The 72089-nt window shown below is 43.6% G+C and overlaps 2 protein-coding genes across 2 annotated transcripts in view; one reads left to right on the forward strand and one right to left on the reverse strand.

Moving 5' to 3' along the window:
* Window positions 1-195: 195 nt before the first annotated feature.
* LOC134585287 (cadherin-related family member 4-like) lies at window positions 196-27347 on the reverse strand (the record flags this gene model as incomplete). Its single annotated transcript, XM_063440703.1, has 9 exons — window positions 27261-27347; window positions 19654-19795; window positions 9835-10022; window positions 5464-5626; window positions 4382-4473; window positions 4019-4111; window positions 2429-2532; window positions 885-1015; window positions 196-379 (listed from the first exon to the last, which is right to left on the reverse strand). Coding segments are annotated over exons 2-9 (1031 nt in total), but the record flags the coding sequence as incomplete, so codon positions are not given.
* Window positions 27348-49610: 22263 nt separating this feature from the next.
* LOC134585285 (complement factor H-like) overlaps window positions 49611-72089 on the forward strand; it is a gene marked incomplete at its 3' end in the record, with an annotated part of 84316 nt that continues 61837 nt past the window's right edge. The window contains exons 1-7 of the mRNA XM_063440702.1: window positions 49611-49929; window positions 52102-52278; window positions 52700-52867; window positions 55749-55928; window positions 57567-57731; window positions 60279-60461; window positions 61540-61618. Of these exons, the coding sequence (XP_063296772.1) occupies window positions 49842-49929; window positions 52102-52278; window positions 52700-52867; window positions 55749-55928; window positions 57567-57731; window positions 60279-60461; window positions 61540-61618 (1040 nt within the window). The remainder of the gene's footprint in view (window positions 49930-52101; window positions 52279-52699; window positions 52868-55748; window positions 55929-57566; window positions 57732-60278; window positions 60462-61539; window positions 61619-72089) is intronic.

Genomic DNA, 72089 nt, shown 5'->3' on the forward strand with positions numbered 1-72089 from the left:
TTTTCTGTGTGAGCGGAGGGCATGCTGTTTTTGAAAAATGTATTATCAATACTTTCTTTGTTTTCCTTTTGAAATTTTGTACCCCTAAGAATTTTGCACCCAGAGCCAACCGCCACCCCTCACGCCCAGATACACTACGCCACTGGCACAGGTTGCTATGGTATCACACTTTAAAAGGGATGAGCTATTTCATACACAATAACAGCTGGAGTACATAAGGGTGCCATATCATTGACATCAAGCACGGTGATATTGACGGTGGCTATTGCACTACTGCTGCGCAGGTTCTTGTCATAGGCTCTAATTTGCAGAGTAGTGAAAGCCAGACTTGGAATCCTTTCCAGATCCAGGTTAAAAGTTGTACGAATTATTCCTGTATCTGTAAGAAAGAGAGAAAAAAAAACGGATCAATGGACCGTTTCTGCAGATTTCTCGTTAGAAGGAGGGGGCTGAGATTTTCATCAAAACCCTGCACATTGAGACTCTTCCATGAAACAACTGTATTTAAAATCACCTCAACGTGAGTAAGTGTAAGAGCCATTCTAGTCAAACTAGGATTACAGGACCTTATAGAGTTAGAACAGCAGGTGAATACATTGATAGGGCTCCAGATGAACATATGTTTCTCAGTGTTTTCCAGGATAATATAAAAAAAATAAAAAAATATTATTAACAATATAGGTGCAGTGCTGTAAAGGTGGAGCAATTACCAATAGTTTTTTTCCTGCTGAGTTGTTTTTTATGGTGATTGTCCTACTTTGACATTACGCCACTTTTGTAGTAACGTTTTGATAAATATCCTTTATGGAGAGCAAGCATGATATTTGATTAAGGTGGAATTACAATACAGTTTTATGTTCTGGGAGATGTTAATGAAATGATACCTGCATTGATGTAATAGGCAGAGTTGGGACTTATCATTTCATATTGAACATTGTTCCCTTGCGCAGTTATTGTTGTCACATATGCTCCTGGCCCAGTATTCTCTCTGATTGTTACTGCTGTGGATTGCACACTGAAAACAAAGTGGCATAAAGGTTAATGTTCCATAGAAAGGACCATGTCCAGATCTCTATTGATATTCCAAAGTCTTATAGCATGCACTGGAAATGGAGCAGTACTATCTACTAGCTTACTCTGCTCTCTCTCCAATGAATCAAAGTAGAGAAGAAATATCTCCTGCTCACTTTCACCATTCTTCTAGAGTTTTATAAGAGACATAGTTGGCAAGCATTGTGGCACCTAGAGTACACTCTCTTGTTACAATGTTGCTCAGTTGAGGAACCTACTAGCTGTACCAGAAGGTTGAATTTGGATTCAAGACATTTCTATAGTGCCCAGAGTTCATATATATCAGACACCCACTCACATACAAACACACACTGTTATTTGTTACATCTCATATTCCAATGAAGGACAACTGAAAAAAAAAAATCAATCACTAGTTTTGTAACAACCTTACTTTTTCCATCTAACTTTAAAATTGTATGATTATTATTATTATTCTGTTTTAAACAAAAAAGCAAAAATACATATAAACATATATATGCAAAAACGTATAAATTTACATATAATTCAGCACTGTAACAGTGTCCTCAGAGTTACCACACCTGGTCTTGTGAAATCATCAGTACTTAGGATCTAGGCCCAATCCAATGATTTGTATTGAGAAACATTGTGGACTTACAATGCATGCTCTGCAATTGCCATGCTTCACCAATCCAGTGTTTCTCTGTTGGTGATGACGCAGAAGACAAAACCACCAAAGATTCTTCATATAAGAGGCACATCTAGGTGTCTCTTTCTGACAACCAATAGAGGCTTGCTTTCAGCAAGATGTATAACTCACCTTCGCTGCACCCCTCGGCCACCACACTGTCAGTGGCAAATCACCTTCAGGGGTCTTTGCAAATCATGCAAATCAAGTGGTTTTTGAGCTTAGAGTGCCTCTTTAATATTTGTATCTGTCTTTTCTAATCACTTCATAATCTCCTTCTGAATGGTGGTAAAGATGGTGTCCGTAAAAGGTTTTATTTTTTTTTGAGAGCTGTTTATTTTTCAATTTAACATAGGTTTATGTTGGACTTGCATGTTTATATTTGCTCATTCTGATCAGCTGTATCACAGTATAGTGTGAATTGTATTCATTCACTAAGCTGGTAATTGAGGAGAAATAACAAGGAAATAGAAAATGTTAAGCCTAAATAGCTAAATTGAGAGTGGGAGAATTTTTCTAAAATGGCAAGTTTGTCCTAAAATGTTCAATCCCACTGAACATTTCCTGGATTAGGGAATAATCGCCAATGCCAGAAAAAGGTACAGTTTGCAAAGTTACTGTCACTGTTTATCCAAACAGCAGCAGCAACACGCTAAAACGTTCATGTAGGTATCTGACGATATCATCTTGGTAGCCCTGTATGGAACTCACGTGAAATTGATGGGATTCTGATACACAGGAAGCACTTCCACGGTCAGGGTTCCATTGCAACTGTTCCCCAATGAATCTGTCACCTTGATCTGGAGCTGGTACGTCTGGGAAACAAGATAATAATTGCAATTAAAAACACCAAACAATGCTGGACCTTCACTCTTTCCAAAAGCATATACACAGTAGTTTTTTTTCCACTCAATTGGGACTTGTGGAGTATTAAAGGAACACTATAGCATTAAGAATACAAATGTATTCCTAACGCTATAATGCTCTAATAACTATGTGAATGTCCAGACCACCCTGGGTGCAATAAAAAAGTCGTTTTTATTTACCTTTCAGTCCTTGCTTCTCCTCCCTGGCTCAGACCATCAGTCTTGATTATCTCAATCAATTCAAGGCTTTCCAATAGGAATGCATTGGGAGGCTAGCATTGTTGCATGGCAGATCACCATGATGCATCTCCTCATAAGATGCATTTTGTTAATCAATCTCTGTTGCAAGTGTTCATGCCCCATGTAGAGCATATAGACATTGCCTGTAGGTCCTGCAAAGAGTGCAGGACCTCATTCAGGAAGCACCACTAGTGGCTGTGTGAGTAACAGCCACTAGAGATGGACTTGAGCAACATTTTACAAGGCTCAGCCTGCAGGGACAGGCTATATGCCCCAGAAAAACTAAATTAAATTGTAGTGCTTCTGGGGACAATACTGTCTCTTTAAGAAAGGAATTTGGCACATTTAACAATAAAATCACCAAACAGGAATAATTCACCAATGCACATATTTTTTCAGTTTGGCTATTAAGCTTTAAAATTGCAATTTCCTTGTTAATTTTCCACTAATCACTTAGTTAGTGATTAAACTCCATAGTGTGCAAATAAGTATAGACCAGAGTACAACAAGTAGCTGGCTTGTTTAAGAAGCATGCCACATCAGCGATAAATGAGCGATAAAAGAAGCTTTATTAGCAGTTCTCTGATAGGCATGCAAGCAGCATACAATGTAGTAGCCATAGAGAACCTAACACATTTTGGATCTACTATTGTTTCCTATGTGCAAGGACCATTGGATCTGAAATTCCATGGCTGCCAATCTGTATGCTACTTGCTTGTCTGTTTAAGAAGTGCCAATAAAGCTTATTTGAAAAGCCTGCCTCTTTGTTGTACTTCAGTGTATGATTTAGAGTTTATTCTTTGCTGCCCAACAGCTCTGAGCTCAGTAAGCTGTCCAGAAGAAAGATGACTAGAAGACAAGGAGAGACATGCAAGGTAATGATCTTGGGGAGAACCAGAGGACTAGCTTGGTACTTTAATTGCAATGGAATTATGGTCTGTGTATTAACTGTGGAAACATAGGAAGATCTCCTTTCAAATGGGAAAGACATGGGATATCAGTTACTGTATTCAGAAGAGTGGGCACAGAGGACAATATGTTATAATGGGTGTGGAAGGTGCTTTGCATTCAGGGTAGTGATTTTAGAAAGCAGGGTGAGAGCAACATTTTGTTCTTGGACCCAGACAATGCCGTTCCTGCTATAATTTAATTCACACATTTAAGAAAACCTGCATCTCTATCCAAAGACACTCACTTTGGCTGCATTAGTGAAGCCAGAAGTTGGCGAAAGAACACTTCCACTGGTAGAAATCGCGAAAACAGAAGGACTGGGCTGTATTATGCTGTACTGTATAGAGAAAGCAGAATAAAGGAGTTAATGTAATTTAGAATATTGTTGCCAAAAACGTTATGGTGCCAACATGTAATCATTCTTCCTATATAATCATCAATGCATTTTTTTTACGTTCTTTGCATTTTACTATTTTATATAATGCCATTGCGGCATTTATTACAGACAGACAAACAGACAGACATAAAAATACATTGACCATCAGACAGACAGATACTCCGACAGACAGATAGCTACACATACAAAGATTTTCTATCTCACACTCACCGTCACCGGGGCATTATTGGGCTGCCGTAATACAACTTTGTATATAGGACTGGAAGCAGGAATGTTTGAGTAAACCGTCACTGTATCTCCAGCTGCATGGGAAAATCAAATCATACATATAAATATCTAGTATTTTTACTGACTTCATTGATGTTGTTCATACTGGTAACATTGCACTGATCAAAACCAGGACCTTTCTTTTGTTGATTCACGACATACCTCACATATTCTCATACAGAGAATGACACTTCTTCACCCACAGACAACAGTTCCACATGATATCGCAGTATTTAAAAGTCACAAGCAATCTACAAACCAATCAAGATGGCTCATATGGGGCCACAGTTGTAATACATTCATGGATTTTCTCTGACCAGTTATGAATTTTGCACCACCCCGGGCTGTATTATTCATGTACCTCCCAAGAGACTGTGAAACCCATAGCTTTATATTATCATTGTGCATGTTACATTGTAATTAGTAGAAGCAGTTTATTATTCAGAGTCCGTACAAATGTTTCAACAGAAACTAGGTGCATACTTTCAAAAACATAATATTCAATTATATAATTTTTCAGCTGTAGGGTAATAGCTTCTTGATCCAATGGTCCATCTGACGGTTATTCTGGGGTCAAGAAGGAATATTTTCCTAGTTTGTTGCAAAATTTGAAGTACTTCAAATGGTTTTTATTTGCCTGCTTTTGTATCAACAGCAAAAAACAGATGTAAGGAAGGCTGAACTTGATGGACACAACTATGTAACTATGCAATGTTGACCAATATAGACTGTATTACTATAGTCCACCATTTGTACCTCTTGAGCTTCCTCTGTATTTCCTTTAATCCCCTCTCATCTGTCGATACGTTACAAAACATGAACATACAATGGAGATTTATTAAAGTTTTCTGCTTTAAAAAGTGGCCAAAGTGGCTAAAGTAAAACAATTCAGCAAAAGTCAACAATTACCCTGGAAAATGGGACCAGCATGCACATTCCATTGATGGCTCCTCTGTTTTCACAGTTTTGCACCATTTTTAAAAACACAACACTTTGATAAATCTTTCCCGCGTGTCTCTGCTCACCTTGACTTGAAAACTTTGGTTCACACTGAGGTTCGACAATATCGTTTTTGATCATCACAAACAGTTGATTGAAGACTGTTTCGTTATCACAGGTTGCTGTAATGGTCAGAATGTACTGGTTGACGACATCTGCATTCAGGGCCACGGTGCTGCTCAGGGTGATCTATACGAGACATGGAGAGAGTTTTATACACAGAGTTCTAAACAAATTGTCCGTTCTGTTTAACTGCGTCTTGCACTGCCATAAATCTAGATACCATGTTTGTCATGCATGCATACACTACATAATACAGATTTTCCCTCTGACTTCTGTTACTCAGACAAAAAGCATGTCAATTGTAAAGTATATAGAAGGAACATTTAGAGCTCATACATACAGTATTTATTGTTTTATTATGAAGAATACCTCACATTATTTGAATGTGTAGTGCCTTTTGACCACTCATTGTGAAGATAATAATAATGTTGTCCTACCAAATAGACAGATTTGAAAGACTGGTACTGGTCCATTAAAGTCCCACCACTTAGAGTGGAATTGATTCACTAAAACAGGAATTGTAGAGAATCCACAGGTGAACTGCACATTATAGACCAAAGTAGATGAATTCTTGAATTGCAAACATTGTCATTTACAGGTCTTCTCAGGCTTAGCTATTTTGGACAAAATTGTGTGTTTTCCTTGTCATTTCTGCATTCAGGGCCTGTTTAGTGAATAACTTCTCGTTAGAGTTTTTTACCAAACCATTAATATTTGCGATATCATCCTGGAATTGCAAATTGAAGGCAAATTTATTAAAGTACTTGAAACAAATGTTGCCAATTCGGCTATTTTTGCCTAAAACTTGCAAATTCACTGGTGAATTTCAGACAAATTGTAGCTTAGTAAATAATCCTGACTTGAGTATATCTCCTACAGACTGCTAACACAGAAAGGGCTATATACAATCTACACTACACAGTATAACCACAGTGTTTAATATGTATACACTGTTTATTGTGAAACACATATAAAACACTGAAGATACAATGCAAGACACTTTCAGGGTTTTTCACTGAAGTAAAATTTGCTCAGTATTCAAAGAGATTTAAAAGTTTTAGGCCAAAACATACATATTTGAAAAATATACCAAGTCAAGGCTTTTTCAGTTTGGCTGTTTTGTCCTTAAACTTTAACTTCACTTTTCAATTCACTTTGAATGCCCTGCAATTTTCACTTTAGTAAATAATCCTGATGGGGTTTAATAGATTTTGTAATGACCAGTAGCAAAGTTTTTAATAAAAATGCATTCAGTAACGCCTCAAAATTATCTACTTACCATAAACAGAAGAAAATATATTTCACATCCACTTGATATAAACAATGGCATACATATTCATATAACTAAGATGTGTATTCAAAACCACATTTAACATCTTTGTGGCCAGGGATGAGACATATATGTGTGGACTCCCCATGTACAAATAAACACAAACATGATTAGTCACACACAGTACTATAAACTAGCCAGAGACTTGTCAATTATTTGTCAAAATGATTTATTCTTAAGAGCGTAATTTAGATTTTTGTCATTACGCAACACTAGTTTTTATTCAACTTAATTCCTGGGACTGTTTTAAGAAAAAAATATCTTTGGATATATCAACGTAGTGTATATATAATCTTGATTTGAGCGTGCAGTTGGCACTGGTATAAACAATTAGTCAAAGAGCCAGTCAGAGTTAGTGGTGATAATTTTAGCCCAGGCATAGAAGTACTTTGATGCTTTTTGAGCAGTATTCTGATTGTATTATAAAAGCGTCTCAGCCATAAAAAATAAGCTTCATCTAATCTGTTTCTATATAGCTCTCTATATCTGAATCTGTTTTTTTCCCCTCAGTGCTCTAGTTTTAATTAAATAAATAAAGTTGGGACTACTTTTCCTCGTGTATAGCAGACACGTTCACAAAACTTGACAATGGGTGAGACCAGCGGCGTACATACCACGGTCGCAGCTGTGACTGGGTATCAACCGCCATCATCTTCTGCGGCCCCGGCCTGCGCGGCAAACCGCCGGGGCCGCCGGCCAAGGGGTCCATCGGGTGGCCCTGACAGCATAGATGTGGATTGTCAGGGGGCCGGGTCAGCGCTGGCAGCTATAACAGCGTGACTGGGCCCCCTGTGATGACATCACAAGCTGGGAGGAAGTGACTGCACGTCACTCCTCCCAGCTAACACTGAGAGCCGCGCGGGAGGATGCAGAGGGAGTCAGAGTGGGAACTCTGACTCCCATCCACCTGAGCCACCACTGGACCCCAGTGGAAGTCACCTTCCTGCACCTTAAAGGTAGGAAACAGGAGGGTGATTAAAATATTTTGTGTGTGTGTCTGTCTGTATGTATGTGTGTGTGTGCCTGTCTTTGTATGTATGTATGTGTGTCTGTCTGTGTGTGTGTCTGCCTGTATGTGTGTGTGCTTGTCTATTTGTATGTATGTATGTGTGTCTTGTGTGTGTGTGTGTCTGTCTGTCTGTATGTGTGTGTGTGTATGTATGTGTGCCTGTCTGTTTGTATGTATGTGTCTGTGTGCCTGTCTGTGTGTCAGTCTGTATGTATGTGTATGTCTGTGTGTCGGTCTGTATGTATGTCTGTGTGTGTCTGTATGTATATATGTGTGCCTGCCTGTTTGTATGTGTGTGTGGGTGTCTTATGTATGTGTGTGTGTGTGTGTGTGTCGGGGGGGAATAGGGAGGGGGGCACAGATCATTTTCGCACCGGGGCCCCATGGTTTGTGTGTACGCCACTGGGTGATACTTAAAGCAAGGTTCTATTTCAGTTGCCAATCAAATGTACACACAATCACACATCAGTTAAATCAATCCCACACAAGGGGGACTGCAGCTATCTGTCAGCAGGCCCGGACTGGCCATCAGACTAACTAGGCAAATGGGCAGTGATGTCCATGGGCCGTGGCTGGCAAGGGAGATCAAAGGATCTCCCCCGCTGTCCCATGCAGAGCCGGCACCCTCCATGCAATCTGCACCTCAGCCACGTACAAACTATTTGTTGTGTGAGTGACACAGTTCAGTATGTTGCCGCGGTTAAACACTGAACAGTGTCAGAGCTCACGAGAAGAGTGATCTGGACCTGCACCCGATTGAGGTTCAGTTCTAGAGACCCCACCGGACCACCAGGGTTTTCAATGTCATCTCCCCTGTCTAGAGGGGAGAAGAAAGGAGGGGAAATATCACTTATTTCTCAATAACTAAAAAAAAAAATATATATATATATATATATATACACATACATATTTAGTCATGTAAACACTATGGATCGTTTACGCACACTAGATCCCCTACAGACACACACTGCAAAACCTTTACACACACACACACAAACACACCATCCTTGACACACAGTGCATCCCTGACTTACACAGAGCATCGAATATTCCCATGCACACACTATGAATCCTTTACGCACACAACACAAGATTACCTACAGACACACTGCACAACCTTCACACAAACACACTTCCCTAACATACACAGTGCATCCCATATACACATAATATAGATCATTGTCCACCCATGTCAGTGGGTGGGGGCTGCAATAATCCAAACAATACTCCAATACTTATGCTATTCAGATCCATAAGGTGAGCATGCTGGTGATTCTGCTTTAAATATTTTTAACAAGTGGTTGCCATGGCAATTTGTTTTAATGTCTTTAATACAAAAACATTTGGATGACAGAGTGGTGACAACCCCTCAGTTAGCCACTGCTGCCTGTCAGACATATATTCCTCTGGCATCTCCAGGGGAGCATGCACACTATTGCTCCACCTGGATCCACCACACTTATGGCTTGCACATAGATGATTATATATGCATGATGGGCAGAGTTATATGATAATGCGCATACATAGATCAGGATTGGAGGAAAGACGAGACCGGTGGCGATAGGATAGAAACATCAACACAGTAAAGGAGGAGACTATATTTAAAAGAAGAAAAACTACCACAACAAGAGGACATAGTCTTAAATTAGAGGTGCAAAGGTTTAAAAATAATATCAGGAAGTATTACTTTACTGAGAGGGTAGTGGATGCATGGAATAGCCTTCCAGCTGAAGTGGTAGAGGTAAACACAGTGAAGGAGTTTAAGCATGCGTGGGATAGGCATAAGGCTATCCTAACTATAAGATAAGGCCAGGGACTAATGAAAATATCTAGAAAACTGGGCAGACTAGATGGGTCGAATGGTGCATGTTTCTATGACTAGATTATGTTGTACGATATAAAATATTAGCTACATATCCACAGCATTGTGTATTTGTAAAATATATTTTATCTACCAACAGAACTGCTATTCTCCTTCGTTGCCCTAAACCTCACCTCTATATTGTAATCCAAACCAGCAATGGATAGAGATGGTGTGTTAAAAAAGTTGGTAGTTGGGCTCGCATCCATGGTTACTGTAGGGTTTGTGCTGTTGCAGTTCTCCATGGGGAATGTGTAAACAACGGTTCCTTGAGTTGAGCTCTGTAATAGGGTTACTGTGTCCGGGAGACCCACAAAACTTACTGTACAAGAAAAAGAAATATAATATACTGTTTAATCCCTGTGATCATTATTTATATTACAACACTGTATAAGAAAATGAGAAAATCAAGAAAATGAGCCGCACACTGAGCTGATCATCCCGGACCAATTGAGTAGCATTTGACTACTCCAAGCTTGTGTGTGTCCCTCAACTATACAACAGACTCACGTTTGGCATATTTAATAACCTGCATTACATTTTAATTTATTTTTTTGTAGATACATGGATTGTTGCATGTTTTGAATATAATTGGTAGGCAAGATTAGTAACTGAAGGGTTTAGAGTCCAAGCAATTCACACAGAAAACTTCTTAACTTTTAAATGAGGTTGTGGTAATTACCAACCAAATTTAATAACAACTAACATAACATAATTTATTAACGTTTTAACTTAACTTTAATAACCCAAACACAATGCCAGTCATAATTAACCTGATAATATTTAAAGCCATTATTCATTAAGTCCATCCTGTAATATTAACCCTTTGCCTAACAAAAACCATACGATAATAATACTTAAAGGATAAGGAGGGTGGGGGTGCGGCAGCGCAGCTCGCTTTTACAAATGTCCTGTAGCAGTGATAGGATTGCGCTTGTACCAGATACATTTAAAATCATTTAGGGCTCACAAAGCCCCTGACAAATCCTTGAAGAGTCTGCCCAGAGACCAGCCAGCCTACCTGTAAATAAAACTCCAAATTAACTCTTTCTTGCCAACATCCATACCCTGTGACTGTGCTCAGTGCCTGTGGCATTCTAGAATATTAATTTACAGTGAGGTAAAAAAGTATTTGATCACCTGCTGATTTTGAACGTTTGCCCAATGACAAAGAAATGATCAGTCTATAATGTTAATGATAGGTGTATTTTAACAGTGAGAGACAGAATAACAACAACAACAGCAAAAATCCAGAAAAATGCATGTCAAAATAGTTATAAATTGATTTGCATATCAATGAGGGAAATGAGTATTTGACCCCTTCGACTTAGTACTTGGTGGCAAAGCCCTTGTTGGCAGACGTCAGGTGTTTCTTGTAATTGGCCACAAGGTTTGCACACATCTCAGGAGGGATTTTTTTCCCACTCCTCTTTGCAGATCCTCTCCAAGTCATTAAGATTTCAAGGCTTACGTTTGGCAACTCGAGCCTTCAGCTCCCTTCACAGATTTTCTCTGGTATTACGGTCTGGAGACTGGCTAGGCCACTCGAGGACCTTAATGTGCTTCTTCTTGAGCCACTCATTGTTGCCTTGGCTATGTGTTTTGGGTCATCGTCATGCTGCAATACCCATCCACGACCCATTTTCAATGCCCTGGCTGAGGGAAAAAGGTTCTCACCCAAGATTTGACAGTAAATGGCCCCGTCCCTTTGATGTAGTGCAGTTGTCCTGTCCACCTAGCAGAAAAACACCCCGAAAGCATAATGTTTCCACCTCCATGTTTGACGGTGGGGACAGGGCCAGATTAAGAGCCCAGTGGGCCTGGTGCTGACAATTATGATGGGCCTATTTACAGAATCTTATAGACCAAAAACACTAAAACAATCATACCTCCCAAGCATCATATATCTGATAGAGATGGTATTGGAGGGAAACTCAAAGGATGCAGCTATACGAAAACACATACTCTATGCTAATCTCTCTCTAATTTATGCTTTCATCTTTCAAGTAAATCCATACCCCCTAACAGCAGTGTCCAGTGAAGCAGGAAGTCAATGGGCGGGGTAAAAGGGTGTGCCACTGGCATGCGAATCACATGGCCAGAACTGCCAAAAGGGGCGAAGATGCTCAAAAAGGGGACATGTCTGTCCAAAGAATTGGAAGGACAGCCTGGCATGAATGCATGTCCGGCTGCCCACCAATTATGCAGGCTGTCCAACTAAGGGCATACAATGCAGGCAGCACCCTGAGCTCTGAGCTTTACATAAATGCGTCTAATGATGTGTTCGCTCCACGCTTTCTAAGGACTGTCCCCTAGCACTCACATGTCCACTTGTCTCCTTACCTTCTTACTAGCAGGCAGAAGCTCCTGGTATAAAGTCTGGGACAGAGAAAAGGTGTATGTAGTGAGTGTAGAAGAAAGGGGACATGCCACAATGTCAGAGAGACAAAAGTCTGCATTATCTAAACTAATTTTATTGTCAGCCTGTCCACACAAGTCTTGTTCCCATGCATCTATCTTAAGCTTCCAAACTTAAAGGGACACTATAGTCACCAGAACAACTACAGCGTTTTGTATTTGTTCTGGTAAGTAGAATCCTTCCCTTCAGGCTTTTTGCAGTAAACACTGTCTTTTCAGAGAACTGAAACTCCAATAGCCACTCCTTAGATGGCTGCTAGAGGTGCTTCCTGGGAAAGTACTGCCTAGTGTGCAGCACTGCCATTCAGTGTCTCCACCCTCTGCATGCAGACACTGAACTTTCCTCATAAAGATGCATTGAATCAATTTTTCTTTATGAGGAGATGTTGCCTAGTTGACAGTCTCAGTCAATCCTATGGGGAAGCATTGTCATTTGCTCAGACCTCCACTTCTGATGATGTCAGCAGACAGTGTCAGTTCAGAGGCAGAGCCTGCAGCTGCAGACTTGAATACAAGTAAGATTTTACTATATTTAGGGAGGCAAAAGAGGGTGAGGGGGGCTAGAGGTTGGTTTAAACATAATACATAATTGTGTTCCTGACCCTATAGTGTTCCTTTAAGCAAGAGTATGTGAAGAGTAGTTAGGGTTGCCACCTTTCTTGGAAAAAAATACCAGCCTTAATCATTTGTATAATTAATTAGTTATGTGTGACATCACATGATGTAAATCACAAGGAGTGACACAAGAGAAAATTCTGTAAAATCACCAACACACTACTTACAGTTTGATTCTGCTGTATAGATGGATTGCTCCCAGTGTCTCCCTGTCTCCCAGTGTCTCAGTCTCGCAAGTCACACAGTCTCTCAGTGTCCCTATGTATCACAGTGTCAGTGTCCTTACGTCGCCCAGTCCCCCAGTCTCCCAGTGTTCCCATGTCTCAGTGTGTCCCCATGTCACTAGGATACTAGGGGACACAGTAAGACATGGGTACACTGAGAGACCCAGGTTCACTGAGACACTTGGGGACACTGGGAGACATGGGGACACTGAGTCACTAGGGACACTGAGACATGGGGACACAGACACTGGGAGACACAGTAAGACATGGGTACACTGAGAGACCCGGGGACACTGAGACACTTGGGGACACTGGGAGCCATGGGGACACTGAGACACTAGGGACACAGGCTGGGGGACATGGGGACACTGGGAACATGGGGACACAGCACTGTGTCCCTAGTTTCTCCATTTCCCAATGTCTCAGTGTCTCCCAAGTCCCCATGTCTCACAGTGTCCCCTAGTGTCTCAGTGTCCCCATGTTTTCCAGTGTCCCCAAGTGTCTGTGTCCCCAGGTCTCGTGGTATCTGTGTCCCCACGTGTCATCCAGTGTCCCCATGTGTCCCCTAGTGCCTCAGTGTCCCCATGTCTCCCTGCTGCCTTTCCCCCCATCCCTCACTTACCTGAGCTGTAGATCTGCTGTCTGGATTCTCTGTGCTGTGTAGCTGCTCCCCCACAGATTAGTGAGTAATAGAGAGAGGCAGGGAGCGATATGCTGTAACTTCCTATTACTGCCTCTCTCCACACACAGTGACCCCTACTGGCCGGTGCTGGTATTGCAGAATAATCTCTGTTTATATTGAGAAAAATACCTGCATTTGTATTGCCGGTATTACTGCAATACTGGCACGGCCAGGCAGCCTCAAATACCGGCTGTGCCAGTAAAATACCAGTCAGGTGGCAAACCTAAGAGTAGTGTGTAAAAAAAAATAAAAAAAATAAAAATCTTTTTTTTTTTTTTTTTAAATGGGCCTATTCCATGGGCCTGGGCCTGGAGCTGCAGCTCCATCAGCCCCTATGTTAATCCGGCCCTGGGTGGGGATGGTGTACTTGGGGTCATAGGCTCAATTTTGGTCTCTTCTGACCACAACACTTTTACCCAGTTCTCCTCTGAATCATTCAGATGTACATTGACAAACTTCAGACGGGCCTGCATATGTGCTTTCTTGAGCAGCTGGACCTTGTGGGTGCTACAGGATTTTAGTCCTTCACGGCGTAGTGTGCTACCAATTGTTTTCTTGGTGCCTATGGTCCTAGCTGCCTTGAGATCATTAACAAGATCCTCCATTGTAGTTCTGGGCTGATTCCTCACCGCTCTAATGATCATTGAAACTCCAGGGTAAGATCTTGCATGGAGCACCAGACCGAGGGAGACTGACAGTTATTTTGTGTTTCTTCCATTTGCAATTAATCGCACCAACTGTTTTCACTTTCTCACCAAGCTGCTTGGCGATGGTCTTGTAGCCCATCCTAGCCTTATGTAGCCTTGTGTAGGTCTAAAATCTTGTCCATGACATCCTTGGATAGCTCTTTGGTCTTGGCCATGGTGGAGAGTTTGGAATCTGATTGATTGCTTCTGTGGACTGGTGTCTTTTATACAAGTAACGAGCTGAGATTAGGAGCACTCCCTTTAAGAGATTGCTCCTAATCTCAGCTCGTTACCTCTATAAAAGACACCTGGGAGGCAGAAATCTTGCTGATTGATAGGGGATCAAATACTTATTTCACTCATTGACATGCAAATCAATTTATAACTTTCTTGACGTGTTTTTCTGGATTTTTTGTTATTCTCTCTCACTGTTAAAATACACCTACCATTAAAATTGTAGACTGATAATTTCTTTGTCAGTGGGCAAACATTCAAAATCAGCAGGGGATCAACTACTATTTCCCCTCATTGTAGGCATTCTCTGTATATTTGTATATTTTGTGCTTGCACTCTTTTGTTTCTTTTTTTTTTTTACACTGTGTTTTAAATATATTTATCTAGAACGCCAAACATTGCTGGTTGCTGTACTTGATTAAAGTCAAAGTGTCACTTTACTTTAGCACCAAGTTTATTCCCATTGGCTTATAAAGATCCATACTACAACACTACTGCAATTCTGCAATACATGCATTAGACTTATTCACTAAATTGGAATTTGTGAAGTATTACCCACATTACTGAATTGGAAATAGAAACTAAATCAGCTGTCTTCTAGGCTATTCTGATATAAAATTTATAATTCTGTTGTCTCTTCCCTGTTTAACCCCTTCAGGACGGAGTCAATAGTGCACGTTCTGATCAAAACAAAACGTAAACAAAAACTAGAATTTACGCTATATGTCTGTTCACCTGTAGTTCCCCTCTTTCAAATTATATGCACCCACACTTATTATATATCATTTTGTTCAGGAGAAACAGGACTTTAATCTATCATTAACTATTCATATATGGAACATAATTTATTATGAATAAAATTTAAAAAAATGTGAGAAAATAAGATTTTTTAAAAAATTTGCATTTCCGTCTGACATTTTAACTGTGAATGTCATAATACTGTTAGGTTTTACTGCAAAAAAATGCACATATTTGTAATCAGCGATGTCTCACGAGTACAACAGTACCCCCCATTAACAGGTTCTATGTTGTTTTGGAAAGTTACAGGGTCAAATATAGAACATTCCATTTTTAAATTGAAATTTTCCAGATTAGTAATGTTACCTTTGAGACGGTGTGGTAGCCCAGGAATGAGAATTACCCCCATAATGGCATAGCATTTAAAAAAAGTAGACAAGCCAAGGTATTGAAAGTGGGGTATGTTTAGTCTTTTTTAGTAGCCACTTAGTCACAAACACTGGCCAAAGTTAGCGTTCATATTTGTTTTTGTGTGAAAAAAGCAAAAAATGAATATTTGGCCAGTGTTTGTGACTAAGTGGCTAGTCACAAACACTGGCCAAAGTTAGCGTTCATATTTGTTTTTGCGTGAAAAAAGCAAAAAACGAATATTTGGCCAGTGTTTGTGACTAAGTGTCTACTAAGAAAGACTGGGCATACCCCACTTGCAATACCTCGGGTTGTCTACTTTTGCAAATGGTATGCCATCATAGGGGTAATTCTCATTCCTGGGCTACCATACGCTCTCAAAGGCAACATAACCAATCTGGCAAATTTCAATGTCAAAAAAATGAAATGCAAGCCTTATATGTGACTCTCTAACTTTCCAAAACACCATAAAACCTTTACATGGGGGGGTACTGTTATTCTCGGGAGACTTCACTAGACACAAATATTAGTGTTTTAAAACAGTAAAACATATTACAACAATAATATAGACCATAAAAGTGCCGTTCGCTTGTAAAAAATACGAAAAACGTAACTTTTACATAAAATATCATCGTTGTAATACAATTTACCAGTTTGAAACACTAATATTTGAGTTCAGCGAAGTCTCCCGAGTAAAACAGTACCCCCCAGGTTTTATGGTGTCTTGGAGAGTTACAGGGTCAAATATAGTGCTTGCGAATTACATTCTCAGCACTTTCTCCCTGTGTTGTCAGGCATGTCAATCAAATTTTAATTAATCAAATCACATAATTACGTTAAAAGATTATTTAAATATACACGTAGAATTTTAATATATATGCATTTATAGGTATTTAAATTCTACGTGTATACTAATGTAATCTTTTATATAATTATATGTATTTATCTATATATATATATTTGCGGTTATTTGTATTTTATATATAGATAGATATATATAGAATGTCATTCTAAGTGTATTTTGTTACCGATATATATATTAATAACAAAATACAGTTAGAATGAAATTACATATGCATATATAATTTATATTACATTTTGTTTCAATATTTTATTTATTTATTTTATTTATTATTTTAATTATACGTATTTATATATAATATATATATATGTACATTATATATATAATATATATACATATTATATATATGTAACGTCATTCTAAGTGTATTTTAATATTAATATATATACTTATATTAATATTAAAATACACTTTGTATGACGTTACATATATATAATATGTATATATATATATTATATATATATATATATATAAATATATTTAATTCATTTTTACACATGTTTTATTTATTTATTTTTACTTTCCCACCAGCAGGGGGATTGTCTGATATTTCAAACAGTCCCCCTGCTGGCAGATCCATAGCCATCTATAGGGGGCCATGTGATCGCTCTTTGAGAGCGATCACATGGCCCCCGGGGGCCTCATTTGCCGGAGAGGATCGCGGCGGAGGTGAGTACACCTCTGCTCCTGGGGCTAAAAGCCGTTACGACGTACCATGCTGCCGCAACGGCTTTAAAGCCCATTTAATGCGGGACGGCATGGTACGTCGTAACGGCGTTAAGGGGTTAATAAATAACATTGCAAACAAATTAAATGAATTTTATTCCTGTACCAGGGTTAGAGGATGCCAGTGAGTTGCACAGTGAGTAATACTTTCCTATGGGGAGGGCCTAATGCACTCGAGGCGCTTACTGTGCATGTGCATTAGGCCCCCCTATATATAGGCACTGGAATCAGGTATGTTTTTTATTTTTAACCCTTCATGTGCGATGGGGGAGGGGGCAGGCCCTAAGAGAGGTACGGACCTGAGGGCACTATAGTCTTAGGAATACAGATTTGAATTACAGAATACAGAATACAGAACTTTAAGTTAAAGCTAACTTTGCACACTGTGCAGATGCTCTTGTTCTAACACTGTGGCATGTCCCCTTTCTCTTACATTCACTACATCCAGGGCCGGCCCGTCCATAGCCTGAGGTGGAGCTACAGCTCCAGCAGGCACTCTGACAGGGGCAGAATTTTGCCGCCGCTGTCAGTGGCGGGCCATCGGCTCTCTAATTAGGCGGCCGCCTAACTCGCCATAGGGCAGGCAGACTGTGTCAGGTCCTCGGTCCCTCACCGAGGACCCGACACCAGAAGGGGCTTGCCCGGAATGCCGCCGGGTGTGGGGCCCTTCCAGTCTGCCCTGAGAGGCAGAGAACCAGCACAGTCTGCAGCTCTGCCGGGTGTGAGCTGCAGACTGTGCTGTATCTCGCGATCTCTGGCCAATCAGAGCGTTGCTGCGAGTTACCACTCTGCCACCTCTTCCCTTACTGTGTCACCCCCTCCCTCCCTCAGTCAGTCTGCCATCCCCTCCCTTACTGTGTCACCCCTCCCTTAATGTGTCACTCTACCACCTGCCACCCCCTCCCTCACTCTGCCACCCCCTCCATCACTCTGCCACCCCTTCCCTCCCTCAGTCACTCTGCCACCTGTCACCCACTCTGTCACCTGTTTCACTCCCTCCCTCCGTCACTCTGCCACCTGTCTCTCCCTCCCTCACTCTGCCACCCATTCCCTCCGTCACTCTGTCACTTGTCATACCTCCCTCCCTCAGTCACTCTGCCACCTGTCACCCACTCTGTCACCCTCTCAGTCACTCTGCCACCTGTCACCCCCTCCCTCACTGTGTCACCCCTCCCTCCTGCATCCACTAGACACAAACACACAGACTGCATCCACTATACACCCAGACTGCATCCACTATACACACACACATTGCATCCACTATACACACATACACTGCATCCAGATACACACACACATTGCATCCACTACACACACACACACACACACATTGCATCCACTATACACACACACTGCATCCACTATACACACACACACACACGCTCTGCATCTGCTTTCCACACACTGCATCCATTACAAAATACACACAAGCTGCATCCACTATACAGACACACAACGCATTCACTACACACACTGCATAACATAATGGATGTGGGCGTTTTTTGCTTTGTGTGGTTTTGTTGGGGATGGGGGGGGGGGGGAGGGGAGGAAGCATTTCACCCTTTGATCCAGGCAGCACAATGCCTTGGGCCAGCCCTGACTACATCCATCTTTTTCTGTCCCAGGCTGCATACCTGGGACTTCTGCATGCTAGTAAGAAGGTCATGAAAGGAGTGCACCAGTGAGTGCTAGGGGCAGTCCCCTGAAAATGTAGATCACGCGCAGCATTAGACGCATTTGCACCAAGCTCAGGGCACTGTCTGCATAGTATGCCCTTAGTTGGCCATACTGCATTATTGGTGGACAGCCTGACATGCATTCACGCCAGGCTGACCTTTCAATTCTTCCTGGCATGTTTTCCCCTTTGAGTGATTCATATCAGTGACCCACCCTTTTACTTCTTCCACCAACATGCTGCTTCACCGGACGCTGTTGTTGGTGATTATAGATTTGCTAGCGAGATGAAAGCTAGAGATTTGCATAAAGTATGTGTTTTCTTATAGCAGCATCCTGTGAGCATCCCTCCAGTACCACCTCCACCAGATACATGACGCTTGGGAGGTAGGACTGTGTTAGTGGTTTCTGTCGATACAATTCTGTAATTAGTCCCATCATAATTGTCAGCACCAGGCCCAATGTGCTACTTAACTGGCCCTGTGCATAGGTGAAATATTTCCAGTCAGAAATCAAGTATCTGTCAATGGGATTCCTGCAGCATTCTACATAGTGTAGGACAACACTGTTCATGTGCTGCCCACCAACATGAAGAAGTAATGTGTATCGAGATATAACACAAAATGTGTATATGGTATTCTTATCCTATAGGATCCTGTCTGTCAGATGCTGTATGTAGGTCTTACCTTGTCCGTTAGCCTGCATGATGCACAGGAGTGCTATACACAGCTTCAAAAGAGACTCTGAGGGGTGGAACCCCATGGCTGGTGCTTCCGTCACTCAGGCCAGTAAGTGACAATGTGTCTTTCCTCACAGAGTTTGCAGTTACTACAAAGAAGAAAAAACAAATGTTGTGAGTGTCTGTGTAGAGATCAAAAGATACAGAGTAATGCCTAGCAGTTTCCAATAGCCAGAGGTTCTGCAACAGCTCCAGTTTGTTTTTTCTTGCCAGCCATCCTGGGTTTGTGGCACAATGGTTGCACATCAGCAAACTGAAGGCACAGAGCCATGTTAAAACACTTCCAAAGTACTCCCTTTCAAGTATCCCACCCATTCTCTCTCTGGGGTAGTCTGCCGCTCGACACTGATGTTGAAAGTTATCAGGATATATGAAACCTTGACAAACCTTGTCTGTCCAGTGTTCTGCTAAATGTGATTCTGTTTGCTGACGTTTTGGTAACCCACCAACTTACCGGCTGTAGAGGCTGCTTGGTTAGATTATACAGTACTGAAGTTCTAAAGTTAGTTGCACTACAGCAGGATTCTGGACGTCTTATAACATATTTAGATAATGCTAGAAATGTCAAAGGAAAGTCAGCATGTGTAATTCATCAAGATTATTTCTTGATAAAATACTCATGAGAGCTGCTAAAAAGGAACACCCCAATCCCCATTACCACTATAGATTGCTTTGCAGTGTTACTTTAAGGTTAGAGTAAGAATTACATTTGATGTTAGGCTAAAGTAATCCTTTTAATCCTAAAACTGTTTTAACCCTCTCATTAAACCTAAATTTCCCTACCCACCGCATAAGCCTACTTTTTGTAGCCATTTGTAGCTTGGTTTCTAAGAGATCAGATAACCAATCTTTATGGACAACAAATTTGAGCATGCACTGCTTGGATTAGGGGCTAGTTAGGATTATGGTAAACTGACTTCAGGAAATGGCAGATGGTGTTTCACATAATTCTCATCCAGTCCACAGAAACATCTCCTGCATACATTAGTGTGCCTTACCCCTTCCTCTAGTGGCCAAGGATTGCAAGGGTAAAGCATGGGGCATACTGCTGTGCAATACATTTTACAAAGTATTTTATTAAAACAAGAAAACAATTCAACATCCAAAGGTATAAAAAAGTGGGTCTCAGAATGTACTGAAACTCCAATTCCCTGGAAATCTCTAAAGTGTCCGACCGTGATTGCCAAAGGAACTCTGCCTCCACACAATGATGTTGCTTACAGCTGTGTTAAAAGGGACACCGGAGCAATTTTGTATCGCTTAGATATTTTGTGTCATTGTCATACAAAGTTGATGTATGAGTTCCCTTCTGTGGATTAACCGTGAACCAGACCCCTGCTTGTTACTCCATTGCTGCTGATCTCTCCACTCCTTGGATACCGAACTTGTAACCTGACTGTGCCTCTGTCTGCTAATTTAGACAAGTTACCTTTCCCACTTACTCATCAGCTGTACTTCACCTGTGAAGTTGTTACACAGGTATATTATAGAATTCCCTTTGTTATATGAGAAGGGGATTTCAAATAACATAACTCTCAAGTATTATTTTGACAACCAGACTTAAATAATGTATATTTTCAATGTATTTCTATTGATTTATAGTTATGGACTTTGCAATCTAATTCCACCAACACTGATTAAAAAAATCTTACAGTTATATCCTTCGGCAATTTTCTAGTTGTTTTATCTGCAAAGTTATATCTAGAGTTCCAAATTAGTTATTGAATAAACAGCGTAACGAGTGCAACCACCCAAAATATAATGACCAGAACATTTTTAACAAAATCTAGATGTAAACAACCAAAAGGTATTCTTCACCCACAACAGAATGTCTCTTCTTTTCATTATCCTTTCTCAGCCATATCATTGGCTAAGGGCATCAGGTGATCCTCAGAAGAAACTTCTGGATCTGGAGAGATGGAGGGGGAGGTGAAGAGTGGTTCCTAAAGGACTCCATTCAAGAAGTCAAACTCAATAATACAAAAGTGATCCCAAATGGGAAAAACAATAAGTGTGCAAACCAAGCGCCTATAAAAAAATTGTGAAACAGCAGCTCAAAAATACTTGTGTAGGTTATCCTCCTTTTCCTACACCAAAACTAACCAAAAGAATTACAAACCTATTTTGGTGAAACATCCAAAATGCACATAGTGGAGCGCTGACAATGCCTGCCCTATATATATTGTATTTAACAGAAACGAGTAAGTCTCAGAATATATGTGAAAAAAGAAAATAAACATAAACATATAGTAGTTCAGCACTTAATGATGAGTAGTGAATTCAGATAATTATCAGGCAGCCCAATCACTTGTTACTGTGCCTACTAATGATGGGCTCAAATCCTATATAGTTGTGCTTTTCTAGGCAGCACCCCACCTCTCTACTGGAGAATGGGGATATCAATCCTCAAATAAAAAACACAGTGTGCCTCTGTGAGTGGTATGAAGCGACAAACAGCCAGATAAAAGAAATGCTCACCTTGTTCATAGCCTTGGAAAATACCTGGCTCTGACGTATATAGACCTTAGTAGACAATATAAGAAGTGTCCGATTGAAGAATCAGTCCAATTAAAGAAGCACTTTAGTGAAACGCGTCTTGGCACAGGAGCGGATCCATTCAGACTTTTATTGCTGCTGCATATTGTTTTATTTCATTGTTATTGTTAATATCTTTTAATTTGTAAATTCTGAAGGCATCTAGTCTGGACGATCTCTCATAAGGCTCAGCGATCCAAGATTGCTTACTGAAGGTAGTGTCACCTATACAGACACTAAGGTCTACACATATCAAAGCCAGGTAATTTCCAAGGCTCGGAATAAGGTGAGCATTCTTTTTACATTGCTGATTGTTGCTTCATACCACTCACATAAACATACTGCACTTTTAGTCTCCCTATGTCTGTGTTTTTTTTATTTCAGGGTTGATATCACATTCTCCAGAAGAGATGTAGGGTCCTGCCTAGTTTTTATAAAACTATATATAAAAAGTCAAACTGTTTAAAAACTTTTTGACTCCTCATAATGGCGAGGGGCAAGCTGGAGTGGTTATGGTGACTGGACCTTAAACCAGTCACAAGGCAAAATATAGATAAACACAAAAAGAATTCAGCGCTAGTAATCACAAAATTAGTCGGGGTGGGCAGCAACACAAATGAAGGAAAACCCCTCAAGTCCTTCAGTGGATAAATACAGATGGAGAGAAAGATATGAAAGGGCTGCGTCAAATGGGGGTAGATAGTCCAGTAAAATATTGCTAGGGTACCAGTAGATGGTCTGGGATACTTGATAGAGTTTCTTTGTGGAGGTGGGTGTGTCTGGTGTTGACCGTTCCGTATATGCAAATACAAGAGAGGTAGAGGCGACCAAAGGTATAGTATGTAAAGTTCAGGGTGCAATAAGTAACAAAAGTAGAGAACTCACATTCAGGAGAGCTATGGGCAGCTCTGGTGTGGATTGTGTATAGCGGTATAATCCCCGCTTATGGGATATGTAGGGAGGGGGTCTCCATCAGCACCGTCTGGTAGTCCAAAACTCGGAAAAGAAAGTAGAAAGCAACAATAGTGCTCTCAATTTTGATGTGGTTCAATGTGCAATAGGTAGAGAAAGATAAAGAACTCACATTTGAGGGAGCTATGGCCAGCTCTGGTGTGGATAGCGTACAGTGGTATAATCCCCGCTTATGGGATATGTAGCGGTCTGGTGATCTGGTGATCCAAGGCTCCAAGATAGAAGGATAAAAAGCAACAATAGTGCTCTCAATTGTGATAGGTTAAGAGAGTAAAATAGAAGATAAAATAATACTCACAAAGACAGAGCAGCGGTACTGCTCTATGAATAGGCGTTGGTGGTATAATCCCCACCTAGGATTTCTTGGAGTACCGGAACAGTAAAATTGCCAGTGGAGGTTAAAGTAACTAGGAAAGGGCCCCACTTTCCCTCCCTGCACACATAGATAGCGAATATCGCTATCTATGTGTGCAGCCGCGGGCCCCCCTGCTTCCCTGTTACCGCAGAGGGGGCCCAGGCAGCACACTTCTCGTCTCTGCTAATAACTCTTGCGAGACCCGGTTGCCATGGCAACGCTCCGCGGGTCTCGCAAAAGTTATTGGAGGAGTGAAGAGAAGAGGCAGTGTGCTGCCTGGGCCCCCTCTGCGGTAACAGGGAACCCGGGGGGCCCCACCATGCCACCGGACCACCAGGGATGGAATCTCCCCCCTCGCTAGACACAGGTACGCAGGGAGGAGGGAGAAACAATTTAATTAAATTTAATTAAAAAAAAATTATGTTAAAATGCCCCCCCCTCCCCCTCACCCCAGATTGCACATTTACACACACACACTACATACACTGACACAACACACACACACTACATACACTGACACAACACACACACTGCATACACTGACACAACACACACACACACACTACATACACTGACACAACACACACACTGCATACACTGACACAACACACACACACTACATACACTGACACAACACACACACTGCATACACTGACACAACACACACACACACACACACTATATACACTAACACAACACACACACACTACATACACTAACACAACACACACACACTACATACACTGACACAACACACACACTGACACAACACACACACACTACATACACTGACACAACACACACACACTACATACACTGACACAATACACACACTGCATACACTGGCACAACACACACACACTACATACACTGACACAACACACACACTGCATACACTGACACAACACACACACACACACACACACACACACACACTACACTAACACAACACACACACACACTACATACACTGACACAACACACACACTGCATACACTGACACAACACACACACACACACACACACTACACTAACACAACACACACACACACACTACATACACTAACACAACACACACACACTGCATACACTGGCACAACACACACACTACATACACTGACACAACACACACACACAAACACACACTACATGCACTAACACAACACACACACTACATACACTGACACAACACACACACACTACATATACTAACACAACACACACACTACATACACTGACACAACACACACACTGCATACACTGACACAACACACACACTGCATACACTAACACAACACACACTCTGCATACACTGACACAACACACACTTTGCATACACTGACACAACACACACTCTGCATACACTGACACAACACACTCTGCATACACCAACACAACACACACTGCATACACTAACACAACACACAGTCTGCATACACTAACACAACACACACTCTGCATACACTGACACAACACACAAACTCTGCATACACTGACACAACACACACTGCATACACTAACACAACACATACTGCATACACTAACACAACACACACTCTGCATACACTAACACAACACACACTGCATACACTAACACAACACACACTCTGCATACACTGACACAACATACACTGCATACACTAATACAACACACACTGCACACACTAACACACACACTGCATACACTAACACAACATACAAACTGCATACACTAACACAACACACACACTGCATACACTAATACAACACACACACACTGCATACACTAACACACACAGTGCATACACGAATACACTAATACAATACACACACTGCATTCACTAATACAACATGCACTCTGCATACACTACACACTAACACACTCACTGCAACCACTACACTAACACACACTCTGCATCCGCTACACACTAACACACTCTCTGCATTCACTACACATTAACACTCTGCATTCACTACACTAACACACTTTGCATCCGCTACACACTAACACACTCTCTGCATTCACTACACATTAACACACTCTCTGCATTCACTACACTAACACACTTTCTGCATTCACTACACTAACACACTCTCTGCATTCACTACACATTAACACACTCTCTGCATTCACTACACATTAACACACACTCTGCATTCACTACAAATTTACACACACACACTACATTCATTACACTGACACACTCTGCATTCACTACATATTAACACACACTCTGCATTCACTACAAATTTACACACACACTACATTCATTACACTGACACTCTCTGCATTCACTACACCTTAACACACACTCTGCATTCACTACAAATTTACACACACACTACATTCATTACACTGACACACTCTGCATTCACTACATATTAACACACACTCTGCATTCACTACAAATTTACACACACACTACATTCATTACACTGACACACTCTGCATTCACTACACCTTAACACACACTCTGCATTTATTACACACTAACACACACTCTGCATTCACTAAACTATGCACACACTCTGCATTCACTACACTAACATACACTCTGCATCAACTGTACACACAGCATCCACTACACAAACATCCTGTATTCACAGTACACACACTACATCCACCACAAATTGAAACACTCTGCATTCACTATACACAGACACTGCGTCTAATACACACACTACATCCACTACAGACACTGCATCCACTAAACACATTTCATCTAGTACACACAAACACTACATCACTGTACACACACTACATCCACTACTCAAACACACTCTGCGTTCACTATACTCACTGCATCAGCTACACAAACACACACTCTGCATTCACTGCACAAACAGTATCTAATACACACAAACACTACATCCATTACACACATTCTAATTCACTTCCACTATACACACCACATTCAGTCCCGCATCATTGTCAGCGGACTAGGTAGGGCGTGGGCGGGCCCGGGAGGGTGGGGGCGGGCCCAGACCTTGTGCTTTGTGAGGGGCCTCAAAATTTCTGATGGCAGCCCTGAAGACACTATATCACTTGCATAAGATATCAATTTAAAACGCATTTCTGTGTGTCTTTAGAGTGAGATAAGCCAATGTGCAGCACTTTACCATCTTATAAAGCAATAAATAACTGACAAACAAGATACACTGCTTAAACAAATACAACACCTGGTGCTTAATGTTAAAACTAAAGTAAAGCATTAAAACTAATAATTCTACAAAGATGATCTAAGATGAGAACGCTAATTGTGGAAAATCGGAGGAAATTGCAAATGTTAGGCCAAAAAAGGGTAATTGGAAAAATGTTCCAACTCAGATATTTTTCCAGCTCGGCTATGGCCTCGATTTAATATTTTTGGATACAATTTCTTAAATTATTAAATATTTTTTTTATAAAAAAAAATTAAATTAGATAATATTAGAACAATATGATTTTTTTTTAAATTTTGATATTTTCTGACATAATTTTTTTATATATGATATATTTTGGATATTTAAATATTTAGAAAAAAAATATTTTAAAAGTTTACCCAAAAATATTAATTCAAGGTAAATTTTAGCCTATACTTACCAATTCTCTGGTCTATTCCTGGTGTTACTGAATACCCCTGGGTTTCTTGGCTGTCTGACCATTTCTTAAAATCATTATATCAACTGAATTCAAATAAATTACTTAAAAAATCTGAAACATCAGTGCCTACCTGTGTAAGAGGCTGACTGCTCTCTGTTGCTGGTTACCAACAACACGGTAGTACCTTGAGTTCATGAGCACACCTTTCCCTTGTGTCACTAAGTTGTCGAGGGAACTATCAGACTAAACAGAGAAGCAGTTAAGAACTCAGTGAATCATTTTATAATAAAGGCTAAGATGGGACAATAACAAAGCAACCGCAATCACTAAACAAACCTGAAGTCTTTACCCAGGACTGGATTAACCATTCAGGTTGACACTGCTATGTATTATAAGCAGGAAGCTCTAATGCAAATGTATAAAATAAAAACTGTTATAGTTAACTGTTGTTAACCCTTTGCTTATTTAATATGTTTTTTTTTTTTTAATACAGCCATATTATTAATTTATTTGCAAAACATATTAAGTTAAAGTAAAAAATGGGCATTTAACAGACTGCAAACATTAACCTTTTGATCTGTGTTTCCGTCACAAAGAGATTAAAGCAAAACCAGTTAGCCCACAGGTTTGGAGTGCCTGGGGCATACTAATCTTTTGTGCTCCTACTCTGTTTATTCCTGGCATGAGATTGCCATCCGGTGGCCTGGCACCGCAAGGTATTTACTGAGCAACAAAACTAAAAGTTTACTAGCCTAGCACTGCAAATATCTGAACCATATTTTTTTTAGACTACCTGAGCATGATGGGAAATTTTGAAAAGGCATGTGGAAAACAACAAAACATATTCTACTTGTTGGTTTTCATTTTTTTTTTTGCATTTATCACTAATGGTAATGTATTAATCAACATACGTTGTACTAAAATGAATACCTGAGCAAATATATTCACATAGTAAAATTATTTTAAAACGTTGACAGGCCGTACAATTAAAAAAGTGATATATATTCGTTTAACATGCTACACACATAAAAATGTTTGTTGGGTGGGCAACTGTATCGAAAACCCACAGTTGTACTAATCTGCCTTTAAAGGTAAGGCACCTATGTGTACTGCACCCCATAAACTCCTGCCCATCCTTAGCTAACCGCTGCCCCATCTGAAGATAACAAAAGTCTTTAATGGTCCTGTTACCCATCTTACCCAGTACAGCACATTTTATATGGGTGTATATCTGGGATTTATTTTAATAACGGTTAAATATATTTATAGAAAATTCAACCATCAGAAAGATTATTTCTATTTATCAAACAAGCTAAAACAATTTCTAGCTACAGACGGCATTTACAAAGATAATCTCCAATTTTGATCAAATAATTACGTAGCAATTTCTAATTGGCCCATAAGGGCAGATAGGGACTGGGTTCTGGGTTGCAGACTCTTGCCTGGTAACTTGCAGAAGTAGCCACACCACCATGCTCTCACTAACAAAAATTGGATCTTTATGGCATTTTATTTGGTTTACATTGGTTAAAACATGAACATGATATTGGTTTGGTTCTAATCAACACAGCCCACAATATATAGATTACACCTTTTCATTGGTGTAACAGAGAATCCTTTGACACCAAGAGTCTAATGAAGGAGTTTTGCAGAATTAATTTAATTATATATTATATAACAATTAAAGAATAGGTCTCTGTGTTAATGCCATGCTTTTCAGATGAGTTGGGTCCCTGCCCAAAAAGTTTAAAATCACTTTTTGGGCTAATAGAATGTGAATTTACATTTTAATTATTAAATAATGAGGACAGGCAGCATTTCGATTTCTAAATAGGCATCTGTCTTTTTAATGATTCTTTATTTACAATAACTAATTAAGGATTAACATGCCAAGGACAGAAAAATATTTGATGAACTTGATGAACTATTTTACTATGACTATTTCAGGGCTATCCATCCTTAGGTAATCTAAAAAAAACAAGATTTATCAGAGGGCCGCATGCAAAGTTATGAATTAATTACATACCCTATTGTAATTGTTAATAAAAAAAAACTTTACATTAGTTATGAATAAACACTAACATAACTGGTGACAAATGTAAACATGTTTTGTGTGTTTGACTGTATGTATTTGTGTGTAGTTTTGGCATTTTAATGAAGCTGTATGTTTGTCTATACAGTTGATATTTTAAAGCAGTGTTGTACTTGTGTTTAGTGTTTAGCGTTTCTGTTTAAATGTTTTTATATGTAGAGTTGGCGTTTGATTACTGGGATGTATGCACATACGTTTCCCCGGGCATACACACTGAAACACACACAAATACACACCCACACTGATACACACTGACTGTGGGATGGGGGATGTTGTGGCATTGATCTTTGTGGGAGCGGGTGTTGTGCACTGTTTGTGGTGTATTGTGTGTGGCGATAGGGACTGTGTTCTGTGTTTTTGTGGATAGGGATTTTTTAAATATGCGTGTGGGGAAATAGAGGCTATAGTGTGTGTACATGTCAGGTGATTGAGGGTTGTTTGGGGGTAGGAGCTGCAGTGTGGGGCATTATACGGGTTGTATTGTTCTGGTGGACAATAGGGCATGTAGTGTAGACATGATAGAAGTTGTGTGTGTGTTTGTGGGGGTTTGGAGATGTAGTGTGTTTGTATTTGTGGGGGATAGAGTCTGTAGCTCATAAGAAGTAAATACAAGCTGTATTGTGGGGTTAGGTGTGGTAGGGGCTAAATCATACAAAAATATATAATTATTTTAAATAAAAATAAGGTTTTCATCCTTCCCTCTCGTTTACTTTGGGCCAGTAATGGGGGCAAGCTGATTGATCTCTGGTGCTCTGATGGGCTTATTATCAGGTCTACTTTCCCAATGGGTGTAGATCAAGTATAGTGCTTCTTCCAGCAGCCATGGGATGAAGAATTAAAAAATAGCCATGGAAACAAACTGAAATAACTCCCAGGAGTCATGCACATTGTATGCACCTGCTGGAGGTGCAGTCCACTAGCTCCCTGTCCTCCCATAGCACTTGCTTCTACCAGACCTAACGGCAAGTACACCAACAGGGCGTCCAATTAGACCTGTGCCTGGTGGCAACTTCTTTTCTACCTACCTCTCTATATGCATTCTTTATGCAGAGTACCCTGAAATTCCTCTTTTTTCACACACACATTTCTGCAATGGATGTGTCTCTGTGTGTTTCTGCTGATGGGGATAAAACATGTATCTGTGTGCGTACTGGCAATGAAGTGTGGGTCTAACTGTGTGCTGGGGATGATATGTGTCTGTGTGTTTGTTGTGGATGAAGTGTGTGTCTGTGTGTGTACTGGGGATGAACTGTGTGTTTGTGTGAGTTCCAGTACACTTACCTATACACTGTGTCTGTGTATATGCATGTGTGTCAGTGATTGTATCTGTTTGCCTATGTATCTACATGTGTGGCAGTGTTTGTATCTATGCGTCTGTATATCTGCACATGTATCAGTGTGTCTGCAACTGTATGTGTGTCTGTGCATCTGCATGTGTGTCAGTATATGTAGCAAACACTGACACACATGCAGATATTGACATACATACAGATGTACACACACTGATACACCTGCATATACACAGACATACACACTGACACACATACACATACAGACACTGACAGATACACACACTACACAAATTACACACATACAGATATATACACTACACACATATACACATACACTAGACACACACACAAACAGAAATACACACTACACACATATAAACAGATATACACACTACACATACAAGATACACACACAGATACACACATTATGCACACATTACACACATACACACAGATACTCACATACAAACATACACACAGATACACACACTACACACAGATATACACACACACATTATACACATACAAACATTAAAAAATTAAGCCACCCTGCAGTTTCTTACCTTCTGCTGGCTGTGACTGGTGGGAGTTGGGGCCTGCTTTCCTGGTCCAGCCCCATCCACGCGGCTCCCTCCTCCCGCATGGCTGGCTCTGTGTGAGCTGAGAGGAAGTGAGAGGCTGTCACTCCCTCCCAGCTTTCCCTGCGGATAGGAAAGGCCCCGGTCACGCTGTTAAAGCGCCACAGCGCATGACCGGATCCCTCATTACATATGTCCATTGTGTGGCCCCAAGGGCATGGGCCACCTGATGGACCCTCACACAGGTTCCCAAACCATGTGGTGCAGCTTACTTACATTTGAGTGAGCATGAGTTACTGCTCGCTTTTAGGGAATGGGTGGTATAATCCCCACCTAGGATTTCCTACCTTTACCATATATAGTATTGTGTACACCGAGAGCACTATTATGTTTTAATTTTATTTCCTCTGCCAAAATATCTACCATTTCCGGGACACACAGACGAAAATCATCACCTATATCCCACCAGTGGGCTAACAATACCACTGAACGCCCATTCACCTGAGCTTGTACTAGCTCCTGTATAGGTGAGTGATACCATCGCGGATTTTTACATACAGTATTATATACACAGAGAGCACTAGTTTGGTTTTATTTATCTCCCTCTGCTGAAATATCTCCACTCTGAGGGACCCACAGACGACCATCACCTCCTATACCCCACCAGTGGGGGATCAACACCACTGAATACTCATTCCACCTGAGCTTGTATTAGCTCACCGTTATCCAGAGATCTCCACGACTCAGATCCACAACAGCGACCAATAGAACTGGACTTCTTATCCATTCCTCCATTATACTATTTGGACTATTATTTGTTTTTAAGTTCTTTATTTTTATTGTGCATGAAATCACAGAAAAACGTACGATGCCACAACAGCATAGCATAAGCTCAATTACTCAGGTTTTGACATAGGTGGCATTGAGATATAAGCACATTTTTTATATTGGTATGAGGAGAAACAAGCTAGGTTCATACAGCTGATTATAAGCCCCCAGAGTAACAAACACGGACTTCGGTGCGCTTGACTTGGTGGGCAATGTGTACGTGACTGTGTGTTGGTGGTATGTCTAGTCTGGGTAATGCTATACCGCTCGCTGGTCTAAAGTTGGCTCGAGGGTGGCATGTTATGTGTCCTGAAGGTTATACTGAGCCTGATTTAAGTGAGGTACGACAGACATGGGAATTATTACTTAAAGCCTTAACTTGCTTGCATATGTGTCTGGGTCTAGTTACTGTTGGTATTCAAACGATTTAAACAATTTAAACAATGAGTGAGACCCCCCTGTGATCCCCTGTGCAGGCCAACATAATACCATAAAATAATGAAGAAAAATTAAGAGTCAACTGGTAAAATAATTGTGGATGTTCAATTGGGGCATATTGAGAGCGGGTGACAGTGGGCACCTTGCCTTGCATTAAGTCTGAGTCTCTGTATTGTCAGCCGATGCCTTGTCTGGGCTGGGTGCTTCCTCTCAGTATGTGTGGGCTCGATAGAAGGTTCTTTGTATCGGCAGCTAAGTGGCCTCTTGTCATCTCGGGGTACCGCTGGGAGCAAGAATGGGTCGGGTGTCGCGTGATTTCTCTCAGGCAGTGCTGGGGCCGCTCCGATCCCCGTGCCCAGTGTGGATCAGGAGTCCCTTCCCAGTGTCCATGGGTCCCGCTGAGTGAGATCTCCTGTTGGCTAACTACTGGGTTGTGCGGCTGTAGCAGGTTCCCTCCTGATGTGGTGTGCACCCGAGAAGGCCCTGGCCTCTCCAATCCCCTCCACCCTGTTGCCCCGCATGGGTGAGGTGAGTACTGAGTACTCTGCCTCCCTCTCCTATCTCTGTTCATTGCCGTAGCTGTGGGTTGTTGGGAGGAGAGCGGAGGCTGTCTGGGTGAGTGGTCATCCGTTTGTTGTAGTGCCCCATGTTGCTGCTTGTGCGTAAGGGGGGAGTGATGCAGGGGGAGCCCCCGGGTGAGCCCCTGTTTAGGCTTTGTGCGACTCACCCGTCGAGAGTGAAGGTGCTCAGGCTTGCGACAGGTCTCTGTAAATTCTAGCCGGTGCTGGCAGTTCCACAGTTCGCGTTGTTTGCATTCCGCACTGTATACTGCTGCTGTGGACATGTAGCTTGTGAGGGTTCCGGTCTCGGCGCCATCCCGCATGGCCTCCGCCATTTTGGTGACCCTGCTTGGCGCGTAGGTCTTCACGGTCCTGCTGCTTCGCCTGGTACACCTATAGGCGATCGGATCTCGAGGGTGTAGACCGGGATCACCCCCCCGGTCCAGAGGGGGGGGGAACGGGGCCAGTATCCCCGCGGGTCAGACTCTAAACCCCGAATAGTAAGCGGCAGGGCAGCGGCCGTCCGCCCCGCTCACCTCCGGAGTAGGCCTTGAAAAGGTCGGGGCCAGCCTCACCCTGTTGGGCCTGTTGGGCCAGCCTCACCCTGGATCCCTGGGCTCTTTACCCGGCGGGGGTCACCGTTGCCGGCAGGTTCTGTGCCAGAATTGTGGAAATATAGCTGATTTAAGTTTTAGGCTGCAGGAGCTGGTCTCGCATGCGACCAGCCAGCTCGGCGGTCCGGCCCCGCCCCCCTGATTATTTCTTTAAAGTACAAATTGTTTCCTGTCTGGTCTATTATTGTAAGTACTAAAAAAAAATTCTCTCCTTTTATTACTAATAATATTTACTATGTTTGAAATATTTTTTCATCATAATACTTTTGTATACTGTGTATAGGCGCAACCTAATCATTATCCATCTGATTATATGGGTTTAGACCTTACTCCTATTAATACTTCCTAGCTGTTGGTTCCTAGTTGCACTCTATTTATCTTGTCCCTTAAATGCGTATTCTCTCAGGCAGCTGGCTAATCCCATAATCTAACACTACATGCCTGGATGTAAGCCACAGTACATTCCTGCTATTTTTTTTATTGTGTCCTATGTACATATTATAATTAATCATCTGCAAAAGTTAACACTAACCACCCAGTGGTATTAATCTTCTGAATGCTAGCTACAATTCTAGTCAACAGTTCTTTTAATCATTTCTCTGCTTTCCATAGTAGAATTGTGCTTCTGATGTTTTCTCTCTTTTACTATAAAAGGTGCAATGTTCCTGACATTTCATGTTACATCTGCAGCCTTTTATTGTCATGTGTAATATTGTAAAAGGTCTATGTTAAACTATCTGTTTTACTATTCACTGAAAAAATAAAGAATGTAAAAAATAAATAAAGAAGTGTTTATTCTTTTGACCAGGAGTCAAGTCCTGGGGAATAAAGTGTGGGAACTCACCCAAGATCCATCCCCCCCCAAAAATAAAATAATATACACTTGCATGCATATATAAACGCGTGCACACACACACTGACAGGTGCACACATAAACACTCAGACACACACATAAACTCACAGACACACACATACACACACTCACAGACACTCTGTCAGGGTACCTGTGGTCTCTACCTCCGAAAGAGGTAGAGACTTAGCTGTTCCTCCATCCAGACGGTCTGATGGCTCCCTTCCCCGCGGTCTATCCGGTCATGCTAGGCCGGCCGCGAGGGAGTGACTGCCTTTTACAGCATCTAGGCAGGAAGTAGTCATCAGGACACTCCCCCGGAACGACCTGTCAGTCAATTGCTGCAGGACCAATCAGGACGCCTCGGAGGCGTGGTTACTGCTCTGAACAGGGTATTTAACAGAGCTTCTTTCATTAGCTCATTGCCCTGTCGTGGTTCTAGCTTGTTCTAGTCACTCAGTGCTTGTGTATTCTATTATCCCTTTTGGTTTTGACCCGGCTTGTTTACCTTACTCTGCTTATCTCTGTTACCCTTGATTCGGCTTGTCTCTCGCTTACCTGTCTTCTGTTACCCTCGACCTCGGCTTGTCTTTGACCATTCTATACTGTACTTCTTACGTTAGTCCGGCCATTCTAAGGTCCGGTATACGTATCTGGCTACTGTTTGTACTCTGCGTGTTGGATCCCTGTCCCGATCCTGACATTACGACAGGGCCAATGGATCCTGCAAGTACAAACAGTAAGCTGGCGGCTCCTGATCCTAGGTTTGAAGCCATGGATCACAGAATGGATCAGATGGCGCTTGCGCTACAGGCTCTATTAGCTTGTGCCAATAACCCACCAGAGGAGATACGTAATACCCCTGTTTCTCCTGTCGGTTCAGGTCTAGAGGTAGCCACAGTGGGTGCTTCTTCTCACATTACCCCCCCGGTACGCTATGGTGGGGCTCCTGAGAAGTGTCGTGGTTTTTTAAACCAAATTAGTATCCACTTTGAATTGCAACCTCGCTCTTATCCTACAGATAGGGCAAAAGTAGGATTTATTATCACCCTACTCATTGAGAAAGCTCTGAGATGGGCCAACCCACTATGGGAGAACGATAACCCATTAGTTTATAACTATAACGCATTTGTAGCTGCTTTTAGAAGAACATTTGACCCTCCAGGTAGAAAGGTTAATGCAGCCAGATTACTGTTGCGCCTGAGACAGGAGAACCGAACACTGGTGGATTATGCACTAGAGTTCAGGTCTCTGGCGGCAGAAATCAAGTGGAATGAGCAGGCGTATATGGATGTATTTTTGAATGGCCTATCTGATGTAATCCTTGATGAGGTTGCTACCAGAGAACTCCCTGAGAATTTAGAGGATTTAATTTCGTTCATCTCTCGTATAGATGAACGTCTAAGAGAGAGACAGAACACTCGAGAGAGGAACCAGAGACCTTCTTTTAGGTTAGCTCCCGCTTTTCCAAGTCCTGACTCCACGATATCTTTGTTTACTGAACCTATGCAGATAGGGTATACCCGCCTCTCTGAGGAGGAAAGACAGCACAGGAGAAGAGAGGGTTTGTGTATGTATTGTGGAGCCAAGGGTCATTTACTCTCGAACTGTTCTAACTGTCAGGATCGGGTCAGGGATCCAACACGCAGAGTACAAAGAGTAGCAGATACGTATACCGGTCCTTAGAATGGCCGGACTTAACGTATAACTACAATAGAATGGTCAGAGACAAGCCGAGGTCGAGGGAACGAGACGACAGGTAAGCGAGAGACAAGCCGGGTCAAGGATAACAGAAAGACAGGAGAGTAAATACCAAAGCCGGGTCAGAACCAAAAGGCAAGAGAATAACAAAGCACTGTGTGACTAGGCGGACTAGAACCACGACAGGGCAATGAGTAAATGAGAGAGCCACTGTTAAGTATCCTGGCTAGGGAGAGAAGACACGCCTCCGGCGAGTCCTGATTCGTCTCCCGAGATTTGAGTGACAGGACGTTCCGGGTTGGCGTCATGACGTCGACCTCCGGTCCTCCTGCTATAAAAGGAAGTGACTCCCTCGCGGCCGGCGTTAGCAAGACCGAGTGAACCGCGAGGGGCCGAGGAGACATGCCGTCCGGACGGATAAACTTCTAAGTCTCTACCTCTCTCAGAGGTAGAGGCTTCAGGTACCCTGACACTAACCGCCCGGGAAACGCTCGCACCTAAGTCTCTCTAGAGGACAGGCCTTGGGTGTTTCTATTTTGTCCTCTACTCCTAATTATAAAGATCACAGGCTTCTGCTACCAGTTTCCTTAACTTGGGGGAAGGAAGTAGTAAGGGCTATGGCATTGATAGATTCCGGTGCTGCTGAGAATTTTATCGACCAAGCCTTTGCTAGTAAGAACAATTTCCCATCCCAGCTAACGGAGACACCTTTGGCCGTTGAGGCCATAGATGGTAGACCACTACTAGACCCTGTTATCTTTCGTGAGACCATACCCATTGATTTAAATGTTGGTATCCTACACGTGGAGAAATTATCTCTTATGCTCATTTCGTCTCCTTCCGTTCCCATAGTTCTGGGGTACCCATGGTTGAAAAGACATAACCCTATTATCGATTGGGAGTTAGGAGAGATACTCTCGTGGGGCCAGGGCTGCCAGGATCGGTGTTTGTGTAAGGTTTCTCCATTAGCTAATATTAACATACCGGAGAATCCTACTCAGTCCACAGAAAGACAAATACCAGACCTTTACCTAGACTTAAGGGCAGTGTTTGACAAGAAGAATGCCGATTCTTTGCCTCCACACAGGTCATTTGACTGTAAGATTAAGCTTCTACCCGGCACTATGCCTCCGAGGGGCCATGTATATCCTTTGTCTGTTCAGGAAAACTCGGTTCTAGAGGAGTATATTCGGGAGAATTTAGAAAAGGGATTCATCAGGAGGTCTTCTTCTCCGGCCGGGGCTGGGTTCTTTTTCATTAAGAAGAAGGATGGCACGCTGAGACCTTGTATCGATTACCGAGGCTTGAATAAAATAACTGTCAGAAATGCCTATCCTATCCCACTAATTACCAAGTTATTTGATCGTCTTAAGGGCTCCAAAATCTTCACCAAGTTAGATCTCAGAGGGGCTTACAATTTGGTGAGAATCCAGCAAGGTCACGAGTGGATGACGGCATTCAATACCCGGTATGGCCATTACGAATACACTGTTATGCCATTTGGACTATGCAATGCTCCTGCAGTATTTCAAGATTTGATTAATGAGGTACTTAGGGAGTTTCAGCATGATTGTGTTATTGTTTACCTGGACAACATACTAATACACTCTAAGGAGATTGAGACTCACCATAGACAGGTCAGAAAGGTATTACACAAGCTGCTGCAACATGGTCTATATTGCAAATTGGAGAAGTGCAGTTTTGATCAGTCTCAGGTAGACTTTCTTGGATACGTGATTTCTAGGGAAGGTTTTAAAATGGATCCTGTAAAACTCCAATCCATTTTAGACTGGCCCTTGCCCAAAGGACTCAAGGCTATCCAAAGGTTTATTGGTTTTTCCAACTACTATAGGCGCTTCATTAAAGGATACTCCTCTATCATTGCGCCTATTACCAATATGACCAAACAAGGGGCTGATACTAAGTTCTGGTCTAAGGAAGCTCTTGGTGCTTTCAAGACTCTCAAGGAACTTTTTGCCTCGGCTCCCATTCTAGTCCATCCTGATACGACCCTGCCTTTCTTGCTTGAGGTCGATGCCTCTGAGACAGCAGTTGGGGCTGTTCTGTCTCAAAGGTTAGGGGTGGATAAACCGTTACACCCTTGTGGTTTCTTCTCTAAGAAATTTTCTGGGCCTGAGAGCAGATATGACATCGGGGAAAGGGAACTGTTAGCAGTCATTAAAGCCTTAAAGGAGTGGAGACATTTGTTGGAGGGGACCCTACACCCTATTACGATTTTGACGGACCACAAAAACTTGTCCTATATTGGGGAGGCTAAGCGCTTATCCTCTAGACAAGCTCGTTGGTCCTTATTCCTGACTCACTTCAATTATGTACTGACTTACAGACCTGGTTCTAAAAACTCTAAAGCCGATGCATTATCTCGCCAATATGAACCTTCTACTGTACCTGAACCAGTTCTTTCTTCTATAGTTCCGAAATGCAATATCATTGCTAATACGAATCTCAGGATTCATTCTCCATTACTGGCCGAGATCATTAAGTTGCAACATCTAGCACCTAAACAGACTCCTGCGGGCCGTCATTTCGTTCCTCCTGCTCTTCAACTGGAACTTTTACAGTGTTTACATAATAGCAAGATGGCGGGACATCCTGGTATTCGCAAAACTTACGCGTTGATCTCTAAGGACTTCTGGTGGCCTGCTTTACGGAGGGATATTGAGGAGTTCATCGCTGCATGTGAAGTTTGTACTAAAACCAAACAACCCCATACGCTTCCATGTGGATTCCTGCACCCCTTGGAGGTTCCAGAAAAACCATGGTCCTGTTTGGCCATGGACTTTATTGTCGATCTACCTATCTCTAAAAGACAGACTGTTATCCTCACCGTGGTTGACAGGTTTACTAAGATGGCACACTTCATTCCCCTGCCTAAACTCCCGTCTTCTCCCGAATTGGCAGAGATATTCGCTAAGGAGATTTTTCGCCTACATGGGATACCCTCTCAAATTGTATCGGACAGAGGCTCCCAATTTGTTTCCCGCTTTTGGAGGTCCTTCTGCTCTCAACTTGGTATTAAATTAAACTTTTCTTCTGCCTATCATCCTCAGTCTAACGGAGCTGCTGAACGTACCAACCAGAAAATTGAACAATATTTACGATGCTTTGTTTCTGAACACCAGGATGATTGGGTCGGTTTGATTCCTTGGGCGGAGTTTGCACACAACAATCTCGTTTGCGATTCTACTCATTCAAGCCCCTTCTTCATGAATTATGGTTTTCATCCGTCTATTCTTCCTTCGGATTCTCCTTCCCAGGGGGTGCCGTCGGTTGATGTTCATGTTGCCAATTTGAGGAAGTTGTGGGATCAAACTCGACAAATCCTTGTGCACAACTCTATGTTGCTCAAGAAACACGCTGATAAACGTAGAAGGGCGGCTCCGGTCTTTGTTCCAGGTGATAGGGTATGGCTGAGCACGAGGAACATCCGTTTAAAAGTGCCCTCCATGAAGTTCGCTCCTCGTTATATTGGACCCTACAGGGTGCTGACCCGTATCAATCCAGTTGCGTATCGTTTAGCTCTTCCTAATACCTTACGCATCCCGAACTCGTTTCACGTTTCATTGCTGAAACCACTCATATGTAACAGATTTTCCTCCACAATAGCCCCTCCTCGCTCCGTTCAGGTGGAGGGTCAGGAGGAGTATGAGGTTAACTCTATTATTGATTCTCGAATCTCCCGGGGGAGAGTACAATATCTAGTTGATTGGAAGGGATATGGTCCTGAGGAGAGGAGTTGGGTACCTCAGGAGGATGTTCATGCTCCCCGTCTCCGCAGGGCATATCACTCTCGCTTTCCATCTCGTCCCGGTTCATTCCGCCCGGTGGGCGTATCTGAGAGGGGGGGTACTGTCAGGGTACCTGTGGTCTCTACCTCCGAAAGAGGTAGAGACTTAGCTGTTCCTCCATCCAGACGGTCTGATGGCTCCCTTCCCCGCGGTCTATCCGGTCATGCTAGGCCGGCCGCGAGGGAGTGACTGCCTTTTACAGCATCTAGGCAGGAAGTAGTCATCAGGACACTCCCCCGGAACGACCTGTCAGTCAATTGCTGCAGGACCAATCAGGACGCCTCGGAGGCGTGGTTACTGCTCTGAACAGGGTATTTAACAGAGCTTCTTTCATTAGCTCATTGCCCTGTCGTGGTTCTAGCTTGTTCTAGTCACTCAGTGCTTGTGTATTCTATTATCCCTTTTGGTTTTGACCCGGCTTGTTTACCTTACTCTGCTTATCTCTGTTACCCTTGATTCGGCTTGTCTCTCGCTTACCTGTCTTCTGTTACCCTCGACCTCGGCTTGTCTTTGACCATTCTATACTGTACTTCTTACGTTAGTCCGGCCATTTTAAGGTCCGGTATACGTATCTGGCTACTGTTTGTACTCTGCGTGTTGGATCCCTGTCCCGATCCTGACACACTCACACTCACAGACACACTCACAGAAACACTCACATACTCAGACACACACTCACATACACACACACACTCACAGACACACTTACAGAAACACTCACATACTCAGACACACACTCACAGACACACACACACACACACACACACAGACACACACACACAAACACTCACAGACACACACTCACAGACACACACTCACAGACACACACACACAAACACTCACAGACACACACTCACAGACACACACACACTCACTCACAGACACACACACACACTCACAGACATACACACACTCACAGAAATACAAATTAAAATATTAATATTTTTAAAATTTTTAAAAAGTCTACTCAGCCTCCCTACATGGAGAGCTGGCGTGGGCCTGTACCTGGGGTCCAGTGGGGCTTCAGTGAGGCTGGCGCCTGTCTACCAGTCAGACGCGACGAGGGAGCTGTGTTCTCTCTGATCTTCTCTCTCTCGCTGCGCAGGCTGTCTAATGATGCGGGGAGCCGGAATATGACATCATATTCCGGCTCACGGCATCAGCAAACGGCGCACGAGGAAGAAGATCAGAGAGAACACAGCTCTCTTCCTGCGTCTGACCGGTAGACAGGCGCCCGCCTGGGGGGTCCATCAGGTGGCCATTAGGCCACCTCTTGGGCCCCCCCATGACAGGGGAAACACGGGGGGCATTTGGGGGCGGCATTTTATTTTAATGCATTTAAGAAATGCACTTAAAGGGTACTGAGAACAGAAACCATGATAGGGCACAGTGAATGGGGCCAGAGGAGTTTGAATACTGTTATGTGTAATTTGATTGGTTCACATCATGCCTGCCACCCCAGAACATGCATGAATGGCGATGCTGTACCACGCCGAGCGCAAATGACACTGTTGTCACCGAATTCCAGAACTTGGGTGGGGCGCCTGTCTACCGGTCAGACGCAGCAAGAGAGCTGTGTTCTCTCTGATCTTCTTCCTCGTGCGCCGTTTGCTGATGCCGTGAGCCAGAATATGATGTCATATTCCGTCATCATTAGACAGCCTGCGCAGCGAGAGAGAGAGAAGATCAGAGAGAACACAGCTCCCTCGTCGCGTCTGACTGGTAGACAGGCGCCAGCCTCACTGAAGCCCCACTGGACCCCAGGTACAGGTCCACGCCAGCTCTCCAGGTAGGGAGGCTGAGTAGACTTTTTAAAAATTTTAAAAATATGAATAATTTAATTTGTATTTCTGTGAGTGTGTGTGTATGTCTGTCTGTAAAAATTGGCTGTCCTGTAAGATATACTGCTATATCATCATTTAGAATTATGGTTGTGGATTACAGACTCTTGCCTGGCAATTAACAGACATGCAACCACACCACCATGCTCCTGCATAATTTGGATCCCTACGCCATTTCATTTGGTTCCCATTTGTAGAAACAGGAACTTGATATTGATCATAAACAGAGAATATGAGAATTTTGATTACGGGCAAAGGCTTAGAGAAACTCAATAGCTTGCCCTTGGGTAAATCACGGCTTAGGTCTCAAAATAGTTTTTGCTCACGTGTGTCATTACTGAGAGAACATATACCATATGCATATCAAACTGATCCCACCTATAAGGGTGGTCCAGATCTGAAATGCCGACAAGTTCTCTTTGCATGAGAGATACAGCAACAGTGAATTTGCTGAATTTACATTTCAATTATTAAAAAATGAGTTCAGGCAGAATTTAGATGTCTAAACAGAATCATTGTTTAAATCAGAGGTAGTCAACCTGGTCCCTACCGCCCACTAGTGGGCAGTTTGGGATTTCAGGTGGGCGGTGGTGGGTTCCGCAGAAAACACCCAGTGGGCCTCTATGGCTGTGAACCAAGGCCGGCAGGGGAGATCCTTTTATCTCCCCTGCCACCCCATGCAGTGACAGCTTTGCTATAAGCCCTCTCTGGCTAGTGTGGAGATCACCCTCACTGGCCCACTGGCACTTAGTTACATAAGAGGGAGGGAAGGGCCTGGGAGGGCCTCTTGCAAGCAGGCTGGTCGGAGCGTTGCCTCACGTTACCATGGCAACGCTCCAATACAGTGCTGTGCTCGCAGCAGGATAGGACAGTCAGCCTGCAGCCAGAGGAGCTGCAGGCTAAAGTGAGCATGCCACCACTGGACCACCAGGACTTGCAGCATTATGTACCCCATCTCTGGTAAAAGGTAAGAAGATGGGAGGGAGAGACATTAAGATAGATTTTCACATCTCATCCACCTACACACAGCATAGACTCTATGCACCCTTCACACACAAACACACACTACACTTCTCACACACACTACACCCCTCACATCATTGAATCAATGCATCTCTATAAGGAATGTTCCGCACCTCTATGCAGAGCGTAGAGACTCTGAACACTAGTACTGCACACAGGAAGAACCTCTAGTGGCCGTTTGAGCACCAATGTAAACACTGCCTTTTCTCTGAAATTAATCTGTAGTGGTTCTGGTGGCTATAGTGTCCCTTTTAATGAATGAACCAGAGTAAAATATAGGCCTCTGACTTTTTTAATGATTCTTTATTTACAGTAACTAATGAAGGATTAACATTCCAATGACAGAAAAATATTTGATGCACTTGGAGTATTTTAATATGTCTAGATTTATCCATCTGCACACTAGCTTACTAATAAACGGGGGCAGGGGAACTGTACTGTGGCACTCAGCTGAGTTACCACTCATCTATGATCCAAGACCAGGTAAGTGATGTGGAATTAAGGGCAAACTCAGAAGGGGCTTCCGTGGAAGCTAGAAGTTACTTTGGGTAATATAAACCGTGCAAGAAGGTCAGGGGATAAGGCATACCTCCCAACTGTCCCTGTTTTATAGGAACAGACCCTATTTTCTGTGCTTATGTCCACCTTGTCTAGGAGCTCCATATTGTTGGTATATCTGAATGTATACCTTGTCTCCATAGCAATGATACTCACTAGGTCTTCAACCTACAAAAATCTTTTTAGAAAACGTTCTGAGTAAATAAGATGCATTGTTCTTGTTCTAATATTACATTTTAAAATATCTCAGAACAGCCCTCATCCATGCCGCCCACATGCCTACTCACACCCTTAAATTAAACTGTCTCTCTTTGTTCATTACTTAAAAAAAAATAAAATATTTGTATTATTAATTATCCCCTACACTACAGGCTCTAACACCACATTACAACATTTATTTATCTCTCATACACTACAGTTTCTATCCCCCCCCCAAAACACACACTATAGCCTCTATCTGCACCCACACTCCATTCCTTGTTACCCACCACAACACCGCAGCCTCTATTCCCCCTATTTAGTTTCTACCCCCAAACAACAACCATCACCTCAGAAGTACACAATAGCTCCCCACACATACTATAACCCTATCCACAAAAACACATAATACATTCAGTACCCCCACACACAATACACTACAAACAGCCCACAAGCAGCCTCCCCACACAGATTAACAGAACAAGCAACATCTGTCCAAACAGCAAACCCACAAGCATAAAAAACCCCAACCCTTTAACCCCTTAAGGACACATGACTGCTGACCTAACCAGTCCCAACCATCAACCCGTTGCCCCCAGGGCCAGATTAAGAGCCCAGTGGGCCTGGTGCTGACAATTATGATGGGCCTAATTACAAAATCGTATTGACCAAAAACACTCATACCTCCTAAGCGTCATGTATCTGATGGAGATGATGCTGGAGGGAAACTCATTGGATGCAGCTATGAGAAAACACATACCCTATGCTAATCTCATGCTTTCAAGTAAACCCATACCCCCTAACAGCAGTGTCCAGGAAATAAGGAAGTCTATGGATGGGGTAAAAAGGTGGGCAACTTACACAAATCACATAACCAGAACTGCCGAAAGGGATGAACATACACAAAAATGGGGCATTTCTGTGTCCCCATGTCTTCCAGTGTCCCCATGTCTCTAGGACACTAGGGGACATTGAGAGACATTGGGACACTGGTAGACCTGGGGACACTAACATACTAGGGAACACTGGGAGACTAGGGGACACTGAGACTCTTGGGGACAATAGGAGACATGGGGACACTGGGTGACTGAGACATGAGGGGACACTGGGAGACATGGGGCACTGAGACAATGTGATACATAGGTGACACTGTGATATATAGGGGACACTGGAGACTTGATAAATGCCTGGGTACAGGTCAAAATGTTGCAGTATCCAATAAACCAGCTTAAATCTATCACAGTGAGTGCCTGAGATTTTTTCTTTTATACTGGGGGACACTGAGACACTTGGGGGCACTGTGAGAAATGGGGACACTAGGAGACTAGGGGACACTGAGACACTATGGATACTAAGACACTACGGACACTGAGAGACACCAGGGACACTGGGAGAGATGGGGCACTGAGACACTCTGATACATAGGGGACACTGTGATACATAAGGGACACTGGAGACTTGATAAAGACCTGGGTACAGGTCAAAACGTTGCGGTGTCCAATAAACCTGCTTAAATCTATCACAGTGAGTGCCTGAGATATTTTCTTTTATACTAGGGGACACTGAGACACTAGGAGACATGGGGACACTGGGAGACATTGGGACACTGAGAGACTAGGAAACACTGAGACACTAGGGACACTGGCACACTACGGACATTAAGAGACACCAGGGACACTGGGAGACATGGGAATACTGAGATACTAGGGATACTAGGGACAGTGCCCCATGTCTCCCAGGTCTCAAAGTCGCCCAGTGTCCTCATCTCTCCCAGTGTCCCCCAGTGTCACCATGTCTCTTAGTGTCCCCTAGTATCTCAGTGTCCTCATGTTGCCCAGTGTCCCCTTGTGTTTGTATCCCCATGTCTCCCAGTGTCCCTTAGAGTCTTTGTCCCCATGTCTCCCAGTGTCCCGATTGTCACTAGGACACTGGGGGACACTTAGAGACATTGGGACACTGTGAGACATGGGGACACTGGGAGAGACATGGGGACACAGATACATGGGGATTCTGGGAGACTAGGGGACTCTGGGAGACTAGGGACACAGACACTAGGGACACTGAGAGACATGGGGACACTGAGAGACACCAGGGACGTTGGGAGACATGAGGACACTGAGACACTAGGGCCACTGGCTGGGAGACATGGGGACACTGAGAGACTAGGGGCCACTGGGAGACATGGGGCCACCGTGTCCCTAGTGTCTCAGGGTCCCCATGTTCCCCAGTGTCCCTATGTCTCAGCGTCCCCAAGTCTCTCACCGTCCCTATGTCTCGCAGGCCCGGAGCTGCTGTCTGGCCTCTCTGTGCAGAGCTGCTCCCCCACGGATCAGTGAGTAGAGAGAGGCAGGGAGGGAGATGCTGTAACTTCTTATCCCTGCCTCTCTCCACATAAACAGCGACCCCTACTGGCCGGTGCTGGTATTGCAGAATAATCTCTGTTTATACTCTGTTTATTACTGCAATACCAGCACCGGCTAGGCGGCCTGAAATACCTGAGAAATATTTCTGGCAATATACCTGGCAACCATAAGAAATACATGAGAAATACCTGGCAACCCTAAGAGTAGCGAAGAAAAAAACAACTTTTTTTTATTTTTTTTAAATCAATGGGCCTATCCCATGGGCCTCGGCCTGGAGCTGCAGCTCCATCAGCCCCTATGGTAATCCGGCCCTGGTTGCCCCCCAATAATACACGTGACACCTCATCAGCTCCGCGCCGGCTGTCGTCTCCCCAATGTCCTTTCTTCCTCTGCGCTGTCCAGGGAAACCGCCACCGCGATGCCCCTCCTCGCGCACTACACTGCGCGGGCATCGCGCCCCACTGCCGACAGCGCCTCCTCAATTCCTGCTTGCAGGCCCGTGTTAAAAATGTCCAGCCCAATGGGGGACAGGTGCACCCCATCTCGCCTCATGAGTGCATCATTGTCCCCCTCCAATTCAACGTGCCTCACTACAATCCCACCCAGGCGGCGTACGAACCGGGACATGGTCATATTGACCTTCCGCCTATAGCGCTCCAGGGCCTTACCCTTTCCCTCGGTTCGCCAGACCGGGCGGGGCACAATCTCAGACCAGACGAGGGTCAGGTCCCCGAACAACGCCCACTGCCCCGGACGCGTCGGTGTACAACTCCAAATCCATGTTGGACGCCGCCGGGCGCAGCCAGCAAGATTGACCGTTGTACCTACCCAAGAATGAGCTCCAAACTTGCAGATCCTCTCGATGTCTGTGGGTGATCCGAATGAAGTGAAACGGCTGTTTGACTCCGACCGTCGCCAATAAAAGGCGCCGGCAAAAAGCCCTACCCCTCGGTAGCACCTGACAGGCAAAGTTCAGATGCCCTAGCAATGCCTGTAACTGCCGGAGCTTTACCTTTTTCGCTCCCTTAATCGAATCCACCAGACACAGCAGGTTATGCAGTTTCTCTTCCGGCAACCGGAAAACCATACTCTGCGAGTCCACTTCAATACCCAGGTAGGACAGAACCCCCACCGGCCCAACCGTCTTTTCCCCTGCTATGGGCACCCCAAAATCCGACACGACAGCTCTAAATGAATCTAAGAGCCCCACGCAGTCCTCCGACTCCCGTGGGCCCACAAACAAGAAATCATCTAAATAGTGAGTCAGCGACGCTAACCCGGAAACCCGAGCAACCGCCCATTCCAAAAAGGACGTGAACATCTCAAAATAAGAACAGGAGATAGCGCAGCAAACACATATCTACGAAAAAGGAACCCTGAAACCGGCAACCCAACAGGTGAAAGCAGTCTGGGTGGACCGGGAGCAGTTGAAAAGCGGACTCGATGTCCGACTTGGACAACTGAGCTCCCCTCCCTGCCTCCCGAACCAACTCCAGAGCTCGATCAAAGGAGGCATAGCGAACGTGCGACACCTCCCTGTCAATGTCATCATTCACCGACCCGCCTGACGGATTGGAGAGGTGGTGAATGAGACGAAAGGATCCAGGCTCCTTCTTAGGGACCAATCCCAGTGGGGAGACCCGCAAATTGGGAAATGGCGGCATATCAAATGGGCCGGCCATCCTGCCCAACTGAACTTCCTTCATAAACTTCCCCTCTAATATCCCTTCTTTACCCACTACCGAATGCAGATTGTCTGCTTATGAAGGGGAATCCGAATGAACAACGGAATCCAAAACCCTACCGAAAACCCCTCCAGTAGGACCTCTGCATCCTTACGCTTGGGGTACTTGGCAAGCCAAGGGCGCATCCTCAGGACGCTCACCGTAGTCCTCCCCTCCAGGGAGGTCCTCCCTAGTGGGCCTCCCTCCTTGTCTACCCTTCTTGAAGCACGCAGGGCCGGGTGGGCCCCTCCACAATGAGAGCACTCGTGTCTGAATCGACACTATCCAAACCACTTGCAATGGCTCTCATTGTAGAGCCAACAGACGCCCCTAGACGGTGCGCCGGCAGCTCCAGGAAAGGGGGATGGACGACTGGGGGTCATCAACAAGAGCCAAAGGCTCCCGTCCTGTACCCCAAAGTCCATACCCGGACACACCGCCATCTTCTGGCGAAATTGTTGGTCATAGCGGAACCAACATTGACCCCCATAAACTTTGTACGCCCCCCATATCAGGTCTAAGTATCCAAACAACGCTGGTGCCTTCTCAGGGAAGGCCCACGTCAGCACGCTCGCAAATATGGAGAACCCTTGAAGCCAGTTGCCAAACGTACGCGGCAGCTGCTTGCCCTTCTCGCCGTCTGCCTCCCCCCGTCGCGGTCTATCCACGGACTCCCGGTCCGGAGGGACCAGGGACAGTACGTCTACGTACTCACCTTTTATGATCTTCTCCTTTACCTCTAAAACCACATGGATACATAGGGGGGACAATTCGTAACCCGGCAAGCACCCCCGCAGTCCCCCAGAGCGCACCCCACCTGCCTACTCGTATCCCCTGACTGTGAAAGGAGCGCGCTAGCAGCTGGGCCTGGGAGCCTCTCTAAAACTGCCCTAAGCAACCCCAGCACCTCTTCCCCCCAAACCCACCACTACCCCTGTCTACCGCCAGCGCATCCCAAGCGCTGGCGCAACACTCACCTGTGGCTGCCTGAGGATGCTGGGATGCCTCCTCCTCCGATCCAGAACTGGACCCTGCCGAGGTATGGGGGGACCCACGGTCAGCCTCCTGGCCCGACCGCCCTCTTCCGCTGTGGTCACTGCTGACAGCCGGCTCCAGCACCGGCGTAATCCCCGTGGAACGCACGGTGGAACGCAAGGCCTGTGATGGCCGCACTCTCCTGCGCGATGCCATCACGTACGCGCCTTGCGTCCTGGCGTTCTCCTCCAATGTGCGCACGCTTGGCGTGCGCGCTGACGTCACATCCGGTTGGGCCGGAAGAGAAGAGCGCGGGCTGCGCGATCTTCCGGCCTCACCTCCGCCATTGCCGCCGCCGCCATCTTGGGCACGGACACCAGTGACAGTCCGGCTCCTTCGCCTCCTGGGGACCGATGACCGCTCCAAGTGTGCGGCCGAGTCGCCACTATGCCTCTGCTCACGCTGCTGGACCAGGCTCGGGGAAAGGCACGACGGAGGCCGCGATCTCCAGGCCCTCCGTCCGCCAGATGCCACAGGCTGACCGGACTCCTCTCCTTCTTCCTGGGCCATGCTCCTCACCCCCGACATCAATTCATACAGGGCCCCTCGACCGTGGGCCTCAAGGTAAGCCTGCAGAAGCCTCTGTAAATCAGCAGCTGGGGCAGCCATAACAGCAAGAACAGGCTAGGGTAGATTTGCCGTTTTTTTTTTTTTATAATAATAATAATTTTCTTTATGAATTACAGGGGACAGTCAGCTAAGAAAACAGTCAGGAGCCCTCAACTGATCCTGCCGACTGGTAAGTCCCCTCCCTCTCCCTTTTTTTAAGAACCCTTAGCAACATTGTATCTTCCCTGATCCATCCCACAATCTTGGGCAGCAGTCATGTTCCCCCTTCCTTATTATTCCAGGGGGAATCTTGACATGTGTGACATGTCATGATTCCCTTTTATTCCAGAAGTTTGGTCCTTAAGGGGTTAAATATAAAAAAAAAAATTAAAAAAGGTTATGTTATTTTTGCTTTCGCGAAGTTACTGTTGGGATAGGTCTGGAGAGAAGAAAACGAAACTATAACTAAAATTGGAAACTGAAAAATAATTGCCAAGAAAAAGTACAGCATTGCAACAAGATGAGTAATACAATTTGATGTCAAATGATAGTCCGCAGCTTGCTCATTAAGTCAACACAGTCATTTCTGAGGATAAAAAATATCAACGGAGGAAAAGTTCCTTGGGAGTAGCATCTGATTGCATACTCTGTAACTAAAATGAACGATCAGGATTATTCTACCACTTTCATGGCTCTCATTTTACTGACTTGCTCAGTATTTTTCACCGCAGAAGGAGGAGATCAAGGTAAGTCTACAAATGTTATATATTATGATTGGTTTCTTTGAATGATTCTTGATATATTAAATAAAGACAAAACATGTGTTCTTCTTCAGGCAGAAGAGTTCTGGCTTCAGGCCACAATTCTTTCTATTCCTCTTTTCTAAGAAATCAAACTATTTGGTGTATTAAAGAAGAACCCCAGTAAAAACAAACAAGTAACTGACAGTAAATATACTTTGGTGTGTTTAAGTATACTTAAAGGATCACTATAGTGTCAGGAAAACAAACTTGTTTTCCTGACACTATATCATCCTTGGGACCCTCTCCCCCCCCCCCCCCCACCCTCAGGGTTCCCCTCCCTTGGCGCTGAAGGTGTTAAAACCCCTTCAGTTACTTACCTTAATCCAGCAGCGGGCTCCCACATCGCTGGTGACCTCTCCTCCCCTGCCGACGTCAGCTCCCGAGTGGAACCGAATGCGCATGCGCGGCAAGAGCCGCGTGCGCATTCAAACAGTCTATAGGAAACCATTTCTCAATGCTTTCCTATGGACGTTCTGAACGCTGGATGCGATTTTCGAATCCAGTGTCGCAGAAGCGCCTCTAGCGGCTGTCAGGAAGACTGTCAATAGAGGTTGGATTAACCCTGAAATGTAAACATAGCAGTTTTTCTGAAACTGCTATGTTTACATCTGAAGGGTTAAAACCTGGGGGACCTGGCACCCAGACCACTTCATTGAGCTGAAGTGGTCTGGGTGAATATAGTGTCCCTTTAAATCTTTCAGTTTGATATATTAGAGCCACACCTTCTTGCAACAGCTCGCGATGCAACCTCTATAATAAAGATATCCCTCATTTCAAATATTGGACCACCTCTGGGATGGAGTAAATCAAATATGCATGTAAATTTCTACGGCCGCAGCACTTATATCTTGTATGTTTCTTCAATGATTTATTCACGATTTTCTCTGTATAAATCTTTTCTGGGCTTTCTGCCCGTGTTAATATTTACCGAAAATGCTGCTTAAACCAAATGTCACCGATTGTTCTTTGCTAATTTATGTGCAGCTATAAAAAAAAATTAAAAAATAAATAAATAAAATAAAACAAAAACCAGAGGATCACACAAGGCAATTATCAAATAATTTGCGAACATGAGATTTGAGTACATCTTTCAGCCTCCTGACCATTGCAGTTACTGCAGTGTTCTATCAGGACTCAGGAGCAACCTCCATATTTTTCAGGAAGGCATCTATCTGGCAAATAAGGGGATGCCCTATCTCAACCTGGCATTACCATGGTTCAAAATTTCTGTCACGTTTCTAAAGAGTTTAAGGACTGCCACTAGCTGCCCTATTATTGTCCAATCGTCATTCCCCATGGGGACTTAATGTCAATATACTGGTCTAAAAACAGACTTTGGCTTGCCCTCCACTGTTCCAAAGTTCTTTCCATCATGTCTTAAACTTTCTGACATACTGTCATACCCGGTGTGTGGAAAGCCCTGTTTTGTTTCTTGCTTCTGCTCCAAGGATTGGCGAGTCTTCAAAACTAAATTAACTTTTTCAGCTTAGCTAGTTTGTCCTCAAATTTGCTCTTCATTTGCAATGATCAACTTCCCAGTTTGGTGAATAACTATATTAGCAATATTTGAACCCCAAATTTGCAACAGCCAAAACGCCAAGCACCATAAATACTACAGTGCGCTGTAGGTGTTTTTATGGCAGGTGTGCACTGGCATTCACCATTGTAAGAAGACATGCTGTTTTGAAATCCTGAAGGGCTAGCTCATTGGCGGATAGGATCAGCTGATTGCTCTCAGTCTTCTGCTCAGACAGAAAGGTTTCAGCTCTCTGTTGGAAATAGAGAAGACAAAGAGTGAGACTGGTAGACCCCAGGTAAGAAGTCAGAACTGAAACAGTTTGACTACTTGCAATTTTGGAGGGTGCCCTCAGGACACACCTGGAACCATAACCAAAAGAGCACACTGCAGTGGTTAAGGTGCTTGAAGTGTTCCTTTAATAATGTTAATAGAGTATCAGCATGTTAGGCTACATTGCACAATGTAAATGTGGATAAAAATGCAACAAATAAACAATAAACAGGTTAAGGTCAATAGAAACGTTGTTGAGGAGGGTTCTAATATAATGGGCTTGCTTTTCATTTAATTCAGATTTGTTTTGTTTTTTTTAATTTTAGGTACTTGCAAAGTATCCTCTTTCGAGAATATACAGCACCTACCAAATAAAACCCTTTTTAAAACTGGGGAGCATTTGCAGTACCAATGTGATGTAGGTTATGTGAGTCCACACAAAAATATAGTGGAGGAAACCGTGTGTCTTTCATCTGGGTGGTCAACAATTCTTCAATGTATTGGTATGTACTTCACATTTGCAAATTTTGTTTAGTACATTCTTATGTAACAGTAACATATTCAGTACATAAAAAGTAAGGAAATAAAATCATACAATAAAATTATAGCTAACCTATTTTTAAATAAATTACCATAGTTGTTAAAGCATCTGCATAAAACCACTACATTCCTCAAAAGATTAACAACCAAACTCAGATTTTGCATGCAAAGTATTAATGACTGACGATTAAAATATCAAAATTAAATATAAACCTTCTATTTTCTAACTGCTCTCCTCAAATCTAAGTAACAAAATTGGCTATTTTAAAGATAAGCGGTAACATCAAGGGTCACTGTCTTGGAAATGAGCTAAAACGGATACTATGATTACATACATTGCCTGAGATACAATGAACTTACGGAATATTTTATTTTTCCATTAAGAAATTACATGCACAGTACCATCAACAGCTGGTGTCCTGAGCAAACGCCTAAGCTATAGAAATAATGAGGTGGCAAAGTTCTCATGTGATGATGGTTTGATGTTGAACGGTTCAGAAATCAGCCAGTGCCATTATTATGGCTGGGATCCACCATTGCCTACCTGTGAAGGTAAACGTCTCTCTGTTTTCTTATCCATTTTAGTGTTTCTTGTCCTCCTATCTTTTGAATGTGTACCTTACACTGCCTTACCGTCTTTTGTTTATCTTACAATCCCCCCTTGTGTGTCTCTTACTTCCCTACAGCCCCTTTGTGTCTCTTTCTCCCCCTCAGCCCCTTTGTGTGTCTCTTGCCTCAACAGCTCCTTTGTGTACGTCTCTTTCTTCCCCCAGCCCATTTGGGTGTGTACCTCCCCCTAACTCAGTCACACATGCACATACATACAGACACAGTCATACAAACACAGTCATATACATTCATACAGAGACATGCAAGCACAGGCATATCAGCATACATACTATCACATTTACATACTTACTTGTCAGCCCTGTGCAATCAGCTATCCTGAAAGCATGATGGCTGGCTCTGTGGAATCAGATTTCCAGTCCTGCCCCATCACTTAGGGACTAGCCACACTGTGTGGAACACAGAAGGCAAGGATATAATGTGCTTCATATCCCCTGCCCCCTCTACATAGCTTACGGCATGAACCAGAGCTGGAGGATGCCATGGAGCAGCTCGGCCATACTACACGCAGTGACCGGCAGATGGGAGTGTACTGCCCTCTTCCCTCCATCTGGTCACCTGGACATTTTGCTGCCTAATGGTAGTGCCAGCCCTGCTAATAGACACATTGGGGATGGGGGAGGTATGAAGAGACATGAGAAATCAAGAGGGTATTAAGAGGGCTAGAGAAGTGTTATGGAGACACATTAAGGATGAGGACTTTTGATGCAAAAAGACAAAACTGTGAGAGTTTGGGGCAAAAAGGGACAACTGAGGGGAAGAGGCACAAGCAGGTTGGAAGTAGAGGTGCATCTATGGGCAGAGTAGGAGAGTGAACCTTGTTTACCAGAGAAAGCTGAAATTTCCATGGGGGTGATTTATAAAGTAACATTGCTACAACTTTTAGTTACCTTTTTAAGCCATTGTAAAGTTGTACATATTCAACAAAAGAACCCCCCCATTCACACACTACCCCCATTCACAAACTACCCTCCCATTTACACACTGCCCCCCCACACACACTACCCCCATTCACACAGTACCCCCCATTCACACTGCTATACACTGCCCCCATTCACACACTGCCCCCATACAACACACTGCTCCAAACATTGCACTCATCTCACACGCACATACACACACACTCTATCACATACACACACTGCACCCCTCTCACACACACACAGTCTCCCACATACACACACTGCACCCCTCACACACACACTTCCCCCATGCGCACACACAGTACTCACACACTACCTCCTGTAACGGATCGCCTGGCACCCCGACTGGGTACCTCCGTTAAAGGATGCACCTAGCGTTTCCTGAGGACTCCAAGCACTCTGGTAGACACCACAATCACCGAACCGAAGAAGCATATAAATCCTCTCAAGCATATGAATGCTGTAGACAGTTGAATAGGAAACCACACGAATAGGTTTACACTCCTAGCAGTCAAACTGGAACAGCATACAATAAATCCTCCCCCAAGAATGAGACGACACTTCACTTTGAGGGTTAAAACAGGAACTCTCTGTCCTGGCCCATACAGCCTCTTTTATTCCCTATCCCCAAACACAGTACAGCCCACAGGGTTTTACAGAACAACCAATCAATCCGTACAATACACACAGGCACTCCCACACAAAATCCTCCCCTCTGCCTGTGATATGATTACTGAACACAATGGTTAATCTCATTATCACAGGCAGAGGAATACAGTTTTTACACAATATTTATAACTTCTAAAACATACATGTCACAAACATAAAACATACATTTTTCATAATCAATCCATTCAGGGGAACAATATATTAAAAAAATGGCACGAATCAGACCAGGGGTTCAAAAGTCAGCAAAAGTATTTTTAAAACCCACTGCCAGCATGGCTTTCCGGCCCAAACCAGTTTCACAAGAGTCTGGCAGTATCCCTGGGACAACACCCTGCTGGAGAACAATGGATCCGGGGGAGGGGAAGAGGAAGTGTCCAAAAAGTTTCGTATTTTCCTTCACTGTTGTTAAAAGGCCAGCACAGTACAATAAAGTACAATATGTCCAAATGCAGTTCTTTAAAGAGTCCCATCTTCCCGGGACCATAATCACTGGGCAGGAGGCGAGCAAGCAGTCCCCTCCAGAAAACTGGGGCAGACTCTGGTGCAGGGTCCAGTCCACTACACCTCCCAAACACACACTACCTCCCATACACACACACACTGCACCCCTCAGAGACATTGCCCCCGACACAAATTGCCTCCCATATACACACAGTGCCCCCCTTACACACACACTTCAACCCTCACATACACTATACAGCCCCTATGCCCTACTACAGCACCTATCCTTGCAGAGCCCGAGTATGTTGTCAAACTGTTCTTGAGTTTGGCTACTTACTCTAGGAGGGCGCCATGGCACTCCTGGCACCACAACCAATAAAGAGAGCTGTAGTGGTTATTGCTCCTGAATTGTTTCTTTAAATAATCTACCAGTGCCCCTTTCGAGATTAGGTTCTGGATCCACCTCTGCCCTACAGGCAGGTGCTATTCTTTTAAATGGGAAACCCAACCCTGGTCAAAATAGCTTAACTGGAAAAAAAAATATTTTAACCTGAAAATTTCAACTCCTGGTTTAGTGCAAAAAAAACAAACAACGTTTATGTGATATACAGGTTGTCTACAGGTGTTTTGGAATGTTATACCTGAACACACCTAGCTTTCATGTAGGAGATCACTGACACCTGGTGGACCCCAGGTAAATTGTCTGAGCCAGCCCAGGTGCCAGGGTACTCCTCTAGACTATTCTATCTGAAATCTCTGCTCCCTCTTTGTAGAAATCAGAGACAGATGTCCTCCCAGACCACGGCCAAGCAACACAGAGGAGATCCCTTCAAAACAACATGATTCTAATGGGGAGGAAGTGCAGATAAAATGCCTGCCAGGATTCAAGTTACATGGCTCAGAATCAATACTCTGTATCAATGGAAGCTGGACGTCTCTTCCGCAGTGCATTTGTAAGTATTCAGTGCTTGAAAAAGAGTAGACAGATGTGACAAATATTTACTTGTGCTTGATGCCTGAAGAGGAGAAACAAATGATCTTCAGAGCTTGCACTCTGTATCTATCTATATCAGTAATTCCAAAGCAGAGTTCAGGCTCACAAGTTGAAATTTCAATAGCTTTTAATAGAATAGTTACAGAGTTTCCTTTGGTGTGTTCAATCTATATCTGTATCACCTTTATCACCTTTATCTGTATCACCTTTATCTATATGTGTCCTGTAATTCTGGGAAGGCACAGTACCATTCTCTACTTATATTATTATTGTCTAATTCTGAGCATAGTGTGGAAAAATTCCTCCATCTAGTGTCCACTGTGAGATTTACAATCTGCGATGGCATATATATGAAGTAGATCCACTCAGTATCTGTAACTCAGTGGGTATGCGCATGGGGTATGCCAAGAGCTGGGCACTTAACCCCACTGTAGCGCCCCAAGAAGGTGGATAGCTGTGTCAAATCAGTGAATTTGTGTGTGTTTGTCAGTGTGTCAAATCAGTGAGAGTGTGTCTGTCAGTGAATGTGTGTGTCACTGTCCTCTGTGTGTAAATGTGTGCATGTGTCAGTGTTCTCTGCGTGTCAGCGTCCTCTGAGTGTTACTATTTGTCTGTCAGTGAGCGTGTGTGCCAGTGTGTATCAATTCAGTTAGAGTGTGTCTGTGAGTGATTTTGTCCTTTGTGTGTAAGTGTGTGTGTGTCAGTTTCCTCTGTGTGTAAATGTGTGTGTCAGTGCCCTTTTTGTGTAACTGTGTATGTGTTTCGGTGTCCTGTGTGCGTCTGTGTGAGTGCCAGTGTCCTCTGTATGTAACTGTTATATGTGTATTATATTTTTATTTTGTGACTTTTATACACCTGATTAATATACACTCCTCCTTACATACACAATATTCACAGTATATGTCATATATATTTGTAAAATATTCTTCACTCCTTTTAGTCAGGCTTGTTCTCCAATATAGGATTAACTTAAATATTAGTGTCTACACATTTCATTTGGAATTTAAATCAATAGAAATTACTTTCTCGAGCGATGGGTGCTGATGATCTTTTTTTAGACTTGCAGTGTTATTTTTCCATAAAAGGTTGAGAAACACTGAATTGGTGTGCTGAAATTGAACACGTTCTCTTTGGTTGTGCACTGTCTTAATTTATTTTTCTTATCTTTCTACTTTATCTCTCTACTCGCCTCACTACAGCTAAGCGAGAGCTCTTGCTCAGGAGATTCCATTAGCACTGCTGAGGTAAACTGGGCTAGCTCATTGGCTGAGAGAATCAGCTGATCTCTCCCAACCAATGAGATAAGTCCTGCACTGCCAGTCTTAGCTTAGTGAACATAGCTCCCTGCTCTCACTGAGCTATAGTGAAGGTGGGAAACAGTGCCCAGCGGGCCCCAAGTAAGAAGTGAAAATTCTAAAATAGTTTGTCTTCTTACTATGTGTGGCTGCCAGGAATGCTATAGGGGTTATGATGCGTGAAGTGTTTATTTAAAATTTGCATAAAGGCTTGACTACAAGAGTGGCACATAGCAGTTTCTTGTCTGACAAACTTGATTCAACAATGATGTGAAAATAAAAAGTTTTCTTGTTAATTAAAGATGAGCATAAATGTAAAAACCCACCTTCTATAAGATTTGGACAAATTGAACCAACAAGCAATCGAAGTAATGTCAAATACAGATGTGATAATGGATACCAATTAAGTGGACCAGAGGAAAGTATCTGCATTGGTGGGAACTGGTCCTTACCTCCGATCTGTTTAAGTGAGTACATCATGAATTTTGCTTGAGCATCCATAGTAAAGTTTTGAGACTGTAATAAATATTTTACAAAACAGTTCACAGACCCTCCATTCTTTTTTTTTTTTTTTAATTCTTTATTTTTGATATGCAGGTGGGTACAACAGTGCCTGTATCGCCACAACAGCTTCAGCAGGCTCGATTTTCATGGTCATAACATAACAAAATTGTGGCATGTTTGGTTTGCATATATTTTTTAAAATAGAAAAGGTAACGATTAGGTAAACAAGTGTTTGAGTAGTAATTATCATGCTTAGTTAGTACAGTACGAAACGTGGTTTAACAGTTGAGCTTAGAGTATGCTGGAACAGTAAGTGTCCCTGAGTTTTAGCTATCCACATCTGTCTAGGCGCAGGAGCGTGGGTGCGCTTTAGTATGGGGTAGCCAAGCTGAGCATACTATATCTGAGTAGGCTGGCGTTGTGTGCGACTGGTATAAAACCGGCTACGTACTTGCTATCGTTATTAGGGCGTTTTCACCAAGTTGTGTGTCAACGGCTGTATGTAGTTTATGTATAGCTACTCAGTGCTTACGGTAGCTGGTTACTGTGAATAGTAGCTGGACAAGCTTACAGGCTAGTAGTTCTAGTGTGATATCTTACAGGCTTGCTTATGGTTCTTACTTATGGTGGCTAAAGATAGGAAGTAGCTGGCCTAGTATGTAGCCTAGACATAGATTATAGGGTGACAAGAAGCTGCTGGGTGCAGTTATGATTGTAAAACTTGCAAATATGTGTCTCTATTTTACATGACAGTATAAGCATATAAATCAGGTTTGTGTATGACATTACTGGGATACTGCCCTAGGATAGGAGCATGCAGATTAAATCAGTAGAGGGCATTGCAATAGTATATGGATATTCAGGCCCATTGAGAAGTCCGGGATGAGGTGGGACCGCCAATATTGAGTATAGTGTCCCAATTGACGCATCTCTGCTGTGATCAGCCAACCCCCTGTGCTGGTAAGGCAGGATCCCCCAAGGGTGATTGCGGCAGAGCTCGGTCCGGCAAACCTTCTTGCTGTACTTCACGTCGTAGCTCCGACTTCAGGTTTAGACGCCCTCGGTCTGCTGGTATGTCGTGGGAGTGGGGCAGACATGTTGCAGTTTGCAGGGTCCGTCCGAGTGGTCGCGACCTCTGCGGTGCGTCGTGAGGCAGGCTCTTTGGGCTAGCTGGGTATGAAGGTGCCAGGTTGCTCGGAGCAAGGTAAGCCCTCTGTTGGTGTTGGCTGGGTGTAAGTGGGTTTGAAGAGTGCTTGCGGTGGTGCTTAGCCGTCGATAGGTTTCGTACCTTTCCCGGTTGGGTCTGTGCTTCAGGATGGGTGCTGGACCTTGCCGGGCGGATTTTCCGGCGCCATGTTCGTTTATGTGGCCTCCGTTTTTCCTTCCTTAGCGGCCATGCTGCACCACAGCTTTGTCCAGGAGTCGTGGGCTGCCCGGTGTGAGCGGCACGCTTGGTTCAGGCTGGGCTCCAGCAGGCTTGTGCCGGCGTGCGGCTATTGTGGCCCAGAAGTTTGTAAATAGGACGTCAAGCCTCTACTGCAGAGACAGTCGGTTGGGTTGAGGCTGTGAGATGCACACTGTGTCCGCCATCTTGGTCTTGGCGGGTAGTTTGTCTCGAGTGTATCGTGGCAGGAACTTCACAAGTTAGTCACCGTTGAAAGTTGCCAGGATAACCCCCGCCGGCCGGGGAGACCCTCCATTCTTATACATCTTTATTTGAAAGCCAATATTTTAGGCTTTAGAAAGAGTGGATTTTAGGAATTTATTCATTAAACCAAAAATACGGATATTCGACAAGGGAATAAAAAAAATTAAAAATAATGACACTGTAAAAACGATCAAATATTTACAATAACCTTTTCAGTTGTTAACAATGAATGAATGGTTTAGTGTGTTAATACCTTAATGTTTTCTGGTTCCGAGTCAGATTTATAGGAAAAGTCAACCCATTGTTGTTCCCATAGTTGTCTGCTTCCCATGATGTCATGAACTCACAGATTCAGTGAACTGTGGCAGGAATAGTGAGTTCACACACATTGCTTGTGTGTGAAATTCTTCTGTGGACTAAAATGCTGAAGGAGTGGGTCGCAAACCCTTATTTGCCTAGCTGATCCAGCAGGCATTGTGCAACAATAAATGAATAGATTGCAATTTGTCATATTGTAGTGTGCCTTGCGTCTTAAAGGCACACTATAGTCACCAGAGCAATTACAGCTTAATGTAGTTGTTCTGGTGAGTATAATCATTCCCTTCAGGTATTTCCATGTAAACACTACCTTTTTAGAGAAAATGCAGTGTTTACATTGCCCCCTAGGGATACCTTTACTGTCCAGACACTTAAATGATGGTTTTAACACTACAGAGTCAGGAATACAGTATTTTATTCCTCACCCTATAGTGTTCCTTTTATTCCTAGGGTGTTTTTTTTTTTTATTTTTTTATTTACTTGGTTACTGTTTCATTTGTACAGTCAGTGTACAGTATTGTTAATGTTTAAATGAATATTTTAGAGACGGAAAAAAAATGTCCAGCACCTCCAAGAATCATCTATGGAGAAATGAAATCCTTAGTCCATACAGAATACCCTTCCGGATCTACAGTAGAATATCAATGCCAGCAGCTTTACAAGCATCAGGGAAATCTAACAATTGTATGTGAAAATGGAAGTTGGTCAGATGTCCCTGTTTGTTTGGGTGAGTAAACTAACAATGTTTCGCTTAAGGTAAATATATATAGTAATCAGGGTTGGTAGAACCACTGGCAAATTATGTAATCAGAACAGAGAAAAAAAAAAAGAATATTCATCAACAATGCACAGTGTTGTGCATTTTACTGCAAAATGTATTTTAATGTAATGCTCGTTGTGTATTATTGCATTGCTGAGCTCCACAACAGTAAAACAAACAAGTGCATTTGGGTTGACACTGTAGGGAATAATGTGGAGTAGTTGGCATTGTGGAAGATAAGATGGAAACAAATCCATACAGTACCTCCCATTCTCTCTTTTAGTACCCCACTATAATAAAATGGAAGTCAGGTGGATAAAACCCTGCAAAGTTAACAACCTTACATCTTATTTCTCCACAGGCCTTGTTATTTTCCTATACCTGCTTTCTATTTCACTTCCAGTCCCCAAATTCCCTCCCCTGCCAAAGTCCCGTCCTCTTCTTAAGTCTAAACTCATGTCCCCTCATCTTACTAGGTTTCCATATCACCTCCTCTTGTTAAGTCCCTGCGTCCCCTTCACTTCCTATGGCCCTATGCCCTCTCCTTTCTATGTATCCCTTCCTCCCCCAAATCCCCATGTACACAGTAAATTATGGAGAACAAGCTGAATGAGGAGAGAATTCATAGTCTTGATACAAGACAATAAGTGAGTGTTTGGATTTTACTGTAACATACACTTTGAGTTTGGAGCTCTGTTGGGGTTTTGGCGAAAGGGCAGAGTCCAATATTAAGCAAATTTTAATCCTGGGAATCCATGCAATAATGGCTACGACAAAAAGCAAAGTCGGGGTCAGAATCCAGGTCAGGAGTTAAAAGTTTGTTCCATAAGCATTGTTAGAATATAAGTGCCAAGTTCAGAAATTTGGGAAGACACAGAAGACAGGATATAGCAACAGAGTAGTTGGGATGTCTGAGCCAAGGGCAACAGCCAAATGTGTAGAGTAGTAATGGATACAGGCTGCAAAGGATCTATGTAACACAAAACCATGCAGACCAGGGGACTCAGTCGAATGACTTGATGTTCTCATGGTAATTCTTAAATAGGAAAAGTGAACTACAATAATCTGAAAGAATTTATTAGAAAACAAAGAGCCAGTATGACTTCACTGAGCCTGACAACTGAGTAATTTAACTCTTACTTGAGAGACATTCTAACGCCTAAGTTCTTATGTCCCCCCTCTCTCCAATCCCCCATACCACTGTAAGAAGAGTCCTTATGTCCCCTCGTCTTTCCAAATGCCTGTATTCCCTCCTATCACAAAGCCTAATTCATTTTCTTACAACTGAAGTTGCCTCATGCCTGCATATGGAGCAGGAGGGGGAGAGAGGGTGGCTGTGGGACAAATGAAGGGGAGGGGTGAGAGAGGTTGGCTATGGGGCAAATGAAGGGGAAGGCCCGGTGGATTCTAGTTACGCCTCTGATTGTAAACATGTCTTGGGGAGAGAACAAGCCCCAATGCCCCCCCGATCTGCACTTGCTAGTAGTTTTTAAGGTATTGTGGTGAAATCTCGGTAAAAATAAATTTAGTAGGCCGAGATTACCACGTGGCATGTGTACGTGCATATGCTGACGTATCGATCAGTTGGTTGCACGAGGCAAGATACGATCAGTAGTGTACGGAGCATGTGCAAGAATACAGGATATAGTATTCCCCTCCTCCATTGTGCTGGACAAGCCATGCGGTCAAACAGGAAGTTAATTCTTATTTGTGTTGATTGGTTAAGAGAATGTGCGGGTGGAGCTTAATATGGGAGGAGTTATATGCCTATATAAGGAGCCTGCACTATTGTCCGGGGCTCAGAATTTGCTGTATTTTGGTGACGCTAGTCCCTCTGAGTCCCGATCGGTGATCCAATAAAGAATCTCTTCCTTCCTGAAGAAACCTGTGTCCATCTCTCTGTGCTTGGCTTCCGTCAGTTTCTCCGGTATCATTTGGTGCATTGGCCGGGAAACTCATCGTTCAACGGTAGCTGAGAGGCAGAGGCGTGAGACGGGCTATCTTTGCCCACTTTCTCTACGGCTGCACCCCTGAACTTCTGCGTGGACCTCCCTTCGTCTCGGCGCCACTGGTCTGTTGTCCAGGAGATCATCGGCCTCTACGTGAGAAGTACTGGGGTGTCCCCGTCGATGAGTGTGAACTCAGGTTCAGGAACGAGGAGGTAAGACAACTGCTGTTTTAGACGGCAGGACCCACTAGGGGTATACCGATTGTGCGGTAGGCCCAAAGGGGTTTTGAATCTGTGTATCTGCCCCCTCTGTCGGAGGGAAGGAGCGAAGGCACACCGCTCGATCGAACGCTCTTTAGTCAGACCGTTTGATTTGGTTAGTCAGGCGGGGTCCTGGTGTAAATAGCCCTAGCCGGACACCGGTGTCTTGTCTAGACTAGCGTTCTAGGGTGTATATTACGTTCGCTAGGTCGGAGGGACCGGGAGACTAAGCGGCGCCTGTGTAAATTCGGTTCGCTAGTTCTCATCCTATCTGGGCTAAGTGGGAAGGCGTGTAAATTTGGAACCCACTAGACTTTTGATAGTGCGACTAAGAGGCGCCTGTGTAAATTCGGTTCTCTAGCTCGCTATATATGTGGTGATTGGGCAGTGTGGCTAGCCAAAACGGGTGTATATAGTTTTAGGTAGTCCATTCAAGGTACTGGCCAATAGTTTAGTTGGGAATTGTAAATGTGTTAACGATTGTTTTAGTAAAGTGTATATCTTGTTAGATAGCGCGAGCTCAGCCGTCTAGCGAGAGTGTTAATAGTGTGTTGCTGTATTATAGTGCACGGTACCATAACCCTGTATATTTACTGACACTGTATATAAGTACTAATCATTGTTGTCCATTGCATGTTTAACACCATAACCACTAATAATTGTATTGTGACCTTAACTTGTGCTTTGACCTATGCTAACCGTACTGTAACCGCTATTTGTAAAAGACGATGTTACTGGGGTGTGTTATAGACGGGTAATTCGTATATAGAGAATTATAGCGTGGGTGACTGTATAGTTACGCCAAAGGGCATAATATTGATTATATAGTGACTGGTGTAGCAGCTGTGTGTGTACGGGAATTCCCTGAGTGTTTATTGTTATTGTGTACGTTTCACTTGGTAACCGTACCACGTGGTGCTGTTGCCAGAGGAAACGGGTGTGACTGTTGAATAGTACGCGTGTATAGTATTCGTTGTCGACGACGTTCCATTGTTAAGTATGGGTGCGTCGCAGTCAACGATTCCGGATCCCTTAGGTTGTATGGTGAAGAATTTTAAAAAGGGATTCAAAACTTGTGATTTTGGGGTTAAAATGTCTCCTGTACGTTTAGTTACTCTGTGCACTAGGGAGTGGCCTACTTTGGTTGCGGCATGGCCGCCACGTGGCAGTTTGGATCTAACTCTGGTACAGCGCTTACACGTGGCTGTATCAGGTAGGCCTGAACTTTACGGCCAGTTTCCTTATATTGACTGTTGGAGACAGGCCGTAAATGACTCGCCAAAATGGCTCCAGACATGCCACGAGGAGCAGTGTCGCCTCATGGTAGCTAGGACTTGTTCGTCCACTAGGACTGGTGTTAGGCCCATTTTGGACACGCCCCCTGAGTCCGAGATCCCTTTGCCGCCCCCTTACTTTCCGTTAAGAGGAAGTGACGCAAACGCAGGAAGTCCTGCAGCCCTCCCCTCATTACCCCCATCCACTTCCTCTTCCAGTACAGGATCCACCCCCCCCTCGTACTAAATCTCCCCTTCCGGAACCAGAACCCACCCCCATTAGAAACGAATATCCTGATTTGGCGCCACTTCAGACTTCCGGTCAAGCTTCATCTAGCTCGGCTCGAAGTGTTTTATTTACGACCTTTTCCCAAAACCAACCTCCCACATCCCCATACCCTATCTCTCCCCGACCGGAACCTATGACTGACGCCTCTCTACGTAGCCCCATCCAAACCCGACAGTTGACTGGTGCCCAACAATTAAAGCACTATCAGATGCCTCTTCGTCTGAATCCCGGGTCAGCTTATATCGATGCCGCAGGTCAAATGGCACACGCTGACCCAGTCTTCGTATATGTCCCATTTACCACAACCGATCTTTTAAACTGGAAGACCCATAATTCCTCGTATACTGAGAAACCACAAGCTATGACTGATCTGTTCACCTCAATAGTACAGACGCATAATCCGACATGGGCTGATTGCCAGCAGTTACTAATGACTTTATTTAACAATGAGGAAAGGACAAGAATAAATCAAGCAGCCATAAAAGCACTAGAGGATAGAGCCCGTGTTTTGAACCAAGCTAATCCAGCAGCATGGGCCGCAACACATTATCCCAACACTGATCCCGATTGGAACGTAAATGGTGCTGATATGGTTCAACTCAGAGCCTATAGAGACGCTATAATTGCTGGCATGAAAGCAGGAGGAAAGAAAGCTATTAACATGTCGAAGACAGTTGAGGTGATTCAGAAAAGTGATGAAGCGCCCAGTGTCTTTTATGACCGATTATTGGAGGCATACCGCTTGTATACCCCCTTTAATCCGGAAGACGCAGACAATTCCCGAATGGTTAACTCCGCCTTTGTCAGCCAAGCATACGGAGATATTAAGCGCAAGCTACAAAAGTTAGAAGGGTTTGCAGGTATGTCCATCACCCAACTAATGGAGGTAGCAAATAAGGTCTATATGAACAGGGATACAGAAAGTAAGAAAGAGGAAGAGCGCAAGATGCGTAAAAAGGCTGATATGCTAGCGGTAGCGATCGCAGGCGTAGATAAACGGGGCCCAGATAGAGGCAATAATAGATGGAGTAGGGAGCCTTTGAGTAGGGATCAATGCGCGTATTGCAAGGAAGAAGGGCATTGGAGGAACGAATGTCCGCAAAGAGAGCAGTACGAGAGAGACCTACCCAGGGCAGGCTACGGAAACTTTAGAGGCAGAGCGAGAGGTAGAGGAGGCCCCGGAGGGAGTAATGGTTATAGAGGGAGTAATGGAAACAGAGGAAGTGTTAGGGAAGACAGGTATATTCCAGCAGCGCAAAGGTCCCGCGATAGAGAAGGTAGGGACTTTGTAGGATTGGCTGACACGGTCATGGAGGACTATTGATACCGACCGGGCTCCATCCCCCTTGGTCGAGCGGAGCCTATGGTCGATGTATCAATAGGGGGAAAAAGGAGTGCGTTCATGATCGACACTGGTGCTGAACATTCAGTGGTGACTAATCTAGTTGCTCCTCCATCTGGAAGGACTATTACTGTGATAGGAGCAACTGGAAGAAGTGCTGAAAAACCGGTTCTTAAAAGTCGACTCTGTACATTGGGAGGCCACGTAGTAAAACACCAATTCCTTTATATGCCTGAATGTCCAGTCCAATTGCTGGGACGTGATATGCTATCAAAATTACAAGCGCAGATTACGTTCCTACCAAATGGAACAACATCCTTAAAGTTTAATGGACCTTCAGGTATTATGACTTCATCCGTACCAAAGGAAGAAGAGTGGCGACTTTATACAGTGTTGACTAGCCAAAACCCTAGGAGTGATGAGACATTGTTTAACATACCAGGAGTTTGGGCAGAGAACAACCCACCAGGACTGGCCCGCAATATTCCACCTATAAAAATTGAACTGAAACTTGGGGTTTATCCAGTGAGCCTAAGACAATACCACATCCCACAGAAGGCTAAGAAGAACATCCAATCCTATCTGGATAAGTTCATACGGTATGGTATCCTAAAATTCTGTACTTCCCCCTGGAACACCCCATTGCTGCCTGTTCAAAAGCCCGGTACAGATGAGTATCGACCTGTGCAGGACTTGAGAGCAGTCAATGATGCGGTTGTTAGTATACATCCAGTTGTACCCAATCCATATAACCTGCTTGCTTTAATTCCGGGCGGGGCTACTTACTTCACAGTCTTAGATCTCAAAGATGCCTTCTTTTGCCTCCGAATTGCCGCAGAAAGTCAATGTATTTTCGCTTTCCAATGGGAGAACGCTGTAACGGGCTCAAAACGCCAAATGACTTGGACAAGACTGCCCCAAGGGTTTAAAAATTCACCTACCCTATTTGGTTCAGCTCTAAGTCAAGATCTACTGGATTTCGAGTCTATCCCAGGAGAATGTGTATTGTTACAATATGTAGATGACTTGTTGATAGCAGCAGTTACAAAAGAAAAATGTCAGCAAGCAACGCACGATCTACTACATATTCTCTGGAAGGCAGGATACAAGGTGTCCAGGAAGAAGGCTCAGTTGTGTTTGCCAACTGTCAAGTATCTGGGATTCCATATCTCTGAAGGTCAAAGGATTATGGGGCCAGAGAGAAAAGAAGCTGTCTGCCAAATACCAATACCCAAGAATAGAAGACAAGTGCGAGAATTCTTGGGGGCAGCAGGCTTCTGTAGGATATGGATTCCCAGCTATGCGATACTGGCAAAACCTCTGTACGCAGCTATCAAAGGTACAGAGCACGACCCCTTCTTATGGACCCAAGAACAGCAAACGGCATTTGAAGATGTGAAGAAGGCTTTGATGAGTGCCCCAGCATTAGGTCTACCTGATCACACACGACCATTCTACTTATATGTACACGAGCAAAGAAGAATGGCTGTGGGAGTATTGACACAGTACTTGGGATCATGGCAAAGACCTGTTGCCTACATGTCTAAGCAACTGGATGCAGTGGCCAGCGGACTTCCACCTTGTCTAAGAGCCGGAGCTGCAGCCGCCCTGCTAGTAGCTGAAGCCGATAAACTCACTCTGGGTCAAGAACTTTATGTACGAGTCCCACATGCAGTACAGACGTTGTTGGATTACAAAGGAAATCATTGGTTTAGTAACAGCCGTATGACCAAGTATCAAGCAATGTTGTGTGAAAACCCAAGAGTGCATTTAGAGACTGTAAACACCTTAAATCCAGCTACCCTTTTGCCGCAACCTACTGAAAGTCAACATGATTGTTTGGAAGTAATGGATGAAGTATTTTCAAGTAGACCAGATCTTCGTGATTTTCCCATCCAGAACCCCGATGTTCAATATTATACCGACGGCAGTAGTTATGTGAAAGAAGGGATCCGCTATGCAGGATATGCAGTAACAACAATAGACAAGGTGATAGAAGCTCGGCCACTGGCGAAAGGAACATCAGCACAAAAGGCAGAATTAATAGCACTAACACGAGCGTTACAATTGGCTGAAGGTTTAAGAGTGAATATCTATACGGACTCTAAGTATGCGTTTTTAACCACTCATGCCCACGGAGCTTTGTATAAAGAAAGAGGACTACTGAATTCAGAAGGCAAAGAAATCAAATACGCAGCCGAAATCCTACAACTATTGGAAGCAGTGTGGGAGCCGAAAGAAGTCGGTATCATACATTGTCGAGCGCATCTGAGAGGAGATGGTGATGTAACCAAGGGAAATCGGATGGCAGATAGTGCAGCTAAGCGTGCTGCTGAATCAGGAAGACAGGAGTATGTGGGGCATATAGCTGCTCTTATACCAACTCCACTGTCCCAATGGACTCCAGTTTATACAGCTCAAGAAGAGGAGTGGTTAAAGACTGAACCGGGAAAGTATTTGGAGAACAAGTGGTATCAGCTAGAAGATGGAAGAATAGTCATACCAGCATCACTAGCGGTAGAAATTGTCCAAAATTATCACAACGGGACACATTCTGGGAGAGACAGTACTGAAGAATCTCTCAGGAAACATTTCTACATACCAAGATTGTCCAACTTGACTCAGGCCATTGTACGCAGATGTGTAACGTGTGCTAAGAATAATGCAAGACAAGGACCAGTAAAGCCACCAGGAGTCCAGTTTATGGGGGGACTCCCCATGTCCGATCTACAAATAGACTTTACAGTGATGCCTAAATCGGGTGGACATCGTTACCTGTTGGTAATTGTGTGCACCTATTCAGGCTGGGTAGAAGCATGTCCTACTCGTACAGAGAAAGCAGGAGAAGTTGTAAGATTCCTGCTACGAGAAATAATACCCCGATATGGACTACCCTGTTCTATAGGATCGGACAATGGTCCAGCTTTTGTTCACCAGTGCCTACAACAACTGACTCATATGCTTGGTATAAAGTGGAGGCTTCATACTGCATATAGACCCCAGAGTTCTGGTAAGGTAGAGAGAATGAATAGAACTATTAAGAACCAGTTGGCTAAAATGTGTCAGGAAACCCAACTTAAGTGGAACGTTCTCTTACCCATAGCTCTATTGCGAATCCGCAGTACCCCTACCAGAAGGATGGGCCTCTCTCCTTTTGAAATCATGTATGGGCGACCACCTCCCGTACTTGGTAACTTAAGGGGGGATTTGAGTCAGTTGGGAGAAGGAATTACCCGGCAGCAGGTTGTAGAGTTGGGTAAGACTATGGAGGAGGTACAGAAATGGGTACAAGATAGATTACCTGTGAATATTTATCCCCCTGTTCATAGTTATCATCCAGGAGACCAAGTGTGGATTAAAGAGTGGAATAATGTACCGTTAGGGCCCAAGTGGAGAGGTCCTTATGTTGTTCTTTTGTCTACCCCTACAGCGATAAAAGTAGCCGAAGTAACTCCGTGGATACATCACTCCAGGGTTAAACCAGCAGCAGTCGATTCTTGGCAAGTTACAGCAGATCCAGAGAATCCCTGCAAGATCCGGTTGAAACGCACTACTCAGTCGGAGTAACGAGGAATTATTGTGGATTACAAATTTTATTGTTACAGGTGTGAGTGAGAAGGCCATAATAAAGCCTGTCCGCTTACCAACACATAGTGTATAAGCCAGAAAAGTCTCGAAGGGACACCTGTGAAGACGAGCAGAACTCCATTCCCTGCAGCCCTCACATCCTGGAAGCTGAGGTTCCATCGCACGGACGAAGACTGAGGATGACGGCGAAAGATGTGCTTTTGATTGTGTTTATTTATATGTGTTTTTATATTCAGGAAGGTAGAGGTACCGACACTCCTAGCTGTGAGGTATGCATTAAGACTACGAGAATAGGTAACCATATTTCCCAAACCCTAATTTGGCATTCACAATACGAGTGTAAAGGAGAGGTATCAAGATGTAGATACCTAAATATAGACTATAGTGTGTGCCATTTAGGAGTAGGAGAACCTAAGTGCTTCAGTCCAGAGTATCAACCTCGTACAATTTGGTTGACTCTCAGGAATGGAGATCCTCAGGGGACCCTAATTAATAAGACGGTGTTAGAATCCGTACATTCTTCGGGTGTTCTGCTATTTGATGCATGTAAGGCGATATCAAGTGGTAGAAAACCGTGGAATGTATGTGGGGATCTTAGATGGGAGAGGACGTATGGGTCTAATGATAAATATATTTGTCCCAGTAGTAAAAATAAATATGTAAGTCCTAGATGCCCAAATAAAGACTATAACTTTTGCCCATATTGGTCTTGTGTGGGGTGGGCGACTTGGGGACAGACAGTAGACAAAGACATGATAGTGACTAAGTTGCCGACTAGCCCTTATTGTAAGTCTATGGAATGCAACCCAGTCCATATACTTATTAATAACCCCGACAAGTTCCTAGATAAGTATGGAAATTTATTTGGGTTTCAGATATACGGGACGGGTTTAGATCCTGGGACATTATTGTTTATAGGAATAGAGACTGATACGGTATCCTCCCAGACTCATCAAGTATACCATTCCTTTTATGAAGAGATGAGTATAGATAATACGCTAAAAACCTGTTCATTGACCTAGCTGAAAGTATTGCCGGTAGTCTTAATGTTACCAACTGCTATGTGTGTGGAGGTACTAACATGGGAGACCAATGGCCTTGGGAAGCAAAGGAGGTAATGTCCGGTTCTGAGGCAGTTGACCAACTAATATCTACACAAGCCGATTATTATTTGAGTGTTAGAGGTAAATCTGAGTGGAGATTAAAGACCTCCATCATAGGTTATGTTTGCATAGCAAGGAAAGGAATAATGTATAATACTTCTGTAGGAGAATTAACTTGTCTAGGGCAAAAAGCTTATGATGATGATACTAAAAATACAACTTGGTGGTCGGCTTCAAATGTCTCAGAACCATCTAACCCGTTTGCTAGATATGCCAGTTTAAAGGATGTGTGGTTTGATTTATCCATCACATCTACCTGGAGAGCCCCAGCAAATTTGTACTGGATCTGTGGTAAGAAAGCCTATTCGGAGTTGCCACAGGACTGGGAAGGGGCATGTGTGTTGGGTATGCTCAAACCATCCTTCTTCTTGTTACCGATTGAAACAGGTGAGACTTTAGGTGTTAAAGTGTATGATGTGAATCATAGGAAGAAAAGGGGACCCATAGAGATAGGCGCCTGGGAAGATGATGAATGGCCTCCCCAGCGTATCATAGATTATTATGGGCCAGCCACGTGGGCAGAAGATGGTACCTTTGGTTATAGAACCCCTATTTATATGCTCAACCGCATTATAAGATTACAGGCGGTGGTTGAGATTATCACTAATGAAACATCACAAGCGCTCAATCTTCTAGCGAAACATAACACCAGGATGAGGACAGCAGTATACCAGAATAGATTAGCCTTGGATTACCTTTTGGCAGTAGAGGGAGGTGTATGTGGGAAGTTTAACCTAAGCAATTGCTGTCTTCAAATAGATGACGAAGGGCAAGCAATAGCTGAGCTTACTAGCCATATGGTTAAACTAGCGCATGTGCCTACTCAGGTATGGAAAGGGTACAATCCAAGTAGTTGGTTTGGTAGCTGGTATGAGTGGTTTGGAGGGCTTAAGGCAGTGGTAGGTGGAGTCCTACTGATTTTACTGTTGTGTCTACTCCTACCGTGTCTTATACCCTTAGTAGTTAGGTCTGTGCAAAGCCTGATAGGAAGTATAGCAGAGAGGAAGGCTGCTGCACAGATAATGGCGATATATAAGTATAAGGCTCTAGATCAAGGAGAACCAATGCAGGAAGATGAGTGTTAAAAGATTCACATCATAAGATAAGTCTGGTCTGGTTCAAGGTAACTTGCGGTGTAAGCAAAACTAAGGTTATGTGATGCCTCAAGTAATTGCAAAATATCAAGAGGCATCAAAGGGGGGAATGTGGTGGAATCTCGGTAAAAATAAATTTAGTAGGCCGAGATTACCACGTGGCATGTGTACGTGCATATGCTGACGTATCGATCAGTTGGTTGCACGAGGCAAGATACGATCAGTAGTGTACGGAGCATGTGCAAGAATACAGGATATAGTATTCCCCTCCTCCATTGTGCTGGACAAGCCATGCGGTCAAACAGGAAGTTAATTCTTGAATTTAACAAATGTTCCACCTGTGAGGAAGGTCCAAACGAATATGGACCAATTCACTGGTGGAGGAGCACCTATTGGGACACTCCAGGGGTGTCCTGGGGCTTAACCCCTATAGCTTAGAATAGTCAAAAAAACCTCAACTGCTGGAGTGAACCAGACTAGTTAAGTGTACAACTGGATATGATGAACGAAATAATACTGGTAATGTGACAAATACCGTCTAGTGAAACACCAATAAATAGTAGTGAGAATCTAGCCAAAATGGCTTACCTCTATGTACAAAAAATAATAAATAAAAGAATGATGCCTATGGACCTA

Source organism: Pelobates fuscus, unplaced genomic scaffold (assembly GCF_036172605.1).
Source record: "Pelobates fuscus isolate aPelFus1 unplaced genomic scaffold, aPelFus1.pri scaffold_54, whole genome shotgun sequence".
Lineage (NCBI taxonomy): Eukaryota > Metazoa > Chordata > Amphibia > Anura > Pelobatidae > Pelobates > Pelobates fuscus.